This window comes from Gasterosteus aculeatus, chromosome Y (assembly GCF_964276395.1).
Source record: "Gasterosteus aculeatus chromosome Y, fGasAcu3.hap1.1, whole genome shotgun sequence".
Lineage (NCBI taxonomy): Eukaryota > Metazoa > Chordata > Actinopteri > Perciformes > Gasterosteidae > Gasterosteus > Gasterosteus aculeatus.
Window position 1 is genome coordinate 20,947,164 of NC_135709.1, and position 72,089 is coordinate 21,019,252.

Genomic DNA, 72,089 nt, shown 5'->3' on the forward strand with positions numbered 1-72,089 from the left:
AGACTTGATATCTACTGATATCCATATTACACAACCTGGGTGAGGACTGAGAACAATTTATTTTATTTCTCATAGTCGTGGTCTGATATTAATTTATGTTTATCCACAATACGTATAACTTGCTTACCATAATGTCCTCCGGTCTGCAGTGAACGTGTTACGGGACTCGGTCTCTGCGAACATGTGCTTGAAATCTAATTTTTTGGGAAAAGGGAAAAGTTCTCTCTTGCCTCAGACCACTTCTCAACACACCTCAGGGTGCTATCATCCTTTTTTCATGTCGGTCTCGTGTTGACAAGAGACAAACTTTGCTAATACCTAAAACGTAGCCATTGCTAATTGTCACGGGAGGATTAGCAGTTAGCCCGTCAATACACGTGACTTAGATTCCGAGGATTGCGCAATCAGGTCGGGCAACCATTGGTCCAGAAGGAGCCAATCAGGCTCCTCGTAGGCAGAACGTTGGCAAGTTGCCAACCATAACGACGTCACAACGGGCGCAGAAGGCACAAGTTGATAAATATAAACAGCAATAATTATTCGTAATTCCACAAAGAATTTACGAAGATTAAAAAAATTATTTTCAGAAAAATGAAAAAATATGTTTTTTAATCACGCAGAATTCACACAATCAAGTCCCAGTACATACCATTTAATAATCAATAATCAATTTTTTAATCATTTTAGCCACATTAAGGGGTGTATTATTCTAGTGTGTCATGGCTCTGTATATAACATAGTTGAATGAAAAGGATACTTTGCCAAAAAAAAACATTTTTCATTAGTCATTACCATCTGATAAGCAGATGAGCGTGGTAATACAAATGTTAGGAGATATTAAAGATCCATAGCTCCGCCTAGTGGTCAGATAAGTTCCTACCACCTATAGCTTGACCTTCTCTGAGGTTCTTTCCCTTTGGTCCCAGTAATATTCTTTCTAGCAATCTCTTAGCCCGAGGCTGTGTGCTGTTGCTGCCCTTGCCACTAGATATATTGAGCCGGGAAAGGATAGCGTAGAGGTAGAAAACCAACAGCCTTCCTCTTCAGTAATATTCACGAGATGTAATGATGACTTTCAACCAGATATAAGGCATATAAGAGCTTTTTGGTTACTAAATATTAATGAGCATGCAGTTTTAAAAAGAAAATATCCTAATAAGGAATTATGATATGCACCTCCCTTTTGAGTTGGTTGCTTTAATAGGCCCAAGAGAAGAAACTGAAAAGTGATGATATTTTCGAAAATATATATGACATACAGGGTATATGTATTATTATTATTAACTTTCAGAATGTACTGTTCACATTTCAAAGTGTGTTGTCTGACATCTGGTGTTTTCTATATTATACGTCCAAATATCTTTGTTTTTTGAGTAATTTTCATTGTCCCTTTGACATTACTGTAAAGTCTTTAGCTCATTAGCAACATTTTAAATAATGTTGTGATTTAACAATTTTGGTTGGAATGGCAAGATTTCAGAGGAAGAGCTCTGCCTGCCTTTACTCAGGGCTCATATTCGTTAAGTGCATGCGAAAACAAGGTGAACCCATGTAAAACAATACACATAATCATTGTACACGTGAATATCTGCTAGTAACATAATAATAATAATAATAATGCAAATATTGGGATGAAATTAATGAAACAAATTAGAACGAGAATATAAATGACATTTCATTGTTTTCTAGAAGCAGTCCTCTGACCTGTGTTCTGCCATGGTGCCGACATTTGGGTGAACACACGGGCTTAATTTAAGGATTAACAGGAGCTCACTTATTAGCTCCCGTTAGCATGAACGCTAGTTAGCATTAGCTCCCGTTAGTATCAGCTGCCGTTAGCATTAGCATTAGCTGATCGCTACAGTTTATGCTGCTTTCAGGTGCTCCTTGTGGACGGCACCGACATGATTTGAAAAGGTTGCTCGCTGAACAGAGTTCTCCGATACGGAGTAAATCAAATCAACATTCACTGTCGGATTATTAAATTAAGTATTTCTATATGGATTTATAATCGCATAAATGTTCTTTTTTTTTGACCAACCACACACATTGTCGATACATACAAATGTCACATTCAAATCGTTATCCAACTTGATAAGCCCGCTGTCACTTGTGCGTTTCAGACAAACTGTCATGAGTTTGCGTGTTGCTTTGCAGTTCAGGCAACATTCGACAACCTCACCGAGCCTAAATAAAACAAGGAAAGAAAGAAGCCTTTGGCCCGCAAGTGAACTGTGGTGCAAACGTGAAGCGGGCTGACCAGAGTCATAATGAATATGGGTTCATATCAGTTCCCCTTCAAAAAGAGAGCGCATATTTGAAGGATTGAGCCGGGTACGGACGCTCCGTTTGGGCCGCCTGCTGTAGCCAAAGCAGTTGTGATGTCCATATGAGGTTGAGTCCAAAGTGTCACGACGGAACAGCGTGAAGCCCACTGCGGGACCAAACATCAAATCAACACATTATTTAACAGCGCCGGGCTTCCGTAAGAATGCTCACTTAATATTAGACATGTTTAATTTACTGTGTAAGGATGAATATACTTTTGTGTTCAGCATGTCGTTCAGTTGCTTCCTTCAGCATTCGGCAACTACACACACAGTGTGCGATCGGGCTGATCTATTTATCTATATATAATTACATATATATTTAGTAATTGGAAAATAAAGGGGGGTTTTTTGGTCATGTCCTTGCTTTAATGTTGAACGTTGCATGTTTTCTTTACAGGCGGGTGATTGAGGATGCGGCGAGGCGAGCCCATTTCACCGGCTTTCCAGGCCCCGGTGGATGTCCACGCCAGTGCCGATGGCCAGGTTCAACAGGAGGCCCAATTAGTCGTCTGTGTCCTCAGAGGACGAGGAGCTCACCGTCATAGAGATGAGGCCGCAGGTTTTCCAGGATCCGCGGCCGGCCAGTGTGAGGAACGTGCTGCTCCTGGGGGGTGTTGTGTTCAAAAATGAAGAAACACCGGACGGACAGAGGTCATCGCTGATCAAAAGGTTAAAATCAAATGTATTTAATAAAGGAGATGGCGTTGTGGTAAAAAGAACATCTCAGCTGAGGAGCCGCTGGTCTCAGCGACCAACAGGCCCCAGGTCAGTCCTTTGACCCCCATAGTGCCCGTCTGTCGCCTCCACCAGCGAACTCCAGAACAATGGTTCCTACAGGTATTTATACCAATGCTTAAAGGTGTGAAAGTCAGTGTCCACACCTCTGGGAGTCTTCTGGTGAGTTCAATGTAACTCGGATTTCGAATGATCCTTAGTCAATATCAGTTGTTGTTCAAGTATTACATGCATGCATTCCAGTTGATTACATTACATCAAAAACAATCATAACTGCATTGGTATTATTCTACTACAGTGCAGAATTACAGTGGTTTTACAATATTGTCATTACTTTATTGATTACATAGTTTCAGAATCATGGCTGTATTCTAGTACTGGTATTAGAGGGCAGCGTCTGACCGGTCAGGGTGCAGACTGAGGCATCCAGTGGTGGAGCCATGCTCCTGATAGGCATCGTGCTGCCGCTTTTTTATGTCATTTATTTTAAGACGAAGGATAACGGGGTCGTCGGTGGCGACGGGTCTGTGCTGTCGTCCACCACCTCTTCAAACTCCTGCGGGACGGGCCTTGATGCAAGAGGACCGGAGCACTTTCAAGAACCAGGATAGGTGGAAACGGGAATCATTTTTAAGACTGTACCGCTCGATGGGCAATCAGGATAAAGATAATTTTCAATTTTGCAATACCCCCACATGTCTGAGAATGTATATGTAAGATATATATATATATATATGTAAGATGTAAAATGGTCTTGAAGTCGTCACGTGACAAACGCTGTGTAGTAATTGCAAATAGAAAATGTACTTTATATGAAAGAAACAATCTTTTTGGGAATTTCTGTGCCTTTACAGTATCAACACATCAAGAAGTGTCCTCATATCAGTGTTGTATGTTGACACCATCTTAATGTCTATCCCTTTACATTAATATATATTTTAGTGTGCATCTCTTCTACAAGGCCACCAGACATCCAGGCGACCTGAAATCGGACTAAGTATCTCTTTCTTTAAACCAAGCTAGTCTGCTAAATTTGTTGTTGATTCTAGTGTCTTAAGTTCATTTGATTGCTGATTTGCTTTAGTTTTTGTCGTCTCACGGCCAGTTCTCTTTGTTTGAAGTTATCTTGGTTGCTAGTTTGTTCAAGCTCTTTCAGTCTTTTAGTGCCAGTTTGTGTTCTAGATTCTACTATTAAGTTAACTGCCAGTGTGCCCTCCTAACTCTGCTAGGTTTTGACCTGATCTAAGTCTGTTTTTGCCTTGTTTTCTGAAGCAAATAAGACTTGTATCCTTAAACTCTCATTTTGTCAAAACACCACATGGTGATTGTTCACTGATTAGGGTGTCAAGCTATTGGTGTTTTGCATTTTGAGGAGTTTCTTTCGAGGCCAATCGACCTTTTGTCTCCTAACCGACGGGGGAGCGGCCAGCGCAGCCGCAGCCGACTTCCACTAACGAGGGAGTATCTAACTAGAAATCGTGGGAAGCGTTAGCTTCAGCGTTAGCTTATCCTCGCAGCACGAAGACGAGCAGAACAAAGACCAGGGAGTCTTTCGTGGAGTCTTCGGGGCGGCTGAATGCGGCACCTTCTGCTATTTTTAATAATGTGTTTGACCCCTTTACCCGTACCTGTTCGAATCTCTTCCCGCAGATACTACAGGCCTCGGGCTCGATCTGCTCTCTATCGTAACCTCTCCTCTCTCACCGATCCCACCCGCTCCACACATGTCCAGCACCTCGTCACAGGAGGTCTCTGGAACTGCCAGTCAGCGACTCGCAAGGCTGACTTCATCTCCGGCTTCGCTATCCAGCAGTCACTCGACTTCCTCGCTCTCACCGAGACCTGGATCACACCTGAGAACACATCCACCCCAGCCGCTCTCTCCTCCGCCTTCTCCTTCAGCCACACTCCCAGGCCCACTGGTAGGGGTGGTGGCACAGGTCTACTCATTTCACCCAAATGGAGCTTTTCTCTCTACCCTCTACCACCATCCACCCCATTGTCCTTTGAATTCCATGCTGTAACAATCACTCACCCGGTACAATTAACCATCATTGTCCTCTACCGTCCGCCAGGCTCCTTAGGTAATTTCTTGGAATTCTCCTGTCTAATTTCCCCGAAAATGGACCTCCGCTCATCCTCCTGGGTGACTTCAACATCCAGACAGAGAAGTCATCTGACCTCGTACACCTACTTTCTTCCTTCGCTCTGTCACTCAGTCCCTCTCCTCCTACTCACAAAGCCGGCAATCACCTTGACTACATCTTTACTAGAAACTGCTCTACCACCAACCTCTCTGTAACTCCACTTCATGTGTCTGATCACTTCTTCATCTCTTACTCCCTTCCACTCTCTATAACTAACAAACCTCCCTCATTGACTAACTCTGTACCGGCTCGTCGCAATATTCGCTCCCTCTCTCCCTCCTCGCTGGCATCCTCTGTTCTATCAGCTCTCCCTTCAACTGATTCCTTCTCACTCTTGCATCCGAACGCTGCTGCAGAGACTCTCCTCTCAACTCTTTCCTCCTCTCTAGACTCTCTCTGCCCTCTTACGACACGACGGACTGGCAAATCCCCTCCGGCTCCGTGGCTGTCTCAACCGGTCCGTGCCATGAGAGCCACCATGCGAGCGTCGGAAAGGAGATGGCGTAAATATAAACGACCTGACGACCTGCTTGAATTTAAATCTCTCCTCTCCTCGTTTTCTGCTTCTATCTCTGCTGCCAAAAGCTCTTTCTACCAATCCAGAATCGAATCCTCATTCTCTAACCCCAAAAAACTCTTCTCGATCTTCTCCAATCTCCTCGAACCCCCTACCCCTCCTCCCCCCTCCCCCCTTCTTCCGGGAGACTTTGTCAATTACTTCACCAAGAAAATAGCTGACATACGCTCCTCCTTCTCAAACCCACCTCCTACTTCTCGCGTCCCACCGACCTCACCTCTTTCGCCCTCACTTTCCTCTTTCACCGCCCTCTCTCCTAACCAAATTCTTACCCTAGTAACCTCTGCCCGTCCGACCACCCGCCCTCTTGACCCCATTCCATCACTCATCTTCTACAATCTATCGCACCTGACCTTCTTCCGTTCCTCACCTGTCTCATCAACAACGCTTTGTTATCTGGCTGTTTTCCCAATTCTCTGAAGGAGGCAAGAGTCAACCCTCTCCTGAAGAAACCCACCCTCAACCCATCTGAAGAAAACAACTACAGACCGGGCTCTCTTCTTCCCTTTTTGTCCAAAACCCTTGAACGTGCTATCTTTAATCAACTCTCCTCTTATCTCCACTGTAACAACCTCCTTGACCCCCACCAGTCAGGTTTCAAGGATCTGTGTCGGAACCTTGTCCTCTTACTACTGGAGTTCCTCAGGGTTCCGTGCTGGGTCCCCTCCTGTTTTCGCTTTACACTAACTCTCTTGGCGCTGTCATTCGCTCGCATGGCTTCTCTTACCACAGCTATGCCGATGACACCCAACTAATTCTCTCCTTCCCTCACTCGGACACCCAGGTGGTGGCTCGGATCTCTGCCTGTCTAACTGACATCTCTCAGTGGATGTCCGCCCACCATCTGAAAATCAACCCCGACAAGACTGAACTACTTCTCTTTCCCTGAAAAGATTTGCTTACCCAGGACCTGACAGTCAACTTTGGGAACTCCGTACTAACGCCCACTTTGACCGCTAAGAACCTCGGCGTCACACTCGACAGCCAACTCTCCCTGACTCCCAACATCACCGCGACAACGCGATCCTGTAGATACTCGCTCTACAACATCAGGAGAATACGTCCCCTTCTCACTCAGAAGGCAGCGCAGGTACTGATTCAGGCTCTTGTCGTCTCCCGCCTGGACTACTGCAACTCCCTCCTGGCTGGTCTCCCTGCCATCGCCATTTGACCTCTGCAGCTCATTCAGAATGCAGCAGCTCGACTGGTCTTCAACCTTCCGAAATTCTTCCACACTACTCCACTCCTTCGCTCTCTTCACTGGCTACCGGTGGCCGCCCGCATCCAGTTCAAAACATTGGTGCTCACGTACCATGCTGTGAATGGATCGGGTCCAGCTTACATCCAGGACATGGTCAAACCCTACATCCCAACCTGCACTCTCCGCTCTGCATCTGCAAAACTACTCGTCCCTCCCTCACTGAGAACAAAACACTCGACTAGATCTCGACTCTTCGCTGTCCTTGCGCCGAAATGGTGGAGCGAGCTCTCTGAAGACACCAGGACCGCAGAGAGCCTTCACATCTTCTGCCGCAAACTAAAGACACACCTCTTCAGACTCTACCTCGACTAAAGACTAACAAATTGTAGCACTTAAATTGTACTTGTAACGTCACTCATCTATAGCAAATTGTAAATTCGCTTTTTTGAGGAAATTGCACTTTCTTGTTTCTTGTTCTCCTGAGTTTGTACCCTATGGTTGAATGCACTTATTGTACGTCGCTTTGGATAAAAGCGTCCGCTAAATGACATGTCATGTAATGTAATGTAATTTTAAAGATTTGCCTATACAAAGCGGAGAACTTTAACTTTCAGTGTTCAGTTTGTGCCTTGTTTGAGTGAACTGATTTGTGTGTTGATGGTTTGATTGTTGCCGTACACCTTAATGCCCCCTCTCCGGGTCTGAGTACAGTGCCAAATGTGTACGTTTGTGTTTACAGTGAGAATTTGGTGCAATTCTTGCTTATTTGACAGCTACCAATCTTTAATCTTCAAGTGGTTGGATTTTTTGGCAATAAGTTCTCGCCATTAGTCATCCGTAAGTTTTCGCCATTCAGTGTGATATAAAAAAAAGTGCCTTAAACCTTTGTCAGGTGGTATAGTGTTGCACACGCTGTCTGATGGGGCATGGAGTCCACCATCAGTAGGTGGCGAGCTTGCGTAGCTTGTCTAATTTTGAAGACTAAAGTATTTTAATGGATGGATTTTGATGACCTATTTTTCAAACGTCTAAGTCAGTTTAGCAAAAATTACATGATGGATGTCCAATAATGTTTTTTGTGTTACATGTTCCTATTTAAATATAAACATTACGGAGGAAAAGTGTACAGAAAGTATCCTTTTATATTATTATTATTATATTTTATCATTTTGATATTTTATGCACAGACACACAATATACTTGGATGAGACTACTGGCAGTTTACAGCTACACATATACACACATACTATATTGTAGAGCTAGAATATGTATATTGGTAATAACCTGTTTTTCAAGTAATGTTTTAGTGATATGCAGTAACCATACCTACCAAAAGATGGCACAATGCTACTACTTGAAGGCTGCCTAGTAAGTAGGATCATAATGCTTTAAAATATTTTTTGGCATTACAATAATGTAAGCATGACTTTTTATTTATTAATAAATCCTGTTGCTACCTCACATGATAGATGGTTATACCAGTCAAGGTGAAACATCAGAAACTTGGAATTCTGTATGTATATATAACATACATATATACATCTTGCCAATTTGGATAGACACAACGGTTTTGGATTGATGCCAGTTGTTTGGACACCAACTTCTTAAAAAAAAGAACAGCTGTATTTACAAATCAACATTGAACGCCCAACGGCACGTAAATATGAAATATGATTTCAGACACTAAAACTACCAGCCGGCCATAAAGGCAAAATGCATTATTCTGCTTTCCCACTTTGTGCCAAAGTCAAAGCACAAGGTTGGTCGCAGAGCAGCGCTGCAACAATTCATAGGAGATTAACAGATGCTTGTTGTAATGGGCTCTGAACCTGGATATTGTGTTTGAATAATAGCGTACCCAAACACTGGTGTTCAAACAGCTTGTAATCTTAAGTTTAAAACCAAAGGGAACATTCATCCTCGGGAGACGTTTGACTTCAAAGGACAGGGACAGCGGAATAGATTAGGAACTTTGTGAATAGCATTTTTTCTAACCACAGATGCACGTGTGAGTCCTCACGCAGTAGTCATGTAGTCGACTAGTGAGGCCAAAAAAGCCTCACACGTGGTATTTTTATTTTAGTTTATAATTAGTGTTTTTTCCATCTGAAGACGTAATGCACATTGTGTCACATAAATACAAACATATGAATGGCATTATTTGACCAAACAACCAAAACTGTACTACAATCATGTGACATCAGACATCATGCAATGTTCAAAAATCTATGAAAACTATTTAGAAGACGGTTGAATCTGTTCTACTTAAATATTCTGTGTGATGAAGACTGAAGCTGATATCCTGCAAAACAGATGGTGAGAGACGTCTAATGTAACATAAACCAGGGACAACGTTCGCAGCTTGAAAAACTTTTCTGAGACTGGAGGACAAAAGTTTAGCAGCTGAGCTCTATTGCTGCAGAGGCTCTATGCCTTTTATTGTTCCATGACCTGAGACCCTGGTCTCATAACTGCAGCTTACGAACCCTGCTCTGAACCGCACAGCTGTGGCTCCCTGCCAGCTCCCAGCCGGAGTCTTATCCTGCTGTTGATGCACGGGCCTCCTCCCTCTTCTTTTACCTCCGTGCTGGACACTTCTACTCCCTGCCTTTCTTTATGAACAAATCCATTTCAGGTCTGCTCCTGTGGAGGAATGATTTCCTAAATATAATCTAAATATTAACCTTCAACAATCCAAATAAGGTGTGTCTGTTTAGTATGAAACTGTCGTGAGGGGGTTTGGTTGATGCGTTACAGTGAGACAAAATGACACAGACTGACTTTATGTAACTTCACAATAAACTAAATAAAATACGTGAAGTGCACTTCTGCCTTTTGAACATATACCTTTAAAATGAAAAACTCTAGCTAAAGTGTATCCATGCACGCTCTGCTTATTGGTGTGTTTCCAGGGTCGCTGTGACCGAAAGGCTGGTTTTGAATCCAACACATTTTTAGGGTAGTGCGTGCTTTTAATGGAGGCAGGGGCGGAGGGGGTTTTCCGCCCCTGAACAAAGCACAACCATCCATACAGTCGGCGTGGAGGGTAAATACAGCGAAAAGATTGAACGAGCAACCCGAAGCTCTGCAGCTTTAAGAAGTTTGCACACTTGAGCAGCTGGCAGCGAGCCACTTGGCCAACATAAACAGCTCTAATCCTTTTTCCAAGGAGCTTTCAACACTCATCTCTCTGGCACAACGGCCACTGACTCACCCTCTCCCTCCCTCTCTCTCTCTATCTCTCTCTCTGACATTCCTGCCTGTTCCCGAGGTCTGCAGGACCGTCACCAGGAGGTACTGTGGCACTTGCTGTGCAAAGGCTGCTGGGTTCATGCTGTTGGTCACCATTCACTGCTAAGGTATGTGCCTTCCTTTGATTTCCCCCCCTGAAGCAAACCAGGTCTCAGTTTTCACTCTTGCTTAGTGCGAATGGAGGCTCAGTTACACCAGGTCATGTTGACCTGCAACCACAGAAGTATGGCTTGTCATACAATCGGTGTTGACAAAAAAGTCAACTGTTCACATATTCATATCATCTTTTTGGTAAATGGTTTGCAGGAGCTTTTTTTTAACCTTGTCCTCAAGTTAAGTTGTAATGCTAAAAACAAGAACAAAAAGTTTAAATTCAGTATCTTCTTTTCGATAAAAGAAGTGAGAAGTGAGTGGGTGAGGCTTGGCTCTGTTTCACATGGGGGGGGGGGGGGGGGGCAGGGACATCCAGGGTTTGGGTTTCCTCTCTTCCCGGGGGGATTTGGCAGACACAGGGTAATTTGTAGTGAAATTTCCAAAGGAGTTTGTTTTGCAGGTGGCTGAGAACGAAGGCAGGGCGTGGTGGGGAATGAGAGAAGCAATTTGCTCTCTGTGGGCTGTGAATGTGTGTATTGTTACACAGCAGTGCAGGCTTAGTGTTGTAGCAGTGTGTGCTGTGGTCAGGGCTGGACTGATGGATGGGAGGCAGCAGCAAGCGCACGCATTCACAGACCAAGTGGTTGTTCGAAAAGATTGCAATAAAATGGCGTTTTTTATTTGATGCGTTTGGTAAGGTGGTGGGGGGGGGGGGGGGCTCAGCCAGTAAGGACCATGAGACTGTATTGGACGGTCCTCGCCAGAAGACATTTTAGTCTCATGTGTTTCAGAGTGGATTTCTTTAAAAACGCTTCTCTTTGAATACGCAGCCAGCATTTCAAGGTGTAACAGCACCACTTCAAGAACACACAAGGTGAAAGGGAAAGAGCTATGAGTTCTTAATTTGTTTTTTATCAGCATTGTGCTTTGAAAAACGAATGGAACAGAATATTAGATAAAGAAATATTATATCAGGGAATATCTAACCATCAAAGAGGGATTTTGTTTTTTGGGCGTTGGAGTAGAATAATAATGTTTAATATATAGGAGGCGTGCTTGTATGTTATCCCTTATGTCTGACTGTGTAAATAAGGGCTCATCCGGAGACACAGCTGGCCGCAGAATGTGACGTTCTGTCACTCGTGTTCCTGAAGGTGCGGCTGTATTTACAATACAAACTCTCCACACTACCTCCACATTATATGTTTAAATTATTAAATAGATTATAATAGATTTACAAGGACATATAATGATGATTATTTATGAACATTGAAAATTGTGCAAATTAAAAGATGTATTCATGAAGAAATGTCCCACAGTATCATACATATTTATGTTATTCATAAAACAAACAATATCAGGATGAAAGCGCTTTACAGACATTTAAGGTAAAATTGGCAAATTGACATGAATTGTTGTTGATATCTGCAGCTGGCCCCAGCCATTCCTACAGGAACTTTAATACTGTGAGACATTACACATCAAAAATAATAATATCAAGACATAAATTAAATGTTTGGCTTGCCCAGTTCTTGACGCAATTATTTTTGTCTATTTATTGACAAACAAAAAACATAGGGTCCTGATTATTAGAAATATACCCCGGGGTCATTAAGTAGGTTTGTGGCATTTCAAAAAAATTAGTAAATCACGCATATGCAAATCCTTTTCTTTTAATGCTGCTTTTTATACGTTTTTTTCAAGCTGTCAGTTTCTCTTGAAGTGACCGTGATATACTGTTGTACAAAGACATCATTTACTCCCTTATTAGTAATTATCCAACCGTATTCATTGTTACAACTTGATAGTATATTAATAGTAATATGTTGTAAGATACATAATACTCAAACTGCGCTGATAATCTACAAAATACCTGGTATTTAAATCCTTTCAAACTGCTGTTTAACTTGACATCGACTCCGGGTTTCTTGTTCTTCCTGAAGGTTAAGTTTTCCATTTTTATTTTCTGAGAGAAAGCAATAAATTGGAATGTTTCTTTGCCAATGTGGCTCAAGTGGGATTTTTGTTAATCTGTGTTAAGAATTCAAATACCAGTAAAGTCTTAACTGTATCTTATCTTACAGTAATGCTGTTGCATATAAACGTACACTCCATTGTGTCCATGTGGCTGCACATGGACAATGTGAGATGTTGGCAGGGGGAGAGAATCCACGGAGACAGGCATGGATGAGGAGAGGATAATGGGTGGGACATGCTTCTCTAAATCACTGGATGCAACTCAACTAAGCACCTGCTTGGCTGCAATAGCACAACAAGACGTAAACAGGAAGCTCAATGTGGTTTCTCATTGCCCTGATAGTATTTTAACCCTTTGTCTGCCACCTTTAAAGTGACCTAATGGCTTCACTTGCAGAAAAACGTTCAGTTGCGCTTAAACAAAGACTTTGCAGTTTGTCGGGAACCATGTTACAATGAAGCTCTTTCTCTTCCTCTATTTTCTAGATGCTTGTAGATAAACAACAGACAAAGAATCTTCCCTTTTCTATTGTGCGCCTTTGAGATCCACTTCACGGCCGTCATGCGGATTCAAGCCTCTGTATCTGGGCTGCAGAAGCGTGTGCTAAACAGTCCTCCAGTCTCGGGCACAGTTTATTCCATCACGCCTGGCAGATAATTCGCAGATCCCCACTGCCAGAGGAACGCTATTGAAACTGGATGGGTTTTCAACTGGAGCTGGAATGCCTCTCGCACACTGGTGGAGGATTATTGTTATTAAAATACATTTTTAGTTCCGCGGTTTGATTTTGGACACAAGGACCTTTGGGGGGTTTTAGGTATGAAAGGGAGGATAATGCATAAAGTATGTACGCTGTGGCAATCGTTAATGAAATGAAAATCCTCCTATGCCGCCACCACAAGTGAATTGTTTGCAAAAACTGAAACATAATATAGCAGTGATCATTCCAGGAGATAAACATGTCTGAAAGACGACATTGGTACTTGGAACCACTTGCTGCTGAACTCCACAAAGTCTCATTACACAGCTTATCCCTCTGAAGTACACGAAAACATTCAAAGCACGACGCGCCGCAAGATGCCAAATTTCCTGCCTTGCCCAGAGTTTCCCGTGCAGATATTCTCAAAGGAGGCTCGCAAAGCAAAAGTTATCTGCCCACTAAAGCTGCAATCTGCTTGCTGTTTGCTCACACGGCCGAGCAAGAGACGGGCTTGAAAGTCCCAATTTAAACACAGCTCCCACAAGGCCAAAATGAATAAGTACACCTTTTTCAACTTTATTTTTAAAAATAAATAAAACCATACCTTACAGTCTGAATATATGTGAATGTGTTATAGAGTACGGGTGGATGATGATGGAGACAGATAGATGGATAGAAATAAAAGCACACAGCGAACAAGCCCCCATCGCTGGGCTCTCACCGCTGCCAAACGTGGGGGGAGCACTTGTCGGCCGTTCCCTTTGGTGAGTGGCTGCTGATTCAAGGCCAGATGAAGGCACGGCGACAGGCTGAAGACTGAATTGTAACCGTGGCGATGATTTGGCATTGGGGAGACATAAGAGAACAGAAGGAGGACTAAAGTAAGACCTTTCAATTCAAAAAGCAATCTTATGATGGCAATTTACCCCTGAATTTTACCCATTTTTATTTCTGAGATGCTGCATCAAGTGTGTTTGTGTGTGCGCCGTCGGGTCCATTGGCCTTTATCCACACGAGCAGATCTTGATCCTCTATTAGTCATAATCTCATGATCCAACATTACTACAGTAAAACTCATGCCCTCTGGAGAATTTGTGGAAACTTTCTGACTGAGCATTGGAAATATTAAGATAGGTCAATAATGGGGGGGGGGGTACTGGTGTTAAAGTGATGACAATGAATCCCAACAACACACTGTAACATGTCAGACTTTGCAAATGTGGTAAGCCACTTGAATCAGTGAGTAGGGAGTGTTTAGCTCCATGAACAGTAACTACCACCTTGTACTTTTACAGCTGTGTCAGTGAAGCGGCTGTACTGACGAAGTCCTAAACGAAGTCTAGTACTGGTTGCTAATACGGTAGATAGGTTTAGACGTGCGCCCAGTGCGCTCGTACACAGCAAAACGGAGAGTTCTAGGATCGTTACAATTACCTTGCATGTTTATTTTACATCCACATATCATACAGTGGCAAAACTCATAATACATGTACCCAAAATAACAAACTGCATTGCTCACCACAAAGGCACACACGCACACTGGCACAATCGAAAACTGTTTGCTTCCCAAATTAACAACGCCTGTGTCTGAGATTCCTTCAGGTTAAATGGCCTACCTGGGCTGATCCGAGGTCAGCTGAGCCACAAAGCACATACAGCCCCCTAGTGGCACAGAGCAAAATTAAATGAAATAATACCAAATGAATATGGCTCCTACACTCCAGCCCCTAATTGCATCTGCCAGAGCAATTACCCCAAATCGAAAAGAGCCATGAACCAAACACAAAAAATAGTTACCAATAGAACCAATTACTCTTTAGTTTCATTAAGCAAGCATATTTTGGTTATGGGTCGTTCAATGATGTTTGTCTTGGTCTTTAAACGAACCACACGTACCAGACCTCTCTTATCAGGGAAGGTTTCCAGGACTCTTCCTAGCATCCATGATCCACGTGGTGCTGTGGAGTCCGCAACCATGACCAGGTCTCCAGGAACAAAATTCCTCTTCTCCTGGTTCCATTTTTGACGCTCCTGTAAAAGTAGTATAGTATAGTAAAGTATTTGCGGATCCACCTCTTCCAAAAGAGATCCGAGATGTGCTGTGTTTGTTTCCACCTTCTCCTTGCGGAAACATCCCCTTTGTCGAACAGTCCTGGTGGGAGAGCTGATTTCCCTTTGAGGAGTAGCAGATGATTTGGCATCAATGCCTCAAGGTCGTTGGGGTCTTCTGACAGCCTTGTGACAGGGCGATCGTTGAGCATAGCTTCGGTCTCACAGAGCACTGTATGGAACCCTTCGTCATCCAAGGTTTGCTGATGGCGCACAGAGCACAAAATCTTCCTGATCATCCGTATCATGCGCCCCCAAGCGCCACCGTGATGTGACCCAGCTGGAGGGTTGAAGCTCCACTTGATTCCCTTCTTGGACAATGCTTTTTCAATGCGGTCATGATTCAAAGAGGCAAAGGATTTTCGCAGCTCCTTTTCTGCACCCACAAAGTTGGTGCCATTGTCGGATCTCAAGTGCGAGACTTGTCCTCTTCGACAGATGAACCTTCGCGTTGATGCACGAGTCTGTGTCCAGAGAATAGGCCTCTTCCAGGTGCACGGCCCTGCTTGTCATGCAAGTAAATACTACTCCATACCTTTTCACGATGCTACGCCCTCTTTTCACATCAACTGGCCCAAAGTAATCTACGCCAACGTTAGTGAATGGCGGAAGATCAGGAACCACTTGCTCTTCTGGCAGGTCTGCCATTTTTTGCTCAGCAGTTTTTCTACCATGGAGCTTACAGATGAGGCATCTTGATATGATCTTCCTCACTGCAGTAGGTCCACTTGTGATCCAGTATTTTCTCCTTATAGCAGAAAGAACATGATTTCTACCTCCATGTCCAAGCTGTAAATGGACATGATGCAGGATAAGTTCGGCGATGTGTTGGTCTTTTGACAAGATGAGGGGGTGTTTAACGTCCTCGGGGATTGCTGCCTTATTCAACCGTCTCCCAACTCGTAGAAGTCCTCCTTCTAGAACTGGATCCAATTTGAGGATGCTGCTACTTCTTGGTACTTGTGGCTTGCCAGAGGTTAGTGCAGCAAATTCAGTGGGGAATCTCTCTTGCTGGCAAAAAGCGATTATGGAGGTCTCTGCCTCCAAGAGATCTTCCAGTGTGGACCTTCTGATTCCTAAGTGATGTTGAGAAAGCTTGTATCTCCTTTTGCACATCAAACCTGGCTGCTCCAGTAGCACTGGTGTTTGCACATTGTAACTCTTTTCTTTTCATCCTCAGTTTGAGCAGAGTTCCTTTCAGCTTAATGAGCCACGCAACTGCAACCTTCAATCTTTGCCAATCAGAGAAATGGGTTATCAGTTGTGATTTGGCGTTGGTGTAAATAAGTATTGCGTTGACCGTCAGACTTCGCTTTACTTCTGGGTCGTCGGCAGTGACACTTGAATCCACAGGAAATGTTGGCCATGTTTCTTCAGGTTCCCATAGGAATTCCGGGCCTTCTATCCATCTTTGCTGCACAAGATCTTCTGCCTTCAATCCACATGAAGCATCGTCAGCAGGGTTCAGGGATGTGGGAACGTATCTCCACTGCTCAACTTCAGAGTTGTCCCTGATGGTGGTTACCCTGTTTGCTACAGAGGTTTGAAATCTTCGGTCCTCATTTTTTGTGTACTTAAGAACCGATGTGCTGTCAGTCCAAAAGCAGGTCTTCTTCAGTGGAAGCTGGAGCTCTGATTGAAGCATCTTGTCCACTCGTACTGCAACAACGGCAGCGGTGAGCTCCGAACGGGGAATGGTGACAAGCTTCAGGGGGGACACTCGGGCTTTGCCAAATAAGAAAGCAACATGAACCCTCTCATCCATGTTCTGCATCCTCAGGTAAGTAGCCGTACCATAGCCGCTCTCGCTTGCATCGGCTAAGTGATGCAATTGGGCACTGACAGTCCTTCCAAATCCTTCAGGTTTCACACATCTGGGGATCTTGAAATATGCCACCTTCTCAAGATCTGTCAGCCATTTGTTCCACTTCTGCTGGAAAGCTGGAGGTATTGGATTGTCCCAATTACACTTTGTCCTGCATAACTCCTGCAACAGCAGCTTGGCGGGGAGTATTAGAGGTGCCAGAAATCCCAATGGGTCGTAGACGGAACTGATGATGGATAGCATGCCTCACTTGGTTGGCGGCTTCTCTTTGACTTTCAGCTTGAATTTGAAAGTGTCCGTCTCGATACACCACTGCAAATCCAAAGCTCTGTCCAATGGCAGCTTATCCCTGTCCAGATCAAGCTCATGCAGGTTCTTGGACCTGAGATCCTCTGGGAGGCTTTGAAGCACTCTTCGACTGTTACTATTCCATTGAGTGAGGGTGAACCCTCCTCTGCCGCAAATGGTTGTAAGATTCTTAGCCATGGTGACTGCATCCGCTTCAGAGGGTAGACTCTTCAATAAGTCATCCATATAGAAGTTTCGGTTGACCGGTTCAATCACTTCTGTTGAAAAGTTGGCCTGATTGTCTTCAGCGGTCTTTCTAAGAGCAAGGCAGGCAACACTGGGTGATGAAACCGCTCCAAATAAATGGACAGTCATGCGATGCTCTACAAGATCTTGTTCCAGGGTACCTTGAGGCCACCATAAGAATCTTAAGTAGTCCCGGTGTTCCTCTGCCACTTTAACCTGGTGGAACATAGCCTTTATGTCCGCCATTATGGCCACTTGTTCCTCCCTGAACCTCACAAGAACTCCAACTAACGAGCTGGTGAGGTTCGGTCCTTGCAAAAGCTGACTGTTGAGTGGCAACATCGAGGTTGTTCGGCATCGAAACATCTTTCCCTTTGAAAGGCATTTGAAACACATAGTGTCCATTCTGAAGCTGAACAGAGCTTTCCATTATCTCCACAATCTTCTTTTCTTCTCTTGACATTTCTTCCTGTTCTGCAGACGCTCGCTCATTGAAGTCATAGTTGTACTGGCTAGTTAACAGTTCTTCAATTCTGTCAATGGCAATTCTGTTGGCTTTATGTTTGCTGGCATGTGAAGTTTCTCCAAGTACTGAAGATCATCCATAGCGTTAGAACACTCACGGAGGAAAAGTCCATACGCTTTCAGCGCTTTGGGGTCCTCAGCTTTGATACTTGGCCATCCTGTGACCTTCTCCATGTAGGCCGCTGTTATGTTAAACTCATTTCCAAAGTGCTCTTTGAGCAATTTTTTAGCAATAGCAAATCCTTTATCTGCAGTCATATGAAGGCAGCTGCGCACAATATCTCTTGGCTGCCCCCTAGTAAATTGCTCAAGGTAGTACAAACAGTCTCCTTTACAGCTGGTCTTTTCTTCCACGAAGTGCTCAAATGCCTTCATGAATGTATTGAACCTTAGAGGATCTCCATTGTAAATTGGAATTTCTCGGCGTGGCAGCAGTTGCGAGGTTTGCATTTGAACAAGGAGAGCTGTTATGTCATTCTGTTGTTGCAGCACATTATAGAGACCTGCTGTTTGATTTTGGCCTTGCAGGGGTTGAAACACTTGTTGGCCTAGAGTGGGTTGAAAGCCTTGACTGAAGGTTGTCTTTGTTTGTATCTGAGGGAGTTGAGAGCCTTGAATGACGGTTGGCTTTGGCATGATAGTTGGCGTGGCTACTTGTGAAGCATTGCTTTGTAGCGGTAGAGATGTGTGTCGCTGTGAGGACTGAGACACAAATATCGAGGCCTGTGGATTGAAAGGGGTGTGCGGGAGCTTTGATCTAGCCCCTTTCCTGATGTAGGAAGCCATTTCATTAGATTGCCTTGAATGGACGCTGCTACCGACCTGTAGCACTGCTAGCTTAGCAGAAGTGGCGGCTATCTCCGTGTCCAGCTCGAGCTGCTCCCTTTTTCTCCTCAAGATGAGCTCCTGCTCCTCCAATGCATGTTTATCTTTTAAAGCGGCAGCTCGAGCCAAGAGTGCGGCCTGTTCCGCCTTCGCCCTGCGTCTGGCTGAAGAAGTGGAGGTCTGCTGCTTGAGGATCCGCTCCTTGAGCCATGGTGCCTTGACTGCACATTTGAAATGCTGTCATGAGGTTGAATCTGATCATCCTCTTCCTTTCCACCAGCAACTGCAATTCTATTGCTGGCATCAGCCTCATTTCCCCTTCCAGCATTCACATCAACGGTTTGAGGGCCATCCCTTTCATGCTCCTTTAAAGTGTTGTCAACAACTGTGTGTTTTTCTGTTGGTCCAATAACATTTTCACTTCGCTCAGTTTGAATTTCAGTTTGATTTGGGAAATCATCACCTACTTTGGTGGCTGGACATCCTTTAATGTCATATAACCATTGATTTGTACTGTTAGGGATTTAAGCCAGAAGTGCACCCCTAGTCATAGAATTATAGTACGTGTAATAATGTTTAGTGTTAGAATTATAGTTTGTGTGATGTTAGATATTAGTTATTACATTAACATGTTAGATGAAGTGAATGCAATTTCAATCAAACACAATTCATAGTCATTTAAATCATATAAACACTGCACACATTAACATTCTGTTACAATGTGATGTTAAAACCTGGGGACGGATGCCAATTGCCGTTCTTTATGGATTTCTCCCAATTTTATCCCCGAGGAGGGTTTTTTGGGAGTTTTTTCTCCTGTCAGGTAATAAAATGAACAACTTATTGCGAGGCAGCCGACTGAGGCAAATGTCTTGAGAATTGAACCACATGAACTGTTTTAGATCTTATGAAGTGTGATGAACGGTGATCATTAATGATGGGTTGTTGTAATGAAAGTGTACTAGTTATAAGATGAAGACTTAAACGATGTATGCTTTGTTAAATTCACTCATTGAGGCATAAAGCCGAATATATCTACATTGAGTGCATTGGAATGTGAGGGACAGATAGGACAGAGAGGTTTCAGGTTACAGCTGCAGCTTCACACCTCGACGTGGAAGGGACAATGGAGGACCATTGGAGAAGAGGCCAATGACATTCAAATGCACCAAAGAAGACACACCTCAAGAGGTTTCAAAGGACCATGGCGGGGAAAAGACTGTTAGAATTTCTCCTGCAGCCGCGTTGATAAGTCACTTCAGACTTGCTCAGAGGATTCTCTATTTCGCGAAATATTCCACTGTTCGCTTAGTATTTCACTTTGTAATTGTAATCCCTAATACGTTGTTCAGTTATTAAATAACTTTTGATTTTTGAATTTAAACGAATTGACTCATTCGTGTCCTCGTTTCCGGCCGGGACGAGAACAAAGGATTGAGTCCTCCCTCGAGAGCTTCCGAAACCTTAACAGTTGGCGCCCAACGTGGGGCTCTCGTTGGGGGAAGGCGTTGCTGAGAGGTTTGACTGCAAGTACCACGGGTACAAACAAGGTAAAACAAACTTTTTCATGAATTCTGTGATAGGTAGGTTTAGGAAGATTTAGAGTGGTGCTGGCAGTCGGCCATGAGGCAAGGCCTTAGATGCTAAAGACTAAAGGCTAGTACATTAATGACTTGGGTGAATATAATAAGCTGATATTGAATAACAGTGGGGACATACTTTTGCAAAGTGAATGCGAATGGGAGCCGGCTTTTAGAAATTCCAAACACGCGCGTTTGGTGCGTTCAGGTACACACTTAGAGCGTTAGAAAAATCCAGACGGCGAACTGGTCTGCTGAGACATAAAGACCAGCAGGATAAAATCATACAAGTAGACCCGTATGGGATTGGTTAGGGGGTTCGCATGAGGTGTGACGATGCGCATGTTGTCCACTAGGTTTCCCACAATAATTACGGCGTCTTTAGGGAAGACTCTTCTCTTCATTTCCCCTCTCTGTGCATAAAGTCCTTCACAATTAGGTATTGCAGGATTTAATAGATTGGGGGGGGGGAGCTTGCTCTACGGGATTGGCATACGGGGAAATCCAGCATCGACTGGTAAAATGATAATCCAGCATCGACTGGTAAAGTGATAATCCAGCATCGACTGGTAAAGTTATAATCCAGCGGCGACTGGTGGAGGTTATAGTAAAGGAGAAATCCAGCATCGACTGGTAAGATCTGCTTAACATTTTCCACTCCCTAGAAATCCTATGAATTAGGTATATAGGTTGTCTAGAAGGGGGTGGGTGGCGGATATGCGCTTTAGTGTAAATGATAGTGTATATACATCTGAATGCTGGTGTGAGTGTGAGTGAGTGTTAGTACGTGGTGCGTGAGTGTTTGAGTTGCGGGGTGCATGTGCTTGATTGATGTATGGATGTTCCAAATTATGTTTTACTATGTGTATGTGATTGTTTAACAGTGTATATATATGTATAGAATCCGAACTGGAGACTGATCATCTCCGGCGTCGGGTTGTAAAACCGTAGCATATCAAGGTGTTGGTGAGCAGTCCAACCCGGACCACGTGAGGCTGCCTTGCTAGCGGCTAACGGGGTCTCATTGGTAATTCCATTGGGGTAATAGCGGGGCTTGCGGGGTGCTGATAGCTTGACCACGTTGTGGGTTAGCAGTTAGCTTGAGCCCATTGTTCTTCGCTACGCCGGCACACGGCGTTTTACGATCCATGTGCTGAGGTGTGAGGCACTTCCTCTTTGGTAGTTCTGTGTTCGATCTTCAGCTATCGGCTGAACAGCGCCCCATGTGGTTGGAGTAAGTGCACATCATGAGGGGAAGCCCCTGAGTGTGCCATGTGGTGGGTGTAAGAGGGAATTACAAGAGGGGGAGTTCAATTTCTTCACTTGCTCCGTGTTCGGACGTTGACTTTGATGCACATTTGCCTTTACTTACTAGGATAGTGTAAAGATTGATAAGACAACTTGACGGATATCTGGATTGGTGTTGACGTTTATTTGAAACATTAAAGTGCTGTAATGTCACGTTGAATTTGGTTTGTACTAAGTTCTGCATCGATTTTGGATTGAAATTGGAGGTTGATTTAATTTTGATGTGGTGCTTTTGAGAAGCTGTTATGAATTGTTTGATTTCGATCTCCAATGTTTAGCTGAAACCAGATTGACTGTCATTGCATTGTCTCTGGGTTGTGGGTGGATCATTGTTTATATTGTGGTATAATCTCTGGCGGCATTTGTGGGGGAGTGCTTCTGCTCTACTTCCTGATTAATATTGCCGGCAGTTTGACTGTATCATCATAACTTTGATTAATTTTGTAACCTTGATTAATAATTTGGAGTAATTCATTTTTAGACATCAAGATTAACTTTATTGAAGTTTAATTTTTAGACTTTTGAATTTTGAATGAAGATTGAGTTTTGATTTGAGATATAGTTAATTCTTTCTCTTTTTCCTCTATTTAATTGTAATCATAGTCTTTGGCATGGATCATTGATTATACTCATTTTTACAGTTCCGTGATTGATTTGATTTTTTGGTGAGAGGTACTGATAAGTTGATTTAACTTAGTGGTCTAACAGGATAATTTTAGTAAATTACACAGCAGTTATTGAACTGATTTGATGTTGTAAATTGCCCTCCTTACTTTTTAGATTTGGTTATTTGTTTTACTGTGTCGATTCTGGTCGATGGTTCGATTTGACATTTCCTCGGACAGTTGATAGGGGTGACTTAGTTTGGGTTTTTCTTACAGTTAGTGACAGAGTACCACCTAGGACAGAAGGGACAGCTTAGCGGTTGTTTAGAGTATTCCAGGTTGCATGATGGCTGCGCTTACGACACAGGAACTGCTTGTAAGGGCCAGAGAGGAGGAAGCAGGTAGCTGTGAACATGGCCGTAAAACACCAAGTGAATACCAGGAGGCCGCAGAGGAGCTGTATATTACTTCAGGACTCCTGTCTATCAGAATACACGTGCAGAGGACCCATCCAAACAACGACAAAGAAGGAGAGGTTGCTGATGGAGGACGTCATCACAATAGACATTGTATCCTGGTGAAGAAGGCTCCAAACCACTATGCAGACTATATTCTCCCTATAAGAAATGAGCCACCTGCAGCCTCCCCTGTCCCACAGTGCCCACTACTGAGAAAAGCCAACGGTCAGAGCGAGTTTGTGCCCTGGAGTCATCGGGACATGGAAGCGCTGGAGAAGGGACTGCCGCCATTGGGAGAAGGAGCTAACCCATGGATCCTGCTCTTTGAAAAATACACAATAGAAGATAAGTTGGGTCTTGGAGATATGAGAGCCTTAATAGCCCGTCTAGAGGGAACAGTCAACCTAAGAGCCTTAGAAGCAAGAGCGGGAACCACCAACCAAGAGGATGAGGCTCCATTTGATAAGGTCAGAGGAGTATTTTGGGCCACAATGCGAAACATCTGGCCTACAAAGCCAAGTATGTCCATCCTGATGGGTCTGAGTATGAAACAAGGTGAAGACATCTCTCAATACGTGAGGAGAGCAGAAACAGAATGGCATTTGGCCACAGGAGGAAGACACGACAATAACAAATCTACTGCAGTAATCTGGCGACACACTGTGCAGCAAGGCTTGCCCCAGGCTGTTCAAACAGCGTTGGAGGGAGTAGTGGGACTGGACAACATGGATGAAAGCACATGGAGAGACCATCTAACCCACTTCTACAAAATACAGAGAGCTGCGGAGACAAGGAGGCAAGAAGAACTGGGGACGATGACACATCGACTCCTGAAGATCCAACTGGCAGCAGCAGATGCAGAAGCAACGAAAAAACAGAGAGTCAGGAAACAACTGTCGGTGAGAGATGAACAACCTCAATACCCCGTTCCTCCAGAGGCCCAATATCCAGCCCCAGCAGTCAGAGACCGTTCAATGGTTGACCAGCAACCACCACCTCAGCGCAGAGGCAGAGGACGTGGAAATAATAGGGGAAGAGGAGATGAATGCTACTTATGCGGACAGACGGGTCATTGGTCAAGAATATGTCCAACGAACATGCAGTTCAGTGCAGCTCCTCCACGGTCTTCCTGTCAAATGCTGCCCAGGCAGAACCAGAGGTTGGGCACACCCCAGCCTCCACCTCCCCATATGTGGTGACCACAGCAACAGATGCCACTTGCTTTGATGGAGACAGAGTTCTGACGAGGCCCTAAACAACTAACTGGTGACACACCGACCCCCGCTGCTTTCCAACAGCTCAGATAAGCACCCTCAGTCTCTACGGTTTACGACTCACATTCCAGGAAGAGGAGACTAGAGATTATACACTGCTGAGAGTGTCAGCTGAAACTAGACTTAAACCCGTAGGGAAGATTGATTTTAAAAAAAGGAAATCAGTCATTGAAAATTAAGATACAAGGTTGTGTAAGATTTAAATGAGGAATGAAGGTGATAAGGAATTAGGAGAGTTGTTGTATATATTGTCAATTTTTTGGATTAATGTTTGTAGTTTTTTGAGTTTTCTCCTGAATTCAGAGATGGGCGGTAAATTGTTGAGTGCTGCTATTGAGTGTATAGTGCACGATACACTTGATACAGTATCTTGATGATTGAAGCAAATGTCTGATCAAAGGAACATTTATAGCACCAGATCACGAAATATGAAAGTTTGTTACAGACGGTCATCCTGTAATGTTCAACAAGTAGTACACCCTTACATTTGGATACGCTAACCACGAGAGGTTGGTGATCTATCAGTAATGAATGAATAGATTGGATCAAACTAAGCATGAGCTGAGTTTGTGTTTGCAGGTAACAGACACGTCTCCCACCCTCTGCTTTGCTTTTGGGCTGAAGAGCAATAAAAGTGGAGATTAACACTGGAGGGGGGTCTGGAACAGATGGGTCTGATGCTAAGTTGATTTATTATCTCCTGGTACTTTTTGGGATCAAGGGACTCACAATCTTCATTGTTGTTTTATGACCCTGAAGGGTTTGGAGAACCTTTTGTTGATATCACCGGGGTTTGAGGTTCACATTCTGATACATTGATTGAAGTTTTAGAGACTGATACTGCAAATGCTCGACCACTTGTGAAAGTGGTCACAAAGGTCAGCAAATTGACTATAATGAAGGAGGCCTTCAGTGAGGCCATCGAATGGTTTATTTTAATGGGAAAGTGGTAAAAATGGGAAAACAGGTTGAAGAGTTATGCAGTAATGCATAGGTTTTCAAAGGTCATCATGACCGAGCAAACAGGCTGAAGGTAAAAGGAGAAGAAATTGACTGTGAGGGTGAGAATGTGAGGTAACATTTTTGTGTATACTTGGAATGAGCAGATTGCTTCGAGGTTAGAATGAACAAAGAGAACTGGGTTGGTCAATTAGTTGATGAAGACATGGAACAGTCATACACCATGAGGGTGAGACCTACAAGCAAAAACTCAAAGGGATCATTGAACGGGGACACGAAGGCAATATTGGTGTTAATTTTTCATGAGTTGACTATGGGGGTCAATAATCAGTTATGTCGAAGATTCCAAATTTCTATAAATAAATGGCTCCTCAAATCGGTTGGAAAAAGGGCCGTTTGAGAAAGGCAATTTTCCAAAACAATGTGTAAATACTCTAGGAGCAGATAAAGATATGCAGAGGCATTCTTTACGTCAACGCATCACATGCTTCATTCAGCTGAGGCTCTAATCCAAAGCGACTTGCAGGAAGTGAATTTGAACAAGAGGGAACAGAACCAAAACAGCAAGAACAAAGAAGGGATTTCTCCTTCTAAGAAAGAAACATTCGTGAGTGTCATCCAGGTGCTAATTCTTCAGTTGTAGTAGTAGGTAGGTATGTGTGTTTATTATGTTCATTAGGGAACTCCTTCCACCATCAGGTGAACATCAGGAGTCAGGACAAATGATGACTTTGTTGGGAGTTTAGCTCCCAGTAGGAGAAACAATAGGCAGATGCTGAGATGGGAGTGAATTAGGGACGAGGATAGATTTCAAAGGGGATGCAGAGGTTGAAAGGGGATGGCGACTCATGGTCGAGGAGGGAGTGAGCAGACCTCCCTAAAACAACAACTGATAAGAGGAGGAATCCTGGGGAAGTGTCGGAGCCATAAAATCCATCCACAGGTTGTATTTCATCTCAGAGTCACCCAACAGGTTTAAGAATCACACACGGTTGGTATGGGGGGAATTATTTCACTATGATAAATTTACTGACACATTTTTCCTCGAATACATGTGCATGGCAATTGTTAACTATGTTTTGCTTTTCAGTAGGAACAGGCGACTCCAATGCGAGACGGTCCAGATCGGCAACGACACCCAGTAGAAACGGCGTTGAGGGGGTTTTACGACGTTGTTGGATAAGCCAGGAGGTGGCCGGGGGTGATTAGCATCACCAAAGGCTATGTGAAGGGATGCTTTTACACCTACCTCAACATGAGGGACTGGGGGAGAACAGAATACAACTAGAGTATCTGCCGATTTGGGAACATTATTGCATGCAGAGAAAAACACAACCATAAGATTCCAACCAACAGAGATGTGTAGATGACATAGATTTAAGGTGTTAAGAAGAACAATCAGTCTTTCTATCAATGAAACAACTCACAAATTGATTAGAATGTTTTTAGGAAAACACTAGATGTTAGAGTTTAGCTACTCAAGTGGCATTTTTGGGATAACAGCAGACGATGGCCAACGCAGGAAGATCCAACCTGAACTTTTCTTCCTGGAACGAATGTCCGATTGGGGAATCTTGTCCTAATGGGACCTCCGGTTAGCAGAGCAGTCTGCTCACAGGAACTGAGGTGATCCGAGGTCCAAGGAGGGAGCGTGAAGCTTAATCACACGTCTAGGATGACAGCTACGTGTCATCTGACCAAACCGCTGACAACAACAGATGTTCCAACAGAGGAACATCAAGGAGGAGAAGTATAGGCACACATACAACGAAGAAATCCACAAACACTGAGCTAATGTGACACAATTTCCAGATTAGAGAAGGAACGGGAACTGCTGGGACACTTGATAAACACATATGATAAAAATGTTCAGGATGCAAACATACGCCAACGATATTACAGTAACAGAACTTGAGGATTTTGAATTCAGAGCGGCTATTCGGTTGCAATGACCAATCATTACCAAGATAAAACTAAGTAGCATTAGACACATTCACGGGGAACATTTGGACAGAAGGAGGAGAGAGAAGTCCACCATTTCATAGAATTGTGCCTATTCAGATAACTACAGCATTGTCTCGGTTAAAAGGCATATATCATAGTAAGAATTGAAAATAAGAATTGTTTTTAGGAGGCTGGAAGTTCTTGTATGTGTTGTTTCTATTTCACTCCAAACAGAGCTGAGATCATTATTCAATGCAGGTGGATCCACACGACAACAAGTGGAGAGATGGTGTCCATTTATGGAGGGAGAGTAAACTATGAAGGGCAGGGTCTCAACAATAGACCCACTGGTTATGTTCTCCTCCTCAACATGTGTTTTCAACTTGAAGCATCACTGTGGCACCGCCACATATAGAGCGGCTATTCTGTTTGATGATGTTATCCCTCCAGAAACAAACAGGGATGGGAGCATCACTTGAAAGACACATCCAGAGCTGCCCCTGGGGGGGGGGGGTGAATATATGTCCTATAGTGTTTTTTCCTTTAGTTTCAGATACCTTGTCCCTATATAATGTGTTGAACTTTAAGCGACGGAGACCAGATTCACTAAGAGATCCAGGGGGACATCTTCAGGAGGGTTACCAACAGCAGCCATGTGGGAGAAAGATTGAATAAGGAATTATGTGTTACTAACTACACTGATTCCTCAGGGGAAACTCACGGTTTACCAATGACACTGATGCGGTTAACAGTAGACACAGTTACTGGTAGTTAAGATCACATCACCAGGAATAAACACCACCAGAGAAAGCCTTAAGAAGAAAGACAGATCTACATTAGTCTGAAGGTCACATAAATAAGCGAAAAGGATGCTAAGAAGGTGCCAAGGAGGGTGCCAGATGATGTTGAATTCCAGAATCAGATCACAGCTGGGTGTGGATTAAGGCCCATAAGCGCAAGTGGAGTGATCCAAGGTGGACCGGTCCTTGGGAGGTAGTATTGGCAACGTCACACTCGGTGAAGGTGAAAGGTAAAGCGGGAGCCACTTGGCATCATCTCACACATTGTGCACCTGCTAAGGCACCAAGCCAGACCCTTGCGGAGACCCGATTAAATACCAGGCAAGTTAAATCAGAGCCAAAAGACACAGGAGGGAACAAAGCAGCAGAAAATGTCTCGCCCACAGCGTAAGTATCAGTTGGTAGTAGGGAGTTCAAGTTCAGCTCGGGGAAGTGCAGCTGTTCACACAGGTGACGATGACATGACGTCTGTAAGTGATCTATCCCATCCCAGTCGACAAGATGTTTCCTTACCACCTAACATCCAAGCAGCAATTGCTCTCACGTAGACATTCAAGGAAAATATAACTGTATCTGTTCAATTTGATTATTGTGATATTGCAGCCTGCGGAGTCCAAGACCTCAGGTTTTGGAGGTCGGACCAATACTTGTGTTCCACCACCAACCGATGTGGACCAGGAGTCAGGTTTGGTAAGCCAGTGGAGCAGTACGGCTGTGACTGCGAGGAGGCAGAATGGAAGTTCGCACACACTGGTAGATGGAAGTCATCTAAAACTGGTCCTAAACCTGGGCTGCAAACCCGTTTAACGATGCGGAAAAACCGATATCCAGATTTGGCTAAATGTGGGGGAGGGTTGTGCAATCCACTAATAATCACATTGAAAAATCCAGAATTGGGGGACAGTGGACTATACGTGTTGAAAGGAGGGACATACGATATTGAAAGCCCACAAGGGTTGTTTAAGATTGTTGCTAAACCCTCTGCTAACAAACAGGAATCCACTGCTGATCAGGTTGGAGCTGAAGCTGACACTTCTTGGGAGGGTGTGGTAAGACGGGAAACTGGATTCTCGGAGTCTAATCTATGGCTCCAATGGGTACAGTATACTGCCACAAACGTGCACAGTACAGATTGTATAGTGTGTTCTCAACCTAGGCCTATGCCCACTCCTGTACGTTCCAGATTCAGACCAATAAGTCCTATATTCAAATGTATACTGGAGCTCTTTGTCCTGCAGACTCAGCCTGTCCACCATACTTGTCTAGAGTTCCAATGGGATTATCCGCCAGCTACCTTGAGCACGCCACCTCAATTTATGGTTCCAGATGGTACATTTGATTGCATAGTATCAGAGATTACGGGAGGGATAAAAGTAGGTGACATTGTAGGAGTAATCCGTACCACAGTTCAGTTTGCTAATGTCACTCGATATTCAAGTGTGTTGAATCAGACGATTTCCAGAGCCGACCTCTGGTGGTGGTGTGGAACTAAGGTTATTTATCCAACGCTGCCAGCTAATTGGACGGGTACTTGTGCATTAGTGCAGCTTATCATGCCATTCTATGTCTTTCCAGTAAAGGAGACCACATTTCAAGACTTGATTTCACCACATCCTCACGTCGCCAGGAGAGCGAAGAGATCCACTAGTCCTGCGGGCTCATTTGATAGTCATGTGTACTTAGATGCCATTGGGGTGCCCAGAGGGGTGCCTGATGAGTTTAAAGCCAGGAATCAAATTGCGAGCGGCATAGAATCCTTTTTCTTCTGGTGGGTGACAATCAATAAAAATGTAGACTGGATTAATTACATATACTACAACCAGCAGCGATTCATAAATTTCACCCGGGATGCCATAACAGGGCTCCACGAGCAGTTGGATAAGACTAGTTTGATGGCATGGCAAAATAGAATGGCACTGGACATGATCTTGGCAGAGAAGGGAGGAGTCTGTAGAATGTTTGGATCTGCCTGTTGTACTTTCATTCCCAATAACACAGCTCCTGGTGGCTTGGTGGCCAGAGCACAAGCCCCACTGCCAGCTCGAACCAGCAGCTGACAGACAACTAAGGCGACGACAATCCTCTCACCAACGGGTTTGTCAGTATTATTGCACAACGGAAAAGTGCATTCCTGTCTGCGTTAACCCTTCTTGTGTTACAGTCATGAACTAGTCCACTACGGATGAAGCTGCATCTCCTGCATCCGAGGATTCCTGCAGGGATTGATCGATATTGTGTTTAGTGAGACTAGTATACAGGGAAATCGGTAGCGAGTAGATGATGAGGGACAATCACTGTTGACGGATGTGACTGTATGATAATTTTTCTGTCTTTGAGGGATGCTCACAGTGAACTGTGAGCAAGGAGGGAATTGTTAGGGATTTAAGCCAGAAGTGCACCCCTAGTCATAGAATTATAGTACGTGTAATAATGTTTAGTGTTAGAATTATAGTTTGTGTGTTATTAGATATTAGTTATTATATTAACATGTTAGATGAAGTGAATGCAATTTCAATCAAACACAATTCATAGTCATTTAAATCATATAAACACTGCACACATTAACATTCTGTTACAATGTGATGTTAAAACCTGGGGACGGATGCCAATTGCCGTTCTTTATGGATTTCTCCCAATTTTATCCCCAAGGAGGGTTTTTTGGGAGTTTTTTCTCCTGTCAGGTAATAAAATGAACAACTTATTGCGAGGCAGCCGACTGAGGCAAATGTCTTGAGAATTGAACCACATGAACTGTTTTAGATCTTATGAAGTGTGATGAACGGTGATCATTAATGATGGGTTGTTGTAATGAAAGTGTACTAGTTATAAGATGAAGACTTAAACGATGTATGCTTTGTTAAATTCACTCATTGAGGCATAAAGCCGAATGTATCTACATTGAGTGCATTGGAATGTGAGGGACAGATAGGACAGAGAGGTTTCAGGTTACAGCTGCAGCTTCACACCTCGACGTGGAAGGGACAATGGAGGACCATTGGAGAAGAGGCCAATGACATTCAAATGCACCAAAGAAGACACACCTCAAGAGGTTTCAAAGGACCATGGCGGGGAAAAGACTGTTAGAATTTCTCCTGCAGCCGTGTTGATAAGTCACTTCAGACTTGCTCAGAGGATTCTCTATTTCGCGAAATATTCCACTGTTCGCTTAGTATTTCACTTTGTAATTGTAATCCCTAATACGTTGTTCAGTTATTAAATAACTTTTGATTTTTGAATTTAAACGAATTGACTCATTCGTGTCCTCGTTTCCGGCCGGGACGAGAACAAAGGATTGAGTCCTCCCTCGAGAGCTTCCGAAACCTTAACAGTACCCACAATAAACTCATGGATATTCAACATTTTAGCCTGGTACCATATATCATGTTTGCTTGCTTCATCAGCAGGCAATAAACCCATTAAAGATGTATGCACCTGCTGTATTTTGCCACTCAACACATTGAACATGTTAATGTTCATTCTTTTTCAACCTCATGTTCATTCTTTTTCAACCTCACTTACATTCTTTTTATCACCCATTAATTTAGCAATATATTCTTTTGCGTTCGACAGTTTACAAAATTTTGACTTTCTTTCCTTTTCTAAAATGCTTATTTTTTCCAATAAAGCTTTGGGTATTAATTTAACCACACGTTTTTCAGTTACAGTTTTTACCCGTGCACTTACAAGTTCAGTCTCAAGGCCCAGTTTTGGCCCTTTCGCCCTTGGCCATAATGACCACGCAAGGTTAATTGGCTTATTAATCAACAAGCCTGCAAAATAGTTTATGTTGCGCAAACAACTCGTCCAGACAGGCAAAGTTATTTTTAGACGGTTGCGAGTTTGCTACCAATGCATTGGATTTACGCGATTGTGTGCTGTAGGATATTAGAAACATATACGACCCGGTTTATAAAATTAATAAAAATGCATATAATGTACACCAGAATACAGCGATAATTCTGAAACTGTGTAATCAATAAAGTAATGACAATATTGTAAAACCACTGTAATTCTGCAACTGTACTAGAATAATACCAATGCAGTTATGATTGTATTTGATGTAATGTAATCAACTGGAATGCATGCATGTAATTCTTGCACAACAACTGATATTGACTAAGGATCATTCGAAATCCCGAGTTACATTGAACTCACCAGAAGACCACTCCCAGAGTTGTGGACACTAACTTTCACACCTTTAAGTATTGTTATAAATACCTGTAGGAACCATTGTTCTGGAGTTCACTGGTGGAGGCGACAGACGGGCTCTAGGGATGGTCAAAAGGACTGACCTGGGGCCTGTTGGTTGCTGAGACCAGCGGCTCCTCAGCTGAGATGTTCTTTTTACCACAACACCATCTCCTTTATTAAATACATTTGATTTTGACCATTTGATCAGCGATGACCTCTGTCCGTTGTTAAGGGTTTCGGAAAGCTCTCGAGGGAGGCCTCACTCCTTTGTTCTCGTCCCGGCCGGAAACGACGGTACGAATGAGTCAATTCGTTTAAATTCAAAAATCAAAAAGTATTTAATGACTAAACAACGTAATAGGGATTACAATTACAAAGTGAAATACAAAGCGAACAGTGGAATATTTCGCGAAACAGAGAATCCTCTGAGCAAGTCTAAGGTGACTTATCAAAGCGGCTGCAGGAAAATTCTAACAGTCCTTTCCCCGCTTTGGTCCTTTGAAAACTCTTGAGGTGTGTCTTCCTTGGTGCATTTGAATGTCATTGGCCTCTTCTCCAAAGGGTCACCTCCTGGACTGTCCCTTTCACGTCGAGGTGTGAAGCTGCAGCTGTAACCTGAAACCTCACTGTACTATCTGTCCCTCACATTCCAATGCACTCAATATAGATTCAGTTGGCTTTATGCCCCAATGAGTGAATTTAACAAAGCATACATCGTTTAAGTCTTCATCTTATAACTAGTACACTTTAAATACAACAACCCATCATTAATGATCCCCGTTCATCACACTTTATCATAGATCTAAGACAGTTCATGTGGTTCAATTCTCAAGACATTTGCCCCAGTTGGCTGCCTTACATTAAGTTGTTCATTTACTACCTGACAGCAGAAAAAACTCCCCAAAAAACCCTGTGGGGATAAAATTGGGAGAAATCCATAAAGGACGGCAATTGGCCTCCGTCCCCAGGTTTTAACATCACATTGTAGCCGAATGTTAATTTGTAGAGTGTTTATACGATTGCTAATACGGTAGATTTAGACGTCTCGCCCAGTGTGCTCGTACACAGCAAAACGGAGAGTTCTAGGATCGTTACAATTACCTTGCATGTTTATTTTACATCCACATATCATATAGTGGCGAAACTCATAATTCATGTACCCAAAATAACAAACCACATTGCTCACCACAAAGGCACACACGCACACTGGCACAGTCGAAAACTGTTTGCTTCCCATGTCTGGGATTCCTGCAGGTTAAATGGCCTACCTGGGCTGATCCGAGGTCAGCTGAGCCACAAAGCACATACAGCCCCCTAGTGGCACAGAGAAAAATTAATGAAATAATACCAAATGAATATGGCTCCTACAGCGGCCATTGAGTCTTTCAGTCAGTGAAACTCTCACCAGAAAGCAGTAATTAAGGGCCTTTCAGACGATTAACCTGGGATTAGTTCAAGGACATTACCTTCACAATGTAGTTTACCTTGACTCTAGAGACGGCAATATCAGGTCAGTGGCCGCACTGCTTTGCTCTAAAATAATTTCTTTTAACTATTGAATGGATTGCTGTGGACCGATTTAGACATTCCGGCCCTCCCAGAGGAGGAACACTACTAACTTTGGTGGTTGAATAATAGAAAGCTCGTAAAAGCATTGCCTTTTATTATTGGTATTATTGTTATTATAAATTATTGTTACGTTGTCAGAACCCTTAATATGCTGGATCGTTAAATTGTACCCCTGTACAATCAACGCCCACCGCATCAACCGGCTGTTGCTGTTATACATCCTGCCGAGGAAAACTAGAGGATTATGATCGGTGCACACTGTCACAGGTAAGGCGTTAGACCCAACATACACTTCGAAGAATTGCAAAGCTAACAGTAGTGCTAACGTCTCCTGTTCGACTGTTGAATATCGTGTCTGACAGGGCGTGAATTTCTTAGAATAGTAACAAACGGGCCTATCGATTCCCTTGTCATCCTCCTGTATTAGAACTGCCCCTGCACCCATGCTACTGGCGTCGACTTCCAACTTAAAGGGCTTGCTGGAATCAGGAGCTGCTAAAACTGGGGAGGCACAAAGAAGAGCTTTAGCCGATTCGAATGCTTGTTGGCACTCTGCCGACCATGCATATTGCACTTTCGGACTCAGTAATGAGGTGTGTGGGCCCATTACCGTAGAGAAATTCTTACAGAATGTACGGTAATAACCAACCATACCAACAAATCGCCGCAGCTGGCGTCTGGTAATTGGGACAGGAAATGACTCTATAGCTTCTACTTTTCTAGCTATGGGGCGCACCTCGCCCTGGCCTACTTCCTTCCCACTGTCCACTGGTCACTGTTGCCTTCCCGAAATCACATTTTGCTAAGTTCAGTGTTAGGGAAGCTGCTGCTAACCTGCGGAACACTTCCGCTAATGTGGCTACATGCTCTTCCCACGATGAAGAGTGTACCACAATATCATCTAGATACGCCGTGCAATTGGGCACGTCTGCTAACACCACATTAACCAGACGCTGGAAAGTGGCGGGCGCATTGCGCATTCCAAACGCCATTACGGTGTACAGTAATCCCTCGTTTATCGCGGGGGTTACGTTCCGAAAATGACCCGCGATAAGTGAAATCCGCGAAATAGAAAACTTTTTTTTTTTTCCAATTAGCAACTATTACATGTATACAAATACAGTGGCTCGCGTGTAGGCCGTTTCACTGCTCTTCAGACTGGGCCGCTGCATCCTGACTGCGCTCTGCAGTGTTCTCTTCTTCTGAAGCCCGCGGTGCAGGTGTGTTTGTTCGGGAGAAGAACATAGTGATAGGCAGCTGTTGTCGCTCTTTTTTCTTCTTTGCAAAAAGATCCTTGTACACCGACATGCCACCATCGATTACGTTGGAGAACTGTAATGAACGGCTCGGGAGTGAGTTTTTAGCGAATCAGAATGCAGAGCACAATGCACCAAAAAAAAAAAAAAATGCATGATGAAAATCCGCGAAATAGCGAATCCGCGATAAGTGAACCGCGAAGTGGCGAGGGATCACTGTACTGCAGAAAACTGTCTGGCGTTACGAAAGCAGAAATGTCGGAGGCACGGGGGGTCAATGGCACCTGCCAATAACCCTTTAGCATGTCTAGCTTGCTTACATAAACTGCGGAACCTATAGTATCGACGCAGTCGTCTGTTCTGGGCATAGGATACGAATCAGGTACAGTAATGGCGTTTACTCGCCTATAATCCGTACACAGCCTCGAGGTACCGTCCGGCTTGGGCACCAAAATACAGGGAGAACTCCATGGACTACGGCTGGGCACAGCCATGTTGTTTTTCCGCAAGTACTCTGTTTCTTTCCTCATTTCCTCTCTTTTTCGGGCGTTCACACGGTAGGGATGCATTCTGATGGGCTTGGAGTCTTCTACATCAATGTCATGCTCCAACACTGTTGTCCGACTGGGAACGTCCTGAAAAAGGCCGGGAAAAGCATGGATCAGGTAAACAAGGTCTTCCCGTTTATTTTTGTCTAAATGCTCCATTATAGATGGCAACATTTTGATCATTTCAGAATTGTTTAACCTCTCACCGGTCAAAACATTACCAGACTGTTCCCTTACTTCATCCTCCATGTCATCCTCAGGACAAACCTCTGTGACCAGAACTCCAGCCACCGGACCTTGAGCAACATTATGGCAGGACCCTCTTGGATGTACAGGTTTGTTTTTGTCCCCATTTCGGTACTCCTTTAACATATTTATATGACAAAGGCGTAAAAGGTGCCTCCGCTCAGGAGTCCTGACCATGTAATTTGTCTCACTAACACACTTTTCCACAGTGTATGGACCACAGTACTGCGCTGATAGCGATGAACCAGGTACTGGCAACAACACGAGCACCTGATCTCCAGGGAGGAACTCGCGCTTCACTGCTTTTTTGTCATACCTCAACTTCATCTGTTTCTGTGTTGCCGAAAGAGATTCCTTCGCTAATTCACAGGCTAGATGCAATCTTTCTCGCGTCTTTGCCACGTAGTCCAACACATTAGTCACGGTATGTTGTTGCTGGGAAGAGCTGGGAAGAGGCCCCGGGGAAGACCCAGGACTAGGTGGAGAGATTATATCTCTGCACTGGCCTGGGAACGCCTTGGGATCCCCCAGTCAGAGCTGGTAGATGTGGCCCGGGAAAGGGAAGTTTGGGGTCCCCTGCTGGAGCTGCTGCCCCCGCGACCCGACCCCGGATAAGCGGTTGAAGATGGATGGATGGATGTTGTTTGTCACCCAACAATTGTTCCTTCAGTATTTGTAAAGGACCCCGCACTGTGTGACTAAACACCAGGTCATTTGGACTGAACCCTGTTGATTCCTGAGTTGTTTCCCTGATAGCGAACAAAACAAAAGGTAGCCCTTCATCTCAGTCCGTCTGAGCAGACAAGCAATGTTTTTTTAGCATGCCTTTCAATGTTTGATGCCATCGCTCTAACGCCCCCTGACTTTCAGGGTGGTAGGCACTGGACGTTTGATGGGTGATCGCTAATGCCCTCATCACCGAGGCAAACAAGGATGATGTGAAATTGGACCGCTGGTCCGACTGCAATTCCTTAGGTAACCCAAAAGTGGTAAAGAACTTTATGAGTCCTTTGACTACTGCTTTGGTGGTGATTTTGCGGAGAGGAATAGCCTCTGGAAACCTGGTCGCACAACACATGATAGTCAGCAGGAATTGGTTGCCAGCCCTTGTTTTTGGGAGAGGGCCTACACAGTCGATCATAACCCACCACTCACCACTGGTATTGGAAACAATGGAGCACGAGGAACCCCCTGATTTGGTTTTCCTGCTAGCTGACAGATCTTACAAGCATTGCAGTACCTGATCACATCCTTTTTCAGACCAGGCCAAAAGAAGTGTCTAAGGACACAGTCATAAGTCTTCCGGATGCCCAGGTGCCCTGCCCACTTGTAGTCATGAGCCAGCGACAACACCTGCTGACGAAACAGTGTGGGCAACACAACCTGGTAAACACACTCGCTGACACCCACTGAAGGTCGAGCAGTCCATTTTCTTACTAATAGACCGTTTTCTAAACCATATGCAACAGTGGATTCCTTAGTAACTGGTTTATCTACCGCCTCAAAACATTTTTGCAGGCTTTCGTCATTTTGCTGACACTCAATCACCTTACTCTTTGTAATGGTGTCTACCAACTCTACTAACTCCAACTCACTCCCCTCAGGTATGCGCTCGACTGAAGGTGGAGGAGACTTATCCTTTTTGTTGGGAGGCAGTGGGCCTGGATCACACACAGCTTGATATAAGGATGACACATCATATATGTTCTTAATTTTTCTTTCCTGCGCACGTGTCACAACACACGCAGCAAAACACTGACCTGTCTGTCTCTGTTCCAGTATAGGCGGGATCGGGGTTGTCCACAACCTCTGGGACCGGGACCACTCTGCCCCCTGCTATGTCGTTGCCCAGTAGAAACGACACCCCATCTACTGGCAACCGTGGGACCACACCCACACGGACACGGCCAGAGACGATAGACGACGACGGGTAAACCCAGTGCAACGACACAGATATTGTGCCCATCTCAATTCCTGTCAATAAAACATGTGATCCACAATATGACTTCTCAGACCAGGGTAGCGATGTAGATACAATGATAGACTGAGCAGCCCCTGTGTCACGCAGTATTGTTATTGGTTGCTGGCTCGCTTCATCGCACAGAGACACCCACCCCTTAGAGAGAAAAGGGCTGTACACCACTGAGGGCTTCTTTGGGCTCACAAAGCCAACACCCTTACTCCGTGATGGCGACAGAGGGGCTTTGGGTTTAGCCTTTAGCGTAGGACAGTCAGCAATTAGGTGGCCTGGCAACCGACAATAAAAACATTCCCTCTCTGCTTTGCTAGGTCCCCTAGTGGAGGGCTGGGCAGCAGGAGCACGAGAAGTTCTCACCGCCTGTGAGTTACTCGGTCTGGGTCCACGGGTAGGTGTGCTAGGGTAAAACACGGTTTTGTGGGTCAAAGCGTACTCATCTGCCATGACCGCTGCATGTGCCACTGTTGTTACCTTCTGTTCATTCAGGTGAACAACTATGTCATCTGGGAGGTGACTCTTAAAGTCCTCCAGTAACGTCAACTCCCTAAGGGTAGCGTATGTAGAGGCTTTGCTAGCAGCACACCAGCGATCGAACAGAGACTCTTTATCCCTAGCAAACTCTACAAAAGTTTTATTACTGCTTTTCCTATGGTTCCGGAAGCGCTGCTTGTAGGCCTCTGGAACCAATTCGTAAGCTCTGAGAACAGCAGCTTTCACCAGGTCATACTGTCCACTTTCTTCCAGGGACAGAGACGCCACAACCTCCTGCGCCTTCCCTGTCAGCTTGCACTGGAGTAGCAAAGGCCAGACCTCTTTAGGCCAGTGAAGTGCCCCTGCTACTCGCTCGAAGGCGGAGAAATGAGAGTCCACCTCTGACTCACGGAATGGAGGTACGATAGCTATGTTTCTCCCAACATCAAAAGGTCCCTCTCTACCAACTGGTGGGGAGGAGGATACACCAGCAGCTAGCTCCAGCTGCCGTATCTGTATCTTAACCTCCGTCTCTGCCTGTATCTCCATTTTCCTTATCTCTTTGCTGGTCTCCACTTCCAGCCTCTTGATGTCTAATTTACGCAGTTCTAGCTCATACTCCTGTTGTCTCCTTTCTGCCTTATCCCTAAGGTCAGCTTCAAGACGGGCTACACGAAGCCGGAGCCTAGCGGTCTCCACCGACCTACCAGACTCTTCAGGAGACGGCTGAAACTTGGGCAGGGTTAGAGGCACCCGGGACTCAACCCCCACACCACCCTCCGGCCGTATAGGCGAGGAGCCCGGCGGAACCTCCACCCTTTCCAACCCTTCCTCATCCTTGTCCTCCTCTTCCTCCTGTGAGGCAACAACACCGTGAGCCAATAAATGCTGTGATATGGTTGCAACTATTACGGGTTTGAGTGATTGTTTGGTTGTGGTGATGCCATAATTTGCCGCGACAGCCAACAGGTCTACCTTAGTAAGCTTCAACAGCCCCTCAAGAGAAGGGTCCGCTATAAACAAATCGACTGCCCCTGACGCCATGCTGTATGCCACGAGTCAACTAACTACATAAACACAAAGACACACCAAATACAAACATCAAACTGAACAATCAGGAACACGTTTACAACAACCACAACAAGCTAGTCCTCACCCACACCTGTACCACACCAAAGATACCGACCACAGGGACACCCAAGCAGCAGAGCGAGAATCCCGGACGAGCCCCCACTTGTTACGTTCTGACTCCCCAGGAGGGGAGTGGGATTCACGCCACTGCCCGAGGACGTCCTGTGACCAGTAAACGGGTATGGCGTCGTAGGTGCAAGAAAACAACATCACCTGAAGTTGGGGTAAGCAGGCTTTTATTTAAGCGCTGTTAACAGGGGAAATGAGGAGGGCTGGCGGCACCAAAGCAAAGAACAGAACAAAATGCCACCCACCCCCTTACCTGTCCTATCTCCCAACGAAAAACACTAACTGGCACACTAACAAGGCGCCCTACCCAAACTTACAGTAGGTGGCCCAGCCAGGTGTAGCTAGTGTTGTTAGACAGGAGAGTAACCCTACGTGCAGGTATGTAAACTCCAGAGCAGGGCTAAACTACTCCTCATCCCCCTGTAAGAAAAAGAACGAAAGAAAAAACAATTAATTGAATACACAGTACAGAAAATCACCAGAACTAATAACTACCCCACCATACACCAGCACTCACATACACACAACCAATGACACCCACCACGGGTGAAACAAACACAGGGGTACATATACTGACAGAAGGGCATGATGGGATTGGAGATGAGTGGAAACAGCTGAACCGGGTAACGAGAGTGGGTGGAGCCAAGATGAACGGAGATCATGGATGATCAGTACCACCTGTATGAACACACACACACACACACACACACACACACAAAACAGAACACATACCTATACACAGAACAGGGGACGTAACACGCCCACCACAAAATGACACAACATACAGTTAGTGTCACACCGACAGTACACCACGTACCCTGTCAACGGAGACCCCTGGCAACTAATCTCTCACCAGACTCGCGAGAGTGCATCAGCGACAACGTTGTCAGAACCCTTAATATGCTGGATCGTTAAATTGTACCCCTGTACAATCAACGCCCACCGCATCAACCGCCTGTTGCTGTTATACATCCTGCCGAGGAAAACTAGGGGATTATGATCGGTGCACACTGTCACAGGTAAGGCGCTAGACCCAACATACACTTCGAAGAATTGCAAAGCTAACAGTAGTGCTAACGTCTCCTGTTCGACTGTTGAATATCGTGTCTGACAGGGCGTGAATTTCTTAGAATAGTAACAAACGGGCCTATCGATTCCCTTGTCATCCTCCTGTATTAGAACTGCCCCTGCACCCATGCTACTGGCGTCGACTTCCAGCTTAAAGGGCTTGCTGGAATCAGGAGCTGCTAAAACTGGGGAGGCACAAAGAAGAACTTTAGCCGATTCGAATGCTTGTTGGCACTCTGCTGACCATGCATATTGCACTTTCGGACTCAGTAATGAGGTGACTGGGGCCATTACCGTAGAGAAATTCTTACAGAATGTACGGTAATAACCAACCATACCAACAAATCAAAACACATACCTATACACAGAACAGGGGACGTAACAGATTAGTTCAAGGACATTACCTTCACAATGTAGTTTACCTTGACTCTAGAGACGGCAATATCAGGTCAGTGGCTGCACTGCTTTGCTCTAAAATATATTTTTTTAACTATTGAATGGATTGCTGTGGACCGATTTAGACATTCCGGCCCCCCCAGAGGAGGAAGACTACTAACTTTGGTGGTTGAATAATAGAAAGCTCGTAATGGCATTGCCTTTTATGTAAGGTAACATCTGGCTACATTGCTTTTGGTTAAAGAAATATGGTTTTGGGGCAGAGGGTGTCACATCAACAAAGTGTTTGCTAAAATGGGTAGAGCTGTAGCAGTAACGCGTAAATGTGCACAATTCCTAAATTCACGGTTGTTCAGTCGTGTTGTTTGTACATTGGCTTTGTGTCATCTGGATTACTGTTCTGTTGTATGGTGTGCTGCAGCAAGCAGTCATTTAAAAAAAATGAAAAGTGGCTCTTGTAGACTGGTTCTTGGTTGTTCTTTGCGAACTAGTGTTGCAGAGATGCATGACCGTCTTGCTTGGCTGGTGGTCAAGCATAGACTATCTGCTAATATGTTAGTATATTTTCATAAAATAATTAACACCCGGATTCCTAAATTTCTTTATGACAATATAATTTACTATTCAGATATGCATTCACATTACACAAGAGGGGCAAATAGTCATCAGATTTCTTTACCCCTACCTAAATCTGACTCTATGAAGAGGACCGTGTTTTATAGGTCAATTGTGCTTTGGAACTATCTTCCAGTTGGGGTTCGTGAAATCAAGGGAAAAACTGGTTTTAAAAAAAGATTAAGACTGCATTTGTTTTTAACATCATAACATCGTCTGGAATGGTTGAGCGAGGTTGTATCATGTGTCCTGGTGGTTTGCATTATTTTTTATTACTTTAATCAGTACTTCAGAATTGTTACTTTTTCTTGTCTTTTGTGTGTATTTATATATGATATATGTGAGTAATTGTGATTGTGATTACTGTTCTTTTATGTATTATTATTATTTATTTATTTTTTTGGACCCCAGGAAGACTAGCTGTCGCCTCAGCGTCAGCTAATGGGGATCCTTTTAAATAAACAAATAAACATGCGTACAGACTGTAAAACCCTCTGAGGCAGATTTGTAATCTGTGATTTTGAGCTACACAGAGTGAATTGGATGGAAATGACGGTGTTCATTACCGGGTGCTATTGTCACTGATTACTGTGTATGAAGCTCAAAGCACAACTGAGCTTAAGTACATGCTTATAGAGCTGCTTGCACGGCTGTTTCATATACGATACCGTCCAGGGCTTTTTGAAAGACATGCTGTAATTTGTTTTTTTTAATTCACTCAACCCCATTGTGCATTGTCTATAGTCCATATTTTAGTCAGCGATCACCCGTCCTTTTCTACCAAGATGTCTGTGAACTTACAATCGTCTTTTAGGGATGCTCAAGTCATTTAAGGAGAATTTACACTTGTTTTTATGTGTCTTAGCAATACAAAATAAAGCTTGGAACCTATCCAAGCTTGAAGAACAAATAGAGCTTGCCGTTTACAGCTTGTTGTCACCATTTGGTTCACCAGGTCCCATCAGGTCTTACCTTTAAACCCGCCTTGGCACGGCAATGAGTGAGTGATAACAGCCTCCCGGGGATAAGAGCAGAGCCGGAGGAAGGACTGTGTACGCACATGTCCCTGCATCTGTCTGTGGAGGTGATGAGTGAGAATCAAGCCCGAGGGGGATCACGTCACGACAAAGATAGCCACCATCGCCTAGCAACCTCAGCCCTTCAGGCCCACCGCAGGAAGGGCAAAGTGAAAGATGATCCTCTTTTCTAGCAGACAAAAACTTGAAATGTGATAAATATGTTGTGTTCCTTTGATGTCTTTAAGAGGGGAAATGTGGTGATTCTGCTAATGATTAACGAAATCCCTCAAAAAGACAACAAAATAATAAATAAAAAAGTAATAGCTAGAGACTGGTATAGATTATTTATTGTTAAAAAATAATTGACAATACTGGACGGTACTATGTGTACCGCACTGCTTACGTTAATACTGGCTAGCACACCAAAACAGCCATTGAAAATAATCCACAACCACTTCCAATTTTAACCCAGTTTAACCCCAGTGTCCATATTTTTTAGGAAATGTTCTTTCTGATGTGTTTTTGATTGAGCATCGCTGTAGGATTTGTTAAATACCACAAAGCTGTATGTAATACATGAATTAGAGCATCATTATGTTTTTAAAAGGAACGCTTACCAGTTGTCACTCGACTCACAGCCGACTGCGTCCAGCTCATTTCAATCGGGCTACTCGACAAATTATTGTCTTCCTGCAAGACACCCCCGACGAGGCCCGACAGCGCTGCAGGTGGGTTGGGCCTGAAATTACTTTGTTTAAACTTGTCAGATTGGAATGGAGATTTTTAAGAAGGATCTGTCCTCATTTCCTGTGCTGTGCAAGCAAACCCAGAGAGATTTACACTTTAAATTGCTGCGTGTCGCTTTCATTTCAGCAAAGGGGACAATAACGAAAACCTTCTTTAAATAAGCTTCTGGTGTTCACAGGTATTGATTGTGTACTTATCTTTTCTCCTCTGGGTTACATTGATTTGAAGGAGCTGTTTAAGGTTGAATGCAGAGAGACAGGCACATTGAGAACGAGACTAAACCACTTTAATGGTGGAGGATATTCAAATTGATGTTTTCACCATTGAATACCAAATGCAACCCAGTATTTGTTGTTTTCATGTAATATTTCTTTTTATTGTTGTATTGTATTCTATCCACGGGTCAGCGCACTCTGCCCTTTTTCATTTTATAGTTACTGTTTGTGCGTCTTATTCATTGTACCTTTATTTTACAATATATAACTAGATTTAAAGGTTACTTATCTATGTGTCTGCTGCAAAGCAATTTTCCTGCCTGGGATTAAAATACCAAACTGACATTTTGACACCACAGTGCTTCCACTTCAACTGACATTTTAACGGCACTCACCGCCTTCTTTTCTATTGAGATTTCATTCTTCAAGTCTTCAGCTCCTCTAACTTTCTATGTTGATACGTGATGTAGCACGTGAAGTTTAGCTGACACTTTATTGCCATTCACCATTTTATACACTTCAGGCAGCGCATACTGCCAGCTTATCTGACAATTCAGCCCATTTTTATCTTTAAACCATTTGCGCTATTGATAATCAACATGTAAAGGTGCTTTGGTTATTAAAGGGCCCAAAAAGTCCATATTAAATTAGTTGAATTTACTTTTTCCTTTACTTCATTGCATTTGTGGCAATCAGGTCCGTCATTAACACTGATAAATAACATATTTTACAAACTCTAGTTGATAACAAAGCCAATAAAGTAAAAGTTTTATCCAGAATAGATGTTTTACTGGTCATTTTCTGGCCTGCTCCTTTAAAAGACCGACTTACCAACGAAGAATAGATGATCATTTTAAATAACACTGAAATTGTGATGCTGCATTTCTGCATTCATTCTTGTACTGTTCTTGCATGAGATGCTATTAATTTGTTACATTCCTGTTTGAATAAATGTAATGCATGTATTATTGATTGTACATTTACTATAAAGTGTTACCAAGGCAACTCAGTGTTTTGCCATTTTCACAGGTGTCAAGATTGGTATCAGTCAAGAGAATGTAAAGCATTAAAACTTTCCTGGAGCATTATGCCGGCTTCAATAGTCTTTCCCGCCAATTTGTTCAGAGGACAAAGGGCAATGATGCACATTCCTGGGAGCAGCAGCGGAGAAGCATTCCAACCACTATTTGTAATTGTTCACAGCTGTAGGCAGCCTGCTTTCTATTTTCATTCACGGGTCAAGCGTTACCATACTTTTTACAATCACTCAAAAAAATCGAAGTAAAGCTCTGAAAGGGAAAGGTTGTATGTGCAGTTACTGCAGTAGGGGAAGCAGTGCAGCTATTAGCCTCCCTTCACTTTACGTGCTCATTTTATGTGCTTTGTTATTGTCAGGATGTACCCGCCATTTATTTGTCTAAGCGAAGGGATGTAAATGATAATACATTATTTAGGATTTCCCTGACACTTAACAGCACGAGGAGAAAATTGCGTCTCACTCAAACATCAGCATTCAGTTTCGGAGCATCTGGGATTAGAATAAAATCTCTGAGAGTTACTACTAATTTGACTGCTTGCAATAAATATATATATATATTTTTAATATGTTAACTAAAAGCCTCTATTCGAGGAAAATAAGTGTTTTCCAGTAATTCTCTCCAGAACCACATGATTAAAAATATGATTGTGTATGTCTGTTTGTGGTTGCACAGATCAGATGAGTTCTATGTACACTATGTGCTTGTTCTGTGAGTGACAGGAATCGTTGTCCACTTGAGAATAGAGCGAAACAACCGCCATCTTCATTTGTTTCTAATGACAATCTGCGGAGTATCCAAAGAAAACACTTTAATGTCGTTTTTTTCCAGTCAACAGTTTTCCAAAAGACAATTTGTTTTGGAGAGCTAAATTATCTTTTCAATGTCCATTGTTTTAAAAAGCAACAACAAACACGAAAGACTAATGCGGAGGAACTGAGATCCACTGGAGGATAAAACCTCAGTCATCTCGGCCAAGTAAACCGGTTTGCGCAAACCACTAAATTACAGTTTTTAGGCTTGTGTCCAGGGGAATGTAAGTGATGTTTTTTTCTGGTGAACCGTGGCTGTGTTTTCTGGAACCACAGACCTAAGAGATGTCTGCTGCCTGCAGAGGTCTCTGCAGCTCCTACGGTCTCCTGCTGGCTTTAACCCAGTAACACTGTTTGTTGTCACCAGTTTACGAAAAGCTTCACCTGCACTTGGATTCCATTTGCAGCGGTGTTCCTTTGTCATGTGTGTTATTAGCAGTGGTGTGCGAGTGACAATGGGTTTTACTCAACAAAAGACCCAAACTCCAAACTATCTGATGGTCTTCAAAGATGTTGTGTTGTTTTTGTGTTTTGACAGCGTGATAAATATGCTCCTCTCTTTTGAAGCTCACCTTCACACATTGAACCGTTTTATTTATTTTTCCAAAGCAGCAGTTGTACTATTTAGCTACCTCACTGAGTGTGATTTGTGTTTACCTATAAATAAGTGCGTGCGCAGAGCTGTGTGCTGTTGCTAGTGTTGCAATTTTCGCAGTGCAACCCCCCCAGTTTGGTCTGAACTGAAACAGCTGCCTCGCCTGTTTTTCCTCCAGCTGCTTCCAAATTGTCCCATCATTAAGCTATTATGTGTTTACAACCACAGCAACGAGCAGGCCCACTAGGTGCTGGAAGCCCTGATGATCCTCCTCAGTTGAAATGGATCATTATCCCGGCTTCCAATTAAACAGCTTTCGCCACACTGTGATTAACCGCGCCGCAATCGGGAGCACTATCCTACCCGAGCAGGAATCAGGGTATCAGGCGATACTATCCAAATGGCCTGGATATGTCACTTTGACAAGCTCCCATCAACAAAGAATAATCCTCAACACGCCTGTGATCAGGCATATATACATGACACAGGGTTTCATGTATACTGCAATTAAATGGACAATATTTGAAGAACTGTGAGTTGCTGCTCCTCTAATGCTTAGGTGTCCTATGTTTTTTGGATTTTTATTCAGGCTGCTGAGCTCTTGAGCTGTTGGACAGCGGCCACACGTTGATCTTATTTGGACGGGCTTTTGTCTGGGACAAGTCCAAACCCAAACAGCCGAGGGAAGGACCACAACAGGGTAAAAGTAATTCTCTTGCAATCCTGCCGCACTGTGCATGCAGGTTACAGACATCAAGAAACTCGTATCCTTCATGATACTGTTTAACTTTATTTAGCTTGTAATGGTTCATTTAACTGATACAAATCTCCCATGTTTTGCTCCCCTCTGAAGTAGTTATACTGTCATTTAACCTTTAACGCCAAAAAAACTGAGTTTATTTTTGTCAAAAAAAACTCCAGCCCCAAAAAGCCTCTGGTTTGTGTTATGACGACGAAGCTTGTGTACAACGAAATCAACGAAAGTTAGCAGCTTTTAAGAATTGGATGCATTCACTGCGTGCATGTTTCTCATTAACTACAATTACAGAATAATAATACTGTACTTTAGCACACATTCCAGATGTGCCGATTTCAGTCTATTAACTGAAATAAGGCAATTGAAAAACAGCAACGAGCGACACAGGCGTCTCTATTGTGTTCCTTAGTTAAGCTTACTGTTGTCATTGCTGTTCCTTGTCCTCGTGGATGGCGTCGCTTCGGTTTTGATGTTAGTGCAAATGGAACATTACAGCAATCTTTTTCCACTTGCAAATATCTTATTCTGGATAATATTTCATAGAAGTGTTTATATTGGCATTTTTCAAGGCAAGGCAAGGCAAGGCAAGTTTATTTGTATAGCACTTTTCATACACAAGGCAGACTCAAAGTGCTTCACATTATAACATTTCATACAATCAAGTGAAATAAAATGCAGGAATTAAAAGACAATTAAAAACAGCAAATAAAATTATAAATTAAAATCTTATTTAAATTGTTTAATTAAAGGCAGAGGTTAAAAGTGCAATGTAGGTCAAATTTAGCAGAAGGCGAAGCTGAACATAAAGTTTTCAGTCTTGTTTTAAACGTGGTCAGAGTTGGGGCAAGTCTTAAATCTTCAGGAAGTTTATTCCAGCTGTTTGTTGCGTAGTAACTAAATGATGCTTTCCCATGATTTGTATTTACTCTGGGAATCACTAACAGATTGGTGTCAGAAGATCTTAGTGATGTTGAAGGCTTATGTAGTGGAAGCATATCAGTGATATACTTTGGCCCTAAACCATGTAGTGATTTATATGTGAGCAGTAGGATTTTGAAATTAATTCTCTGACATACTGGGAGCCAATGTAAGGATTTAAGAATTGGTGTAATGTGCTCACATTTTTTGGTCTTTGTTAGAACTCTAGCAGCAGCGTTCTGAACAAGCTGGAGCTGCCTGACAGTTTTTTTTGGAGACCTGCAAGGAGACCATTACAATAGTCTAGCCTACTAGTTATAAAGGCATGTACAAGTGTTTCTAAGTCTTGAGCTGACATGAGCCCTCTAAATTGTGCTACATTTTTGAGGTGGTAGTAGGCCGATTTTGTTACTGATTTGATGTGACTCTCCAAGTGTAAATCTGAATCCATAATAACCCCCAGATTTCTGGCTTTATTTGATGTTTTCAGGGACAGAGAGTGAAGGTGTTGGGTTACTTTAAACCTTTCTTTCTTAGCAGCAAATACAATGATCTCAGTTTTGTCTTCATTCAGTTGTAGGAAATTTTGACACATCCAGTCTTTGATTTGCTCAATGCACTGGCACAGGAGATCTATGGGGCGATAGTCGTTTGGTGATAGCGCTACATAGATTTGGGTGTCATCAGCGTAGCAATGGTGGTCAATTGAATTTTTTTGCATGATTTGTCCTAGTGGGAGCGTAGATGTTGAATAAAGTCGGCCCTAAGATCGAACCTTGGGGAACTCCACACGTTACGTCGGTTGTTTCTGATACGAAGTCACCAATGGAAACAAAATAGTTCCTGTCTTGTAGTTCCTGTCTCTTCAAGAGAAACCTTTCTATTCCTGCAGTTTATGGGGGGGGAATCCCTGGATGGTGCTGACCTAAGCAGGACGATTGAGGGCCACTGCTGAAGTAAATAATGAAAAATATTGCTTCAGGGTAAAGCTGTGATGTTTGACAGGAGACTGTAATTTAAATAGACAGGATGCACCAAACGGACCTGAGAACCCCACAATACAAAAGTGATGCAAATATCATTTTGATAGAGGTTTCGCGGAAAATTGAAGTGTTCAAATCAAAAAGTGTTTATCACCTTGGGAACTTGAATGTACTCGGCAAATATCTCATTAGTCGGCTCAGTGTGGCATGAAGGTGGGGCTTGAGGAAAGATCAGGCAGTGTGCAATTAAAAGGGCTCATCCTCTGTGGTCATGAATAACCTCCGTAGATTGTATGCTGGCTGTTATTTAAGTATCAAAAAGGAATGTTAGCGGAAAAAAAAGGTTGAGCCTGGTTGTAGATAAAAGATCAAACAGCATCAGGAACTCTACAGTTCAGTTGTTGATTTATCTGATGTGTCTTTTTGCTTGTGAAAGATGGAATTGTTCTCAAGGTGCAATTTTAAAGGATAGATGTTTTTACATTACAAATCCTGAAGTAAAAAGGTTGGAAATGAAACAAACAAACCACACATGTGTTTGTGTCACCCCACGGAAAGCTTGCAAAGCAACAGGTCGCTTCCTTTATCTGCCATCTGTTTGGAGGAAGGCAGCCGAAAATACCAATTTTGAATCACAAAGCCAAGTTCACGCTCAACTGGCTGCACGAGGATAACATCAGATCTGCAGTCCTGCAGCTTTATGGCTTACTGCCTGATGTGGTTCAGACGCGGTCGCTATCTTTTGCTGCATGGAATACGTACTTAAGGAGGCTTTTAATTAATATTATTTTTCTCTCATTAGTGTAAGGTAATTATTACTGCTGTCTTATCAGCCATTTGTTTTTGAGTGTAGCACACCTCAGTGAGGTTTCCCCAAAGATCCAATTATAACGTTTGCTCACATTTGGTCAACTAACTACCTAGAATTTATGCCATTCATGAGTTGAGTCAGTTTTATGCATCACAAATCAGTTGTCCTCAAGAGGCTTTACAATCTGCACAGAAAACAACACCTTCCACTTGTGATTTGAATGAAGAAAAAACATAACATGGAAATATTAAAGATTTTTGTTTAAATAAATGTCTTTTAAGCCCCGTAATTGAGCCTATCCCAGCGATTCCATTTTTAGTCAAATAGAGTCATATTTATATATTTGCAGTATTACAAACTACGTCAATATTCCCAGAAGAAAATCTCCACTGTATACACATGAAAAATGGACAATGCACACAATTCTGGAGTTCAGTATCGCAGAAAGACAGAAGGCTCAACTCAATTCCAGTGATTGTACTCAAATAGGTAATATCTTTACATCCGCCAACTGCGAGCAGCTGAGGAAGAATTGGCAGCATCTAGATTTAGAACAACAAAGCCATTAATTAATGAACCGACAGTTTTTGTGTATTGTGATATATACTTCTTTATTGCACTTGTTGTGCTTGTTGTTCAGTTATTTGTGCATAACATTGAATACACGTCAACATATACTTTGATGCAACTACAGTACATCTTTTGTTTTATTAAACATTCCTGGTCATACAGTCACATTGTTGACTCACCACGCGTGAGTCACTGTTTGCAGAAATCCTCTCTCTATTATTGCCTTCTTCTTCTTCTCCCAGGTGTCTTATTGAAAGAGGATCCACATGCTCGGGACAAATCGAATTTAGTGCTCTGCTGTAGGAAGTGATTGGCAATAGATTAGTTGGTATTAGGTAACAAAAGACTTGAATTAGCTTGCTGTCAAATCAATAGCAGTCTCCCTCTCCTCCTCTCTCCATGGCCCACTCATTATGTGTGTATTTTCCTTACATTCATTCCTTACATCTATATATACATAGATATAGATATATATATGTACATACATAGCAGAGGTTCCTAACATGCAAGATGATAACAGTAACAGTAACAGTAACAGTGCTACTGTGACTTTATTTTAAAAGTCACACTACATCAAATGAATTTACTGCAGCCCAGGATTTTGGTAGCACACTGAACAAGTTCTAGCCGTAACCTTGTTTTTACATTGTGAGTCAGTGTGTGTACCTGCTGTAGGAGGAATGTGTGTGTCTGTGTGTGATCCTGTCATTGTGTATCAGTGTGCACACATAGGTCAGACCTGCTTATTCTTTCAGCAGCGTGTTTGGTGAGAACACTAATCTGGAGCTGCCAGAGTTTCTCTGCCGAGCTACAACATTTAAATGACCTTGCTACAAAAGTGACTTTCATGCAAAGGTCCATCTTGTTTATTTGAGAAAAATGTGACATTCAGGGGTCATATGAGGGTCATAAAGGGGTCATATGAGGCCTTTAGGAAAAGAGTTGTGAGACTTTATGTTTTAGTGTCTGAACTTTCTCTATTCTCTGAGACCAACAAAGGTAGTAAATTACACATTCTGCGGGGACTCACAGACACATCACAAAACCCCAGTTCTCCAATCAAAAGAACACAATGTGCAACTTGGCCACTCAGCAGTGACCAAAAAAAATAGGCCATGAGTCTCAGCCAATCTCAACTCATCCATCTGGGCCCGTCTCACTGTGAAAATGACCTATATATGGAGTCATGAATCATTTGAATCCTCGAAAACTAATAAATATATATATATATATATATATATATATATATATATAATGTGTGTGTGTATATATATATATATATATATATATATATATATATATATATATATATATATATATAATAAATAACAGTGTACTCGCAATTAATGTTTAATACCAACAGGAAGTAATACAAAATCAATGTTTCTGAGATATTGAGCACAATCAATTATCAATTCTTGTTGACTTGTTTGTCTGAACCGCTTCTCGTCCTCTCAAACTCACCCTCTGCACCGTGTGCCACAGGTCAGTTTCATCAGTAGTTCATTAGATGCTCAACAGTAGCAGAGGAGATTATGTTTACTAAATTATTTGTATGAACCACGGTTACAAATGCAAATAAAAATGAAGAGAGAAATAGCAGCACGTGGAGTCTGTTGGTATATATTCATTTTCTGTGGGGACAGAGAAGTAAAAAAGAAGGCTACAGTGACAGAAAACATATCAGCGTGTCACAGTAGACTAATGTGTGTGATCGCACCAGCAGCACACAGGAGTGAGACCTGAAAAAGAGGCCCGGATACAGAGAGATCACACGCCATGTTTCCATGGAAACCGGACGTGCTCGGACAAGCGCTTATTGATGAAGGCCGTGTCAATGTTCAGAAGCCGAGCTCGAGCAGACGTCCCCTCGACTATTCAGCTACGCAGAAAAGATTCATCTCCACAAGTTGAGTTAAAGAAAAAGCCTCCAGTATGTGGTGTGGTTGTAAACATGGGTTTTTTATTCAGAAAGCCACTTTGGTCAAGTAGACTGCCTCTTGTTTTAAAGCGGTGGGCATCATGTTTCTGTACTTTCAGGTTTAGTCCACTTAAGGAGCTTCTCCGTGTGAGCACCTGATAGCGTTTGGCAGATTGACCATATCATATTGATGTAAGCTTTGTTTTGTCGGCTGATTTATTCTCAGACCTGCTAACTCTAAAACTAAATCACAGTGTTTTTCTGTTTTTTTCTGCCTCTGTCAGAGACAGCAACGCAGTACAGAACACAGGTTGCAGCTATAGCAAATCCATAGGGGGACTAGAGAGACACGGGGATTTAGTAAAAAAAACTGACTGAGCTGCAGACAATTCCAATTAAACCATATAGTATTCAGGGAAACAGATATCGGGTGAAGAGCTTTACTTCTTCAGTGTTTTATCCCAACAAAGTGCTGATTACAGTGTATTAAAATGTTAAATATCATGTTGCGTTCACTTGTTCTTAAATATGCTGATCGTAGCATTTCATCATCTATAAAACAAACACAGACAAAGCACGCAGCCTCTACTTGGTGTGCTTTTTCATTTCTTCTTTATTATTGTAGGAAATCCGTCTGGTGCTTTACAAGATGAAACGGACGGAGGATGCTGTTCCAGCGCTGATGAAGCGCTCAGACTCTCTCACGGTGGCCGATGGAATAATCATATTTATCCTTTAAACACAAGCAAAAGAGAATAATTGAGGCACAGAATTTATGAGGAGTTAATTCTAATTGTTAAATATTTCCACCCGTTCTGAAGCTTTCCACTTAAAAAACACATGGATCCTTTAGATCAAACACCAGAAAAACGTACATTTCAAAACTAGCACCAATGGATTGAACTATTCATTTACAAAGCACACATAGACACTAATGAACCTTTGAATTCAGGGGAGCTTGTGTAGATCAAGCCTGACAACATGTGGTTCAAGCATTGCCCTTGAACCAAGGTGGGGTGTGTATTCTGTAAGAATACGTGTTCAAGATTTGGAGCCTGGTCGGGGTTATCAAAAATTCAGCCGAATGACTTCTCTCGTTCTGGAAAATTTATTTGTCAGATCACAGGTCAAGTATCAGCGCTGCGTTTGCAAAGGCAGGAGCAGTTCAGGCAGCACACAGGCCGGAAGAACAACTAACTAACATCAGCAAGAACATCATGTTTTATAACCCTTGAAAGACAGAGAAGGAAATATTTCTATTGGCCCTAAACTGGCGTAGAGGAGGACCTTCCACCTCCCGCATCTAAGATCCGGTCACATCCAATATCCAGACTCCTGACTTAACGTAAACATCGTAAACAGAGTGTGTATGTTGAATAGTGTTGGTGTGTCTCTAACCCCCCTTTGGCTGGTAAATCTTCTAGTTGACCCGCAGACCTTACATTCCTCAGCCAGGACAGAAACTGACTCCCCATCCTGTCAGACTCGTGTCTGCCTGCTTGGCAGATCCTGCTTACCCCCTTACTTAACTCTTAAATCAAGACAAGACAGCAAACCCCCAACTAAGCCCATGAAAATAACTTTTGATTATCAATTCCCCCTTTTTACATAATTCATTATGTAAACCAAAAAAAAATCAAAAGAAACCACCAATCTAAACGCTAAATATCTATATCAGTGAATACGGGTGAATGCAGCAGTCATGGAAATCCCTAAACAGTACAAAAAATCTAAACCGAGTATAATAGACACAGAATACATCCTAGCCTAGAAATATCACACCATCTACGTGTATTCATCCACTATATATGATGTGTGCAACAGTTAGCAGATCACGCGGACAGGAATGTTGAACCTAAAAGGATTTCTTCTTCAGGTCCCTCGAAGTCGGTTCTTACCATACCTATCTCCTCCGGCCCTAACAATTGGATCCTTTCATGTAACAAAGCTATCTGGTATGGCAGGGGTATTTTAGCATCTATTGCAGAGGTGATGCATCGGAGACATAGTTGTCTGATAAAGGGGATGCAGCAGCATCCACTAAGGGCAAAAACCACTATTGCGGTTACTAAGGTCAGAAAAACTGACAGGAAGAAGCCCTTCCATTGTCCAAAGTATTTACCAAACCAATTACCGACGGTGCAGTCTATACCAGAGTGTTCAGCTAATTCAACAGACATGGCTCTTAGTCTGTGTAATGCTCTAGTAAAGGATCCATCTGGGGCGGTGTTATTGGGGATAAAAGTGCAGCACGCTTGGCCAAACATCGCACACACTCCTCCTTTTTCAGCTAATAACATATCCAAAGCCACCCGGTTCTGGTAAGTCATCAATGAGGTGGCCGATAGTTGGCTGTGCACCCCTTCCAGAGCATCTCTCGTCATATTGGTGAGCCGCTGGATATTGAAATGTACATAATTTAGTCGATCCACATTTTTGTTCACAGTTATAAAAAGGAACAATGATTCCCATCCGGCCGCTATCTGATCCGTTAACTTGTATTGATCAGGTACCCCTCTCGGCACACTATCACACAGTGCGTGGTTACTTCTGCAACTTTGGATGGACCTTCCTAGCGGGGATCAGTCCAACTGAATCTGGCTACTTTACGTAGTACCCAGTCATCCACCTCCACTGGTGCACACTCTCCTTCTTCTTCAGAAAGGATCTCTGTCACCTGTTGAGAGATACTCATCACAGTATTATTACACATTCTCATATAGTCAGATATTTCCACATGTTGGTACTGCAATGGGCTGACAGTGGTAGGCAAAGTGGTTGTTAACGGACAAGGCATCGTTCTTCCCGTTCATACCTCATGGGGGCTTATCCCTAACTTAGAGTTAGGACATGATCTTATCCCATACAGCACTATTGGCAGGGCTGCCACCCACGTCAGCTTCGTTTCAGCACAGACTTTAGCCAAACCTTCCTTTATGGTTCTGTTAGCTCTCTCAACTAGCCCTTGAGACTGAGGATGATAAACTGCCCCAAATTTATGTTTGATCCCAAACGTTTTCTCTATTTCTTGTAGTTCAGCGTTCGAGAAGTGTGAACCATTATCCGATCGTATGACTTCTGGAATACCAAATCTGGGTATTAGTTCTCTGGTCAGCCATTTTAATACGTCTGCTGCTCTTTCTGATTTTGTAGGGATCGCCTCCACCCACCTAGAAAAAGGATCAACGCATACCAACAAATACCTCTTGCCCTCAACTCGATTCTTCATTCCCATGTCTGTGAAGTCAATTACCACCTCTTTCCGTGGTGCCATAGGGGCAGCGAAACTTCAGTGTTCAATTCAGTTCAAAGTCCAGCCTTCAGTGTTAATCTCCACTTTTATTGCTCTTCAGCCCAAAAGCAAAGCAGAGGGTGGGAGACATGTCTGTTACTTGCAGATACAACTCAGCTCATGCTCAGTTTGATCCAATCCATTCATTCATTACTGATAGATCACCAACCTCTCATGGTTAGCGTATCCAAATGTAAGGGTGTACTACCTGTTGAACATTACAGGATGACCGTCTGTGACAAGTTTCCATATTTCGTGTACTGGTGCTATAAATGTTCCTTTGATCAGACATTTGCTTCCATCATCAAGATACTGTATCAAGTGTATCGTGCACTATACACTCAATAGCAGCACTCAACAATTTACCGCCCATCTCTGAATTTAGGAGGAAACTCGAAAAACTACAAACATTAATCCAAAAAATGGACAATATATACAACAACTCTCCTAATTCCTCATCACCTTCATTCCTCATTTAAATCTTACACAACCTTATCTCTTAATTTTCAATGACTGATTGTCTTGCCGTGGAAAGTGTGAACGCGTTTGACTGTAAGAACGCAACTATTCCATGCGATGTGTGCACAACAGTCTGGTGTTCCATTGTTATATGGGCCGTTTTAATCAACGCTCCTCCAATAGCAGCTATGTTTCTGACACACGAGGGATGCCCTATTTCCACGTTATCCAGCTTACCACTATAGGACATCAAAACCTTACGATCTGTGTTACCCTCCCCCTTTTGAAACAGAACGGAATTCACAAATCCGTTCTTTTCATCAACATCCAGATGGAAGGGTCTCGAGTAGTCAGGGGGGTGAAACGTGGCTGCGCTGGCCATGGCCTGCTTGGTGGCAATAAATGCAGCCTCTGCCTCCCGGGTCCACACCAAAGGCTTTGAGTAGTTTTTATAGCCTGCACCCAATATTAGCGCCCTCAAGGGAGCCACCTGCACCGAGAAATCAGGTATAATATTCTAGCTCCATGTTACAAGTCCTAAGAATTTCATCATTTCTCTAACCGTCGTGGGTCGAGGATGTTGCAAAATGGACGACTTCTGTGTGTCAGTCATAGCTTGCCCTGATGGTGACACAATTCTCCCCAGAAAAGTCACCCTCTGTCTCCCAATCTGCAATTTCAATTTAGACACTTTAAAGCCGTTTTCCTGTAACCACTGCAGAACCGTTCTGGTAGCGGACATAATCGTTTCTGAGCTAGTCCCTGCTAGCAGGATGTCATCCAGATATTGTAGTAAAACAACTCCTTCTGGTAGTTCCAACTCGGCCAAAATGGTCTTCAGAACAAAAACAATTGATGGTGAGTCCACATAACCCTGTGGTAACCGCGTATATGTATATTGGCGCCCCTTATACGTAAACGCAAACATTTGTCTCGAGCACACAGCTAGAGGGACACATAAAAAAGCATTCGCCAGGTCAATGCAGGTGAACCATCTTTTATCAGGGCCTATTGCATTTAACATTGTATAGGATTTGGGGTGTCATAGTGAGTTGGTACTACAACTTTGTTGACGAGCCTCAAATCATGCACCATTCTATAGTCAGGCTTTCCGGGTTTAGGGACCGGGTTAATCGGGGTATTCCAGGGGGACCCCGTCCTCTCCAATACACCTGCCTGCAGCAACCCTTCAATTGTTTTTCTATCCTGCGATTTGTTCCTCCCTTAAGGGGTACTGAGGACGGTAAATTGGGACCGTTCCGGTTTTTAATTCAATTACCACTGGGGCCATTGGAATCAATCCCACATCAGCTCCCCCTTTTGTCCAAAATGTATCAGGAAAATCAACTAGCATGAGCTGTGTGTTCTCATGGTCAGTATTTTCCCTACCATGTGAGCGGCTCAGCAGGTGTTTCTCTGGTATAAGTTTTACTTCTGAGGTATGTGCAATACGGTACATGTCATTAGCCTGAGAGTAATGTAAGTTAACATTTTGAGTGGGCACCCAGTCCGTGGCATCAACCCCCGCTTTAACCATCGGCCCCATGTTCTTGGCTTCTCCTCCGCTTTGGATGAGCAAGGTGATGTGAGGAGCAGAGGTCTCTTGTAGCGCATATAGAACTTGTAACTCAGAGGTTAGTTCCACCGCAGCTGCCACACCTTGTTTCCCCACATAGATCTCTCGGACCTTAACAGCAGGATGTCCATGGACCTCGCTTTCAAACTCAAATCCACTCCACAGGGTGTCATAGTTCTCATCAGGAGACAGCGAATAGTTCATCGTGCAATGAGGAGGATCCGCAGGTGGTTCAGTCGGGTGTAATACCTTGAACCATGGGCCCCAACGGCGGACAGTCTCATGCAGAACAGTTCGATCATAGTCCTCCACTTTCCCCCACCAGACCTCTGCTTCGTCATTCAGCGTCTGTTGAACTTCAGCTTGCAGGAACTGGTGGCCATAAGAGTGGGGTGTGGCACATCGTTGCTGTGTCCCATCCGGGAATGTTACAGTGATACATCCCTTCGTCATTTGCATAATGATATTTTGGGAACACAAAATGTCTCTTCCCACCAGGTTAATCGGGCAGGCAGTGGAAACCAAAAAGGATTGGTCAAAACAGAGCGATTTCCATTTACATGGGACTCGAATAGAAAGTGGCCACTCCTCTGATTGACCCGAAAATCCGATAACTGGCACAGTATTCCTTGATGGTGGCAGTGGCGTGTTTATTGTGGAATACCTAGCACCTGAGTCCAGCATACATCTGTAATCTCTTCCGTTGATTGTCAGAGTCACCATGGGTTCTGGAAACAGGTTACTGTCAGCCGTCGGATCTGGGCACCACTATGGCATTTGCTGATGACCTGGGGCCTGATGCCGCAGGCTATTACCCTGTTGTAGTGTATGTGGTGCTTGTGGTGGATAGATATCATAAGGGTATTGAGCTGGGTTGGACTGAGGCCTCTGACCCTGAGGTGGATGGGGGCATGCGTCGGACCAATGTCCAAGCTGCCCACAGCTGAAACAAGTATTCTGTCGTTGTCTAAACTGCCCTCCATTGTTTGGAACTCGGCCACGATTTCCCCCTCCCCACTGTCTTTTCGGTTGCCTGAAGCCACCGTACAGTGGGGCCCCCATCATGTGTTGTGGTTGCGGGGCATAAGGTTGGGGATAGTAAGCCTGTGGAGGAGTGTACGCGGCCTGTTGTGGCTGCTGGCAGGCTGGCGCACATGGGAAGGGAGGGGGGTCTGGATAAGGGTCATATTGAGGTGGCCCTTCCCCCTGAGATGGCGCTGTTGTTTGGGTCATCTGTTTGGCTTCACTCTTGCCCTGGTTCAACTTCTCTCTGCTTTCCTTCAGCTGTGCTTTCGCCAATTGTAACTGGATATTGTTTAATTCACCCGTTTCCTTATCATATTTTTCTTTGCTCCGGTCCACATAGTGTTTAATCTGTGAGGACCAAGCATCAAAATTCATGTCAGACAACCCCACTATTCCTCTTAGTTGGGTCTTCATTGTCTCCGAGACAGATGACTCTATGGCGCCGCGAAAAAGAAGCTCGGTTCTGTGATCATCCATGACATCTTCCCCCAACTTGTTGTCCCATAATTCTCCGACTCTCCTTAAATAACTATTTCCACCCTCACTGTCGTGTGGGGGAACATAAGTGAGTTCTGTGGTAGCTACCTTCACAGGATATTGGAGTCTGAGCTTTGGCCAGTGCACTGACACCCAATTTGCCAGAGGCTCCCCGTCAGGGAGGTCAGAGGTCCCGGCTTCCCCCTCTAACTTCTGGAGGTCAGCTAGTGAGGCACACGCCACAAAAATTCTTCTAAGATCCCCCAAACCGGGAACACTACCCGCACACTGAGCAAGGAACCCACGAATCCACGCTGCACCACCCTTCTCTATTTTAGGTAATGCGAGCTTCATCATGCTTAGGTCTGACAATGCGAGTGGCGCATATGTTGTTTTTTCACTTCCGTCTCTACAAATAGCCGTTAACAGTGGTAGTTGATGAGAGGCCGGAGCATCCCGTTTGACTTAGGTTTCAAATCATTACATTGATGCACATTCGCTCTGGCTGCATTCCCCTGATAATATCTGTTCCTATTACCTCTTAACCCCTGTCTCATGGCGCTCCATCTGAGTAGATGACTGTGGTTTTTGTGACTCTAGCTCTGCTCCATGCTCCTGAAATTCCTCGTCCCAATCATCTGCAGGGCCAGGCTCATCTTCCTCTGACTCAACCTGCCTCCCCCGCTCATCCTGTCCACGCCGGGTGATTGATTGCCACTCTGCCTGGGCTATGACTTCTAACAAAGTCTCTTCTCCTGCAACTCTTCCTCCCCCTACATTAAATGAGGTCATAGGTCTGTGCTCGGGTTGCTTCTTTACGACTGTCGAGTGACCCTGTGGTGTGTTAGGATTACTCCAATCGACAGGCTCCGGCTGGGGCCTGTCCTCCAAATATTGTACCGTCTCTGAGAGAAAAGCAGAAACCTTCTCCACCCCATCATTCTCTTCATGTGGATATGGGGTTACCTGTAACAACCCTTTTTGAACTACCAAAACCTGAGATTCTCCTGGATTAGTAGCTTTCCCTTGCCTCAGTGGCATCTGATGTGGTTCATTTAACAACCGATTAGCCTCCGCATATGGGCCTGTCGAGTAGGGAGGAGGCGCACTAGATTTACAACCGGTCTCATGCACTTTCTCTTCTCCTGCTTTGGTTTGCGGCAACTGCATTGCCGTCTTACTCACGAATATCGCATTTATTTCTCCCAGAAATGTTCTACAGTCCACTAAGAACTCATCTGCCTTTTCTGCACTTTTCTTCTCTTTTCCACAAAATCTCCCCTTAACGGCAAGGAGCGCATGCGCTTGGTCTTTTCCTCTTCTCGCCATCCTAAGATGGTCCTGCAGCTGCTCGCCTGTTGGTTGAGAGTCCGTCTCCCTTCCAAACATTCCTCTTTCCTGCATCTGTGCAACCCACTTCACACATTTTTTGTTACACATTTCCTATCTTTTCTAGGGTTTTATCCATATGTCTCTTATAAGTCTTAAATAGGGCGAAACCCAGAGTGCTTTCTTTACACCTCTCCCATATCGTTATGGTTTCCTCCATTTTCATCACAGGTTATTTATTTATTCACACGTGGTTTTTGAACACAAGAGAAAGGACTCAATGCCCAATACTGTGAATCCAATCAAGAACCTTCTACTGTATTAGAGGAATACAGCGCTCGATTGTTGAGGCTTATAACACCAGTTCACTCGTATTGTTTTATTTCTCTCGTATTTATACCACCATCATTTAACTATGATTTTCCCTTTTACCCTTTAATACATATCCCCACAGATGTATAATCCGGTCAAACACTTTTCACTGTCGGATTCTCAGTCCTTTTTCAAGTCCTGATACGCCCAGCTTCCAGGTTCGGTAAAACACCAGGAGTTACACCAACCACCCACACATTTCCCAGTATGAAAAACAACAAATCTTTCCCAGTGTCCTTATTTCTTCATCTAATATTCTAACCTGCCAGTCCAAGAATCACACGAGTAGGACTGCAGGACCAGAGGTATCTACGTACCACACGGATTGCAACTTGGATTTCTACAGACTAAGATTAACATAAATCCCTGCTCTATTCTAAACTGCCAGTCCACGACATGCAAACGTGGGACTGCAGTCACCAGAGGTATCTACGTACCACACGGATTGTAACTTGGATTTCTACCGACTAAGAGTATATATTTTTTTACCTAAATCCCTAAACCTATGGACACTTATTCACTTTCCCTAACGTTGAATTCAGTGTGAGTATGTGTTTATACTTTACATGTGATCAACAGGAAATTTTCAAATTCAGTTTTAAATTTAGTGGTCTTATAACGACCTTATTCAGTCAATGGACAGAGACGAATTCTGCAGTTGACAACAAATCTTTTTAGAAGTATCCACAGACATTTTATTCATTTAGAACAAAAGGTTGTCTGCTCACCTGATTCTGTTTGCGCGCCTGTTGTCAATGCTGAACCACGCCGCCGGTCCTTTCAGCTCGGTCCGGAAAACGGACGTCCCCGTCTTTCTTTGTCCAGGTCAGCAAATCACGTCAGGGTCACCAAATTGTAAGAATACGTGTTCAAGATTTGGAGCCTGGTCGGGGTTATCAAAAATTCAGCCGAATGACTTCTCTCGTTCTGGAAAATTTATTTGTCAGATCACAGGTCAAGTATCAGCGCTGCGTTTGCAAAGGCAGGAGCAGTTCAGGCAGCACACAGGCCGGAAGAACAACTAACTCACATCAGCAAGAACATCATGTTTTATAACCCTTGAAAGACAGAGAAGGAAAGATTTCTATTGGCCCTAAACTGGCGTAGAGGAGGACCTTCCACCTCCCGCATCTAAAGATCCGTCACATCCAATGTCCAGACTCCTGACTTAACGTAAACATCGTAAACAGAGTGTGTATGTTGAATAGTGTTGGTGTGTCTCTAACCCCCCTTTGGCTGGTAAATCTTCTAGTTGACCCGCAGACCTTGCATTCCTCAGCCAGGACAGAAACTGACTCCCCATCCTGTCAGACTCGTGTCTGCCTGCTCCTTACCTAACTCTTAAATCAAGACAAGACAGCGAACCCCCAACTAAGCCCATGAAAATAACTTTTGATTATCAGTCGCTCTAGTAGACGTTCATATTCATTCGTATTGTAGATTAATCAAATCTGCCATCAAAAATTTAGATAAGTTAGGACGTTGATCCTGTGAATCTGCAGCTGCTGCTGCAACTTCCTCTGCATGTTTTTTGTCTCTGTGGGAGCTGCTCTGAATACCTCATAACTTCCAGAAAGAACATCCCTGGGTGCTTTTAAAGATTGACACATCTGCAAGCTTGGAGCACACAAAGAACATTTTTTAAGGACAAGCTCTCTTTTCAACACTGCTCAGCTCTTTTATTTTTAGTACCTGCACATCCATATAGAATTATTTTATAAAAGTCATTAAAAAACTGACATTTTATAAATATTTAAAAAAGAATAACTATGTAGACAAATACCCATTGTAACAGATTAAACAGTTTGAATTTTCACTGATGCATCAATGCGAAGGCAGCATTATACTGTCACGGTTTGTCAAGTTGGAGCTATTTTCAATTATCACAAAATAAACTGGAATCATGCAATCAGCAAACAGCAGACGACGATTGGTTTAATGATTGATTTTATTAAATCCAAACCACCATTGCCTCCAGTCTGGAACGAGTCTCCAGGAAGAGTGCGAGGCTTCAAAGCTCATTTTTTCGTAGCAGCCAAACTGTGGAAATAGAACTTCCGGGTCCCTCATGGGAAGCTATTGGACGCAAAATGTAACACAGTTGTAAAAGCGCTAACAGCCGAATCCAGACTTATTTCTGTGCATGGGACGGTTCATGGGAATGAGCATAAATGAGCCAAAATGAGCCAGAATGAGCCGGAATGAGCGCGAGACAAGGGGCAAGTTTGATTGCTCTATAGTCCCCAATATATGGAGGATCATCAAAAGATCCACGCCATTTTATACTTGGGAGCTGCATTGAAAAAAAGAAGCCACCTCCAGAGCTGTATCAAGTTCAAGTTAAAAGCCAAGTCAAACAGAAGGGAGAGGTTGTTGAATCCATATCGGAAAAGTAGCTATAGTGTGAGGAATATATAGCGGATTGAAAATGTATCTATTAAATGAGGAGGTGTAAAAAGGAGGAGAAAATTAGGAAACCTGTAGCTTCTCTGTTGTTTTTTTAACCTACCTGAAAGACCAAACCAAATTGTAACCTCAAGTGTTCGCTCACAACGGAACAGCGGTATGTGCAAACCGTACGTACATGTTTGTGTGCGCGGCGTGCTCGCCTCATTCCACCAGGCTCCGCAGATGTTCTCGGTGTCGGCGCGTTGCTGCCGCGTGCGTGCAAAGGCCTGTTCCTCGAGCCTGCCTACCTGACGAACACAAAGGTGCTGGTAAGCCGGGCTTTGTGTCCAGGATTAGGTGAAGAGCAGATACACTCTGCCACCACAGAGGGACACGTTCAAACGTTTCTGCTTCCGTTTGCCCTCCCGAGACCCTCGGCGTTCGAAACTGGCCGGTGGAATTCCTGAGCGCACCACACAGGTGCGTCCCGCCGCGGAGCAGTGAAAGTATCAGCGGCAATGACGTCAGGGCTTAAAGAGCGAAGCATAATTACAGGACGTGGTAAATGGCACACGGGAAACGGTTCAGCAGATAATCCGTGGCGTTATTAGCGGACAAAGTAGCCCGTCAGAAAACAATTCAACCAGCTTGAAAAGTTAAGGGTTTTATTGCCGAGCTCTCTGCACGGCACAAAGTACGCTCAGTTGCTTCCAACAGGTTTTTCAACCAAAGAACAGCACAAGCCATCAAGTCCAATCACAGCTGCACGCTTATGTCACAACCAAGAGAATCCTGTGGGCCTGACTGAGAGCAGCAGGAATGGATTCATGCCATCTGAAGCATGTGGAGGTAGTTAAAAAGATACTTATCTGGATTCCAATCATCTTTTGGACCTGAAGGGTGTTTGAGTCTCGGCCTCAAAGCTCTTATTTGTTCACTAAAGAAACAATTGTTCTTACAGTTTTACGTCAAATCAATCGCTCTAGCAAGAATCCAACTGCATGGGTGTAAGTGGCGCTGTTGATCGCGGTGAGGCCTGTATCTCATCTCTGGAACCTGCCTCTCTTTTTATAGATCCTTCATGCTTTTGTCATCTGTCTCCGTCTCCCCTCTCCGGCTTTATTGGAGCAGTTTGCTTGTGTGGTTCAAATTGAACGCTTCCCCTCCGTTGTGTTAAAACTACAGGCTGACAGTTGTCGCTGTGAAAACAGGGATTCTGTTCTTTATCAGCCTGCTGCTTTGTGACAGAAGGTTCACGGGTGCAGAGGAAAGCTGCAGGATGCTTTCTTGGCTTTGGAATCTGACAGAAATTCAGTGTTTTATTTTATTGAATAAATGGAAAGTGGGGAGGGTGCACTGTCCGATCACTCTTTCCAGTTCTCCTGATAGTAGCCAATATATAAGAAACACACTTTAACGAAGGCTACATTTCGTTTTTTTCTTTCACGTTCCCATTGGCCTGGCCCGCACTCTGTTTTATTCTCTTGTGTGCCGGTTGTTGCAGTGCTTGCCAAAAGTGGTGAAGTTGTGTCTCAGCCGAGAGATGCTGAGTGTTTAACTGCTGATTCTGTGGAATTTGTTCCAAAGATGCAGCCGGGATCACAAGCATTGATCACCTTACTGTGAAAAAGAGACTGATAGCAGCTGGAAAGCAAATGAACATGTGTTAGCCATCTGGGAAAGTCTCCCAAAACACTCTGCTGAGACAAAGGAGTCATTTTACTTTGTGAAAATCCTTTTCTTCCTTTCCTGCGGATTTAGCCGACAACTTGAGGTCATTTTTAGTCAGTTACAAGAAAATCAATGCAACAAGGTTGAGCTTTAGCGCACCCGTAAGTCACCCACACATCCCCTCTCCCATTCAACAGGCTTACAACATGCACATTCCCATTAATATACGTCAAACGTTTCAACAACAAGGCGGCTGCACCTGCTGTGGTCCATATGAAATGTGTTTAGCAGGTTATAATGACTAGTAAAGTAAACTAGTATAATAGCTACTAAAGCTAATGTGCGTTTCTCAGCCCAAACTGCGAACAGCCTCAACCACCAATGTGATTTTTCATCCTGTGACGTCGACTGTTCCTCGAGTGTTGGATCGTTCAGCCCCGAACGAACGAGATTGGTTTAGAGCGTTGTGAGAGGCGTCCCTCGCCGAAGCTTTTTAAGGTGATCACTTTGTGTACCGTTGTTTTCTACACAGCAACATCATCATTGAACAAGCACGTGCGTTTAAGGATGCTGTAACATTTAAGACAATTTAGTCACCAATCAAAACTCACAACCCCCATTCTCCAGAGAAACTGCATTATTTAAAGGGCTTCTGCTGCATTCCGGTGATACTGCTCAGACATGAAATAAGAAATATTCATGGTGGAACAAAGCCTCCAAGTTGCAATTCTGACAACTACAATATCTCCCACTTTGAGAAAGAAACTCCAATAGGCTCAATTTGCATCACTCAGTAGTATTAGTCAGTGATACTGACTACGGTGAAACATTATTGCTCACCTTTTTAAATGTGGAGCTACTTTTATTCCCAGTGTGCCATGAACCTCTAGAAGGCACATACCATTGGTTGATGGTATGTGCCTTCTACCAATGGGCGAGGATATCACAGTTTCCTGTCATGGATGTTCTCGGTAATTGTACCTGTGTGCCTCTTTGGGCGCGTTTTCTACCCGCCAAGCGAATTTGTAAGCTCAATGTTTCAAGAACAGTGCACGCTGTCTGCTAGCAGCACAGGTATTGTTTGGTTTTTTGATGGTATAAGTCTATACAATGTCATTCACTCTACAATATATCACACCACTCTGAACAGACAATGGGTAATAAAATCCTTTAAGATACTTTCGCTTTCTTCCTTCTTCTTACAGCCAAAGTTTGAGGAGATTTATGTGCATCAGTTACAGAAAGTGTCTGTCGGGACACGTGGTGTCCCTTCATGAAAGGTAATCTATTTGAACTAATATGTCATTTTTCATGTCAATTCATCGACCAATGGTATGTGCCTGCTGTGGTTTGCTTTGATTGGCGCAAATGAAAGGAGATGTAGACAATACATGGGCAAGTAGAGGCACACAGACTGTTCCGACTTTTCCTATATTAGTCATGAAAAGCTACCATTCACTTTCGCTCTTGTAACTTTCCTGCCAGGCGGAAAAGGGGGTGGTTGTAAAACATTTGCTTGCATCATTTTTGTTTCATCCATATTGTGTTGTTGTATTCATTTAAATAAAGTTTTGAGTCACATAAGTCAAAAATCTTTTCGCAATGTGGGCACGCTGGCCATCGCTCACAAGCGGTGCAGTCATGCAGACGTATCACGATGAGTTTAAATATGTGGTGACTCCTACTCCAGCTTTAATTAAAGTTACTGGTGAGAGGATCAGCCTGCGTGTTGAGACAGAGGAGATAAAGTCAACGCGGCCAGGAGGCAACTATGACTCACTGATGTTATTTTGGCTCTGGTATTGGAATTTTTTGGGAGGGCGAGGGGGGGTTTGAGTCTCCTCCTGTCTCACAACTTTTCAGTGGATCCCTGCAGTTTGAGGCGCTCGCCGTGGAGGGCCGTCAGTTTGAAAAACAGCCTGCGTCTCCATTCCACTTTTCAATAAAAGACACCTGACCAAACAACAGAGGCCGTTACAGCCACGAGGAATGTACAGGTCCACGGCCAGTCAACTGCTAAATAACACCGTTGCACATGAGGCACAATTCTCGAGCTGAGGCCTGACACGTCATATCTTCACAGCTCGTTCAGCACCAATGTTTTCCTTTTTTTTCCTCCCCTTTACAGGGTCTGATCCAATTAACCTGCTGCTGCTGCTACAAACGAGACAGAGAAATTACAGGATCATTTTACATATTAGGATCAATAACAGCATAATTTAGCCCCGGGGTGGTGTAATTAGACGTCCGCGGGCTCTTCAATCTGAACCCAAAGCCCTGACATTTCCAAAGCTCAATAATGAAACACTTCACACAGATAAATACTATTTAAATACCACTTTACGTTGCAAAGGAAATACTTCACTTCACAGAAATAGAACAGAATTAATGACTCTAAAGTTTCTAGTGCAATAAAGATCACCTTTGCTCGAAATAATGGAGATTTGAAAGGAAATAGCGTATTAAAATGTGAAATGGAGCGAGTTGAGCGAGTTGTAGGGGCAGTCAATGGGTTTGGTTTAAGTAATTGAGGGAGGGAGGTAGGGTAGAAGCACTCAGGGCTAAAATAAAACGATGAAAAACTTGCAGACAAAGAGTTGTATAACGCTGAAGATTTACTGGTTAGAAATCAATTTCAGATTGCGTCGAATTACATTTTAGCAGTGTGGTGTTTTTGAAAGTGTGTTCATATGATGCAACAGTCCGTGCATCAGGTTCTGCAGCTCAAAGAATCAGCCCGATCCCCGTTTCTCCCCATCAGCAGAGCGTGACGGCTGCAAAGTGATTCCGGGGCAGCCGATAATTTCGCTGCAGACGACAAAAAACTTTCCTCTGAAGCTATTGTGACAAGATGGGACAAAAGGAAGGGCATGACCTGCAGCTGTGCACACAGGACAACACTGCAGGACTCTGGTTGCTCAACCGCCTCAAAAAAGATGTGAAGAATTCTGACTGGCTGACAAAATGCCCTTGATACAAATAGCAGACTGTAAATCAGTCAACATTTTGTCTATGCTTGTTAGTGCTTGCTGCTGGTTAATGCTTTCTGTTAGTGTGGAGGGTCATTTTATGGATAAGAGTTGAAACGGAGTGGAAACAACGGTTCTGATAGGAAGTTATAGAGAATTCCTTAATATTTCTATTAGAATGATACTTCACTGAAAGCTGCTAATAGAGCTGTGAGGGAGAAGAAAAGGTTTACTAACATAGACAAATCAAACACTATATACAGTCAGTAGTCTGAAGAATAAATGTGACAAATGCCATTTCCAACTCTAATATTTGAGCAACTATTTTCATTTTCTGTGTAAAACGCACCAAAAAAACCCACATTGTTTTCATGACAGTATATAAAAATGAATGCTTGATTGCAAAAATGCTTATTATTTCTAAGACTGATTAGTTGTAAATTACCCTAAATGAAATAGCTGGAAAGGCGTGTCACACTGTATGGAGAAAAACATGATCTCATTTTCTGTTCATAAACTGAGTCTTTCACTTTTTGCACAGAATTTCGGAGGCAGGAAATTAAAAAAGCAGCTGTTTTATTAAGATAAGCCCCAGTTGTCTTGCATGCGTGTATCGACTCCTGCATGTTAATGGAATCATGGCTTCTCACCAACATTCTGTTTATTTGTTTTTTAACCCCGTCAGGTCAATAAATTGTTCTGATCATTCAGTGTCTAAATGAGTTATTCATTCACTAATGGGGTTGCCCAACATGTTGGCTTGATATGTTGTGTCTCTCCCTGAGACGTGTTGTGTTTAGCAGCGGAGCTCATCATTTGTCTCGCCGTCTCCACACACTGTGTTCATTATGATGAGAATAGGATAAAATCAGCAGGTAGACATTAGCATTTGCTGCAGTTGTTGGCAATCCTGTTAAAAACCAACGTGGCAGAACAGACAAAACTCCTTCAAGCATTGTATGAGCTGTACTGTATTTTATGACACAGATATGTCAGCAGTTGAATGCTTGTATGTATAGTACACAGTTTATTTAAAAAAATGTAACCTCATTCATGTCTGAAATCTAAACATATATCGCAACCTTTATTGGTAACACAACCCCTCCTGAAGAAATATAAAATATCCCTTTAAAGCTAAATTACTTTGCATTCTCTTATGATGCTGTTATGAGGAAAACTAATTCAGTGTGCTTCCTTTTATTTAAGATGTAACCAGCGGTTATGATTCAACACAATTATTTTCTCATTAAAGGGGTTTACTTTTTGGTTTATAAATGACTGGAAACTGTCATCAAATGTCATAAATACTCACATTATTATATTACAACATTATCAAATAAGGTAAAGAAATACTGAAAGTCTGAAGATTAAAATTGGAAAGACATTAAACGGTATGATCATCAAATGAATTGCCGTAATCTTTTGAGCTCTTACATTTTACATAAATGTATAATTTAACTAGAAAATGCATTTCCTGCTGAAAATGCGTTGGAATGCAAAAAGCTGAAAGCTGAAATGAATATTTAAAAATAGCTGAAAATACAGAAAGTTGAAGGGAATTTGAATACATCTACTGAAATTACAGATATTAGAAAAGATGAAATTAATTTGAAATTGCTGAAAATACAGAAATGGGAGAAGATGAAAGGAATTTCAATAGATTTACTGAAAAAGTAGAAATGAAAACAGCTGAAATGAATGTGAGATATTGCAAAATAAATACCGAAATGAATATTAAAACCTTGCTGTTAATACAGTCATTAGAAAAGCTGAAATTATTTTAAAGAAATGCTGAAAACACAGGAAGTGTGGAAGATGAATTTCAATAGATTTTCTATAAAATACAGAAGTTGCAGGAGCTTAAATGAATTTTAAAAAGGACAGAAATAACAAAACCTAAAATGAATAAAAAGAGGTTTTAAATTGTTTGTAGTAATATTAGTAGTGTTATTAGTTACAGTTTTAATTTGTGGTATTCGTAGTTCTAGCAGTAGAAGAAGTAATAGTAGGTTTAGTATCAATAGCAGTAGAAACAGCTGTAATACTAACACTATTAGCCATAGTGGTATTTGTAATAACATTAGTAGTAGTTGTAGTATTAATAGCAGTAGAAATACTAGTAGTATGGTAGAAGTATCAGTTGTAGTAGTACTACTAGAAGTACTAGTAATATTCATAGTGGTTGTAGTAGTAATTGAAAGAGCAACGAAACCGCTTCATTCTGAGCTTCATGGTTAAGGTACAGATAATCATTGAGGCTTTTATTTTGTAATGATGGAATTGGGTGACGGGGGGTTGGGAGACAGAATGTTTGTTATTCAAACTATGACGTTTTTAATTAATAGGCCTAATCACAAACATTACAGTAAAAATTCCCTCCATGGGGCTTTTATTTTAAAATTATTGGATTGGGTGGTGTAGGGGGGTGTAGATAGACGGAGGGAGGGTGAGAGGGTGAGGAAGGGAGGGGTGGTAATGAAGAGATAGAGGGAGAGAGAGAGGAGGAGAAATAGACAGACTGACTGAGTGAGTGATTAACAGTGAGTAGAGGTCAGGGTGGAGGGGGGAGGGGGGGCGAGTGTCTTTATCATATTGGTCTGTTGACAGAAAGCATAGCTGCGTCATGTGACTCCACTAATCAGGTCATAGGAGCCGCTGTGAGTCACAGAGATACTGCAGCGTGTGTGTGTGAGTTTCCACGGCAACGGCATACCTATTGGATTGGGTGGGGTGGGGGGGTGTAGATAGAGGGAGGGAGGGTGAGAGGGTGAGGAAGGGAGGGGTGGTGAGGATGAGATAGAGGGAGAAAGAGGGGAGGAGAAATAGACAGACAATACGTATTGCTCTTTCAAATACTACAACCACTACGAATATTACTAGTACTACAACTGATACTTCTACTACCATACTACTAGTAGTTCTACTGCTATTAATACTACAACTACTACTAATGTTATTACAAATACTACTATGGCTAATAGTGTTAGTATTACAACTGTTTCTACTGCTATTGATACTAAACCTACTATTGCTGCTTCTACTGCTAGTACAACTAATACCACAATTACAACTATAACTAATACTACTAATATTACTACAATTTTAAACCTCTTTTTATTCATCTCAGGTTTTGTTATTTCTGTACTTTTTAAAATCCAATTAAGCTCCTGCAACTTCTGTATTTTTTAGAAAACCTATTGAAATTCAGCTTCCCCACTTCCTGTATTTTCAGCAGTTTTAAAAATAATTTCTCAAACAGCTCCGGTCAAATCTCTTATATAAGAGTGCTGGAAACTTGAGTTCAATGACTAAAGTTCAAGTCCCACCCGTTCCCCCTCCTCCCTCCTGCCTGATGCGATATGTTTGTCCATCTGATCTTCCTTCCTTAACCTCCATCAGATGCAACCACCACCCGCAGAAACCTGTGAGGAGGGAAAGCACAAAGGCAAAGTTGGTCATTTGGGTTGATGATGACAGTAATAAACTAGTAATAATAACAGCAGCAGGTGTGTTAGAACCCTAATTTATAGATTGTTTACTTATTACATTATCAACAAGATAACAATTCATCTGCAACTTATGGTATTTCTGGAGTAACATGTCCAGGTATATTACACAGTATCATGCTTTAAGCAGCAGTAACTTACAATGTGTTGTCCCTCTTGTTTACAGAACACAACTTGTTGAATTCAGCCCTTCACCCTTGCAATCTGTATTTAGCCCCCATTGCTTTAAAAACGTATCTCAATGTGAAATGCAATAACATGTATGGGTACAGCAACAACCTAACGCATTAGTAACACCAAACACACGAAAAATATTCTGGGATGTTTACTTTTGGTCCAGGTCATCATGCTGCACGCTAGCATGCTCCAAGCTAGCATGCTAACTAGCAAACTAGCAAACTACCTGCGCTAACGCTAACTAGCTTAACAAAAAGGGCCGTCTTTCCCGTATCGGGTGGGCAGCACAAGTAAAACACCCGGTTATAGTTCCATGTGTGCTTCATCCAAACACTCCCGTACTTACAGAGTAGTGGAGCCGGTAGTCGTGGTTCTATCAGCCCGTTCATGTCGCTCTGCTGCCGTAACTTCGCCTCGTCCGCTCGGAGCTCTGCAGGCGTCTAAGAACTCGCGCATGCGCGTTACAGATGTGAGCGGAGTCACGTGTTTACAAGTAATGTTTGAACCTGCCCGCATTATTATGTCTTAAACGCATCTTATTAACAGCACGCAGTCCGTAGTTTCATATTTATGACGTTTTAAGTGAAATATTAAATACGTTGAAATCACGTCTTCGCGTAGACCAAATTTCGCCGACCAGTTCATTAATTATTATGAAAATCGTAACGTTAATATCGTCTATCTTTCAACCTTACGTTACAACATGACACATTTGTCAACAAATTGACGTTTTCTGGCACGTTGATGTTTTATCTCATTTTTAGCCGGTTGAAAAGACGTTGAAATGAGGTCTTAGACGTTCAGACCTCATTTCAACCCGATTTCAACCATATTTCAACGTTGAAATTACGTCTTGTGATCATTGTCTCTCTCACACTTTCTAGCGAGCCATTTCACAACATCCAGACAGCAGATCGGCCGCACGCTGCAGCAGCAGCTTCGCCCTCGGGGCTTTTTATTTTTTCTCTCCCTGACGTGGAGCATAACTAACAATTTGGATTCAACGCGCAGATTGGCTGGCAATTATTGGACTTGGATGCCACCTTTCCGATCGACCGATAGTCAGATGAGTTACGCGATAGCGGAAGGTATATGAGTCTTCCTTCGGGTGCGAGAAGTGTCTTTTTTTCCTTCTTTTTTTTAAATGAATCCCAACTTAAGAGA

At 43.2% G+C, this 72,089-nt stretch overlaps 3 protein-coding genes across 8 annotated transcripts in view; 2 read left to right on the plus strand and 1 right to left on the minus strand.

Annotated features, from left to right (window-relative positions):
• The first annotated feature begins 22,667 nt into the window (after positions 1-22,667).
• On the plus strand, positions 22,668-38,920 carry LOC144391286 (uncharacterized). 4 transcript variants are annotated; one of them, XM_078097909.1, is made up of 7 exons: positions 22,668-34,113; positions 35,338-35,441; positions 35,585-35,659; positions 35,780-37,500; positions 37,860-37,936; positions 38,293-38,438; positions 38,671-38,920. In XM_078097909.1, exon 1 carries the CDS (start codon positions 22,668-22,670, stop codon positions 23,979-23,981), a length of 1,314 nt encoding a protein of 437 aa, XP_077954035.1. In that variant the 3' UTR covers positions 23,982-34,113; positions 35,338-35,441; positions 35,585-35,659; positions 35,780-37,500; positions 37,860-37,936; positions 38,293-38,438; positions 38,671-38,920. The 4 variants fall into 4 exon arrangements, with proteins under 4 accessions (XP_077954035.1, XP_077954036.1, XP_077954037.1 ...); XM_078097910.1 differs by having other exon boundaries at positions 22,668-33,787; positions 33,948-34,113; positions 35,585-37,500; XM_078097911.1 differs by having other exon boundaries at positions 22,668-29,854; positions 29,922-34,113; positions 35,585-37,500.
• LOC144391284 (uncharacterized) lies at positions 32,265-43,061 on the minus strand. Of its 2 annotated transcripts, XM_078097907.1 has the most exons (3): positions 42,935-43,061; positions 42,271-42,374; positions 32,265-40,472 (listed from the first exon to the last, which is right to left on the minus strand). In XM_078097907.1, the coding sequence occupies exon 3, from the start codon at positions 39,061-39,063 to the stop codon at positions 37,279-37,281; it is 1,785 nt and encodes a 594-aa protein (XP_077954033.1). In that variant the 5' UTR covers positions 39,064-40,472; positions 42,271-42,374; positions 42,935-43,061; the 3' UTR covers positions 32,265-37,278. The 2 variants fall into 2 exon arrangements, with proteins under 2 accessions (XP_077954033.1, XP_077954032.1); XM_078097906.1 differs by having other exon boundaries at positions 32,265-42,374.
• A 28,768-nt stretch (positions 43,062-71,829) lies between these two features.
• The window catches only part of LOC144391287 (repulsive guidance molecule A-like), a 12,786-nt gene continuing 12,526 nt past the window's right edge, over positions 71,830-72,089 (plus strand). Inside the window, exon 1 of one of the 2 annotated variants that reach the window (XM_078097913.1) lies at positions 71,830-72,089. This exon is cut by the window's right edge and continues 267 nt beyond it. The gene's annotated coding sequence lies outside the window, so the exon portion shown is untranslated. The other variant, XM_078097912.1, reaches the window with a different exon arrangement.

Bases quoted from the DNA above. Each gene is read 5' to 3' on its own strand.
- LOC144391286 (XM_078097908.1), top strand. From the start codon at position 22,668: ATGATGGCTGCGCTTACGACACAGGAACTGCTTGTAAGGGCCAGAGAG.
- LOC144391284 (XM_078097907.1), bottom strand. From the start codon at position 39,063: ATGGCGTCAGGGGCAGTCGATTTGTTTATAGCGGACCCTTCTCTTGAG.